Consider the following 60948-nt stretch of genomic DNA (forward strand, 5'->3'; position numbering starts at 1 on the left):
TTGTCGTGCTGAAGAGGGTGAAATCAGAAAAGTAGGGAGTTCTAGCAACACCAGGGTCAGGGCAGTTGGTGAATGGTAAGACAGGGTTTTTGACAGAGTCACAGGAGAATATTTAAGTTGCAGTTGTGTGCTAGTTCCAGGAGGAACACACAGGTAGCAAGCTCTAAAGTGGCCAGTTTGGATGACATTAAGTAAACCCTGTTGGCCAAGGTCAGAGTATGAAGCTGGAGATGAAATGACAGGTTTGTATTATTTAGGATAGTGTATGACAGAAAGGAAATGACCTATTAGGAGACTTTAGGTACTTTTTCTACTTCTGTAAACTCCAAGGATTGGGTAGTTGTAATATATTTTCTCTGTATATTAATTGTGCCCATAGGGTGTTTGAGGTTGAAGTGACAGAAGAGGTTACCAGTAGTTCCTAGTTCCCACCTGGGATTCCACGATTCCAGGATATGGAGGTAAAGGGTCTTATCTTGTAGATAGAAGAGCGAAATAGGGCTAGGTTGCATGTATGGCAAAGGGTTTTTAGCAAGACCAGCATGGGCAGTCATCCATACATGAGCTCAAACAGTCAAATGGAATGAGCTTGCTTGGGGAGAACCATTAGCCTGAGAAGCACGGAGAAGCTTTACCCAATAGAGGTGACAATCTTGTGACAGTTTGACTAGGATGTTTTGTAAGGAGCAGTTAGATCATTCTGTTATTTCCTGAGGATTACAGGTACAGTGGGTTGTGAGAGATATGGGATGTGAATTAACTCCAATCTAATTGGAGAGAGGCAGGGATTCCAACCTGAGGAATCATTTCTCAGAGGTCAGAGAGTGTCTGAGTCCTTTTGTTGTTAGTGGTGAATACTTCCACCCACCACAATGTTCCACTTTCCGCCAATAACCTTGAGTTACTACTTAACTACACTTTATATTGTATCTTGATGCTCTGGAACCAGAGAGCAGCCCAACTGGGATGCATATGGGCAGTGCTCTTTGTCCAATATGTCAATACCTTCTATGGTATCTGTTACACCTGAGATTCTCTCTTCTGTCTTTTGTATTGTGTTGCTGATGCTTGCATTGTACCTCCTGTCTCTTTCCTAAGTTGACCATCTCCAGAGTTGCCTCCATTTTATATTTTCTTTATTGTTTATATTTTCATTTTAGGTCTTGGACCACTTCATTAAACTCCTTCTCCTGCTTGATTGTATTTTTCTGTACTTCTTTAGGGATTTATTTCTTGCATGTTTAAGTGCTTCCACCTGTATATCTGTGTTTCTCTGTATTATTTTATTTCTTTAAGGGAGTTATTTATATCCTCTTAAAGGCCCTCTATCATTTTTGTAAGATGGGACTTTAGGTAATCATCTTGCTTTTCAGGTGTGTTAGGTTATCTATGGCTTGCTGTGGTGGGAGAACTGGGTTCTCATGGTGCTGAATTGCATTTTTTTCTGTACCTTAATGTTCTTGCACTTGCCTCTTACCATCTGGTTATCTCTGGTGTTAACTGACCTTGATTTTTTTGACTGGAGTTCAACAGAAGAATGGATAAAGAAAATGTAGTTTATTTACAAAATAAAATACTTCTCAGCTTAAAAAAGAATATCATGAAATTTGAAGGCTAATGGATGGAACTAGAGTATTTTCCTGTACCAGGTTACCCAGACCCAGATAGACATACATGGTATGTATGCACTTATAAATAGATATGAGACACAAAGTAGAGGATAATCATGCTACAATTCCCAGACTCCAAAAAACTAAGTAACAAGGAGGGCTCAAGGGAAGATGCTTCTATCAGTCAGAAGGGGATATAAAATAGTCATTGGAAGTGAGTGTAATGAGGGAACTATATGGGAGATGTGGTGGGGAGGAGACAGGTAGGAGAGGAGGGAGAGGGCTTCAATGTAAGGTGAATAAATAAAGAAAATTAATGAAATAAAATAATATACTCCATGCAAATAGCACTACCTAAAGGTAAAAGTCCAATTCCAGCAGAATATTCTACATTTACATAAAATACTTTAAATTTTTGACAGAGTAAGTGACTCTAGAGAGTCTGGAAGCTGAAAAACATTTTTTCTACACTATGCAAATTAACTGATGTAGGGTTAATGGGTTCCATATCTGCTCTGCCACAGGGCTTGGCTGTTCAGCTACTCAGAGAGGGAGAATGTGGGGGTATTTTGACCGTGCTTACCTTAAGCCATGGGTGTCAAGCTGTGGGGAAGCCACAGGACACCTCTCCTGGCATGGGGAAGCACAGTCTGAGGTCTGGGGGACAGCTGGAGCTGGTTAGGGGTCACCAGGCGTGCAAGGAGGCCAGGGCCGTCTGGTTCTCAAGCTCTTTGACACCCAGGCACTGCTGAGAGCCAAGGAAGAGTTGAGAATAGAGTGGGGGCCGCAGGCTGGATCTGGCCCAAAGCCGGGGAGAAAACTGGGGAGAGCTCTGGCTAGATTCCACGGGGGATAGTCCTTGGCTTGTTGGCAGGCATCTGGCTGGGGCTTGGCTTGATCATGACTGTGGCTGGGAGCTCTGAGAGGCCTTCTATGGGAGATTAGATGGAGGCTCTATAGGCAAAGGCCTTCACGGCTCCCCTTGGCGGATCCTGGTGAAAATAGGCAGTCCATAGTTTTAAGACATTTATTGTCATGGTGGAAAGTGGATAAGTAAAACTGTACCCCACTTCTCAGAGTCGGCCTGAGGTTAAATACCTTTCATAGGGAGGAGTGTCTGGGAAGGAAGGCTTATTGGCTAATTCCTCCAGGCCTTTAGGTACCTCATTAAAATGGAGATCTGTCTTGGGCTATATCACTACAGGTCATGTCCTCTACCTGTGAGGGGCTTGGCATTATGCTCCTATGTGACTGATGACCACAGACCTCTCTACAGGGGTCAGTGGGGGACTGTAGCTACATGACAGGAGCCAGGTGCCCAGGAACTGAGAGCCCAGGAACCAACTGAAACTCCTTCTGTCCCTTCAGGGTCACTGGGGTTTCTAGCTTTAGCTCAACCAGGAACCAGGCTGCCTTTCACGGTCCTGCAAAGTGACGCAAAAAAAAAAAAAAAAAAAAAAAAAAAAAATCCTATTCTTCCCTCCCAGACGTCCAACGATTATAAGTCAAATATGTAGAACTGTGGGAAATAAAACCATGCCAGGAACTTTGGTAAGGTGGAGCAGGTTGAGACCCAGAGACTAAATGGGCACACACCTGAGGCTTATGTGACTCCCAGCTCCCTGCTAGACTCCTGACTTGGAAACACATGCCATGCTTCTCACATAAAAGAAGTGTGCCCTATGGTCATGTAGCCTCAAAACAGAGTTCTCCATGCTAATGAGATATGTAGAGGCCCAGAGGTCTTAGCCAATAAGCTCCCCTCCACAGACACTCCTCCCTGCAAAAGGTATTTAATCTCATACCCACCCTGAGAAGTTGAGTATGATTTTACACATCCATTTTCCACCATGACAATACACTATTTAGAACCATGGACTGTCTTTTTCATCAAGATCCACTGGGAGGAACCTGGAAAAGACCTTTGTCTAAACAGCTACATCTTTATTCTCCCTTAAAAGGCCTCTGTGAACTCCTAGCCACAACCACCACTAAGCCTGCCTCTGCCAAGCTAAGGACAATCACTCTGTGCTGGGACAAGCTGGAGCTCACCTTTTTACCCCAGCCCTGGGCTTCACCAGCCTGTTGGTCCCTGACTCTTTTCTCTGCTCTTCCTCAACTCACAGTTGCACATGGATGTCTAAGAGTCTGAGAATCTCAAGGCCTTGTCTCAGGACCAGGGACTCCCTAGGTGGCTCTGGCTTTCCCACACCTAACACTGTTCTTTTCTACCTCAAAAGCAGTGTTTGGGCTCTTCCCTACAGCCTAGCACCCATCCTAGTAACAGTATGGGATACATGCAGTCAAAGCTTCTTCTGCCTCCTCAAGAGGCCATGCCCTGTGGCTGACCAGACGAAAGCCTACATAGAATTACACAATTAGCAATTTTGAAAGGATTTAGGTGTTTCAGAAAGTCAGTAGTCTGTCAGCCTATTGCTGCCAAACTAGTGCTGACTTCATCCTGCCCTGTCTTGCTTTCACTGCCAGATGGTGATATTAGGGTTTTCCTGAGTCAGAAACAAGTTGTTTTCTGGGAAGTATTCCAAAGGACTTCACATATGAAAAACAGAACATTCCTGTTTAAAAAAAAAACTCTGTGGTTTGTGGAGAAGCTTGTGGCTTTCTAAGATTTGGAAATAAGCAGTATATTTTGCCACAGCATTAAGGAATGCAGTTACAAACTATGATCACAAACTCATGGAAAATGAACACCTCTATGTTGAATTAAAACAGATCAAGACAGAACTAAGAACCACACTAAAACTGGAGAGATGTCATACTAGCAACTCAGCAGCATAACTGAAAACTCTCACATGCAAAATAGAAACCAGAGGCAAAAGGAGGAGTAGAGAGCAAGAAATAATCTTACTTAGGGCTGAAATATAAAAAATCAATGAAATAAAGAGTCGGGTCTTTGACAAAATCAACAAGATAGAAAAACCCTTATCCAAACTAACTAAAATGTAGAGAGAGAATATACAAATTAACTAAATCAGAAATAAAAATGGGGACATAATAACAGTCAGAAAGTCCAGAGAATCATAAGGCAAATTGGAGAAATGAAAAGAAAATCTATAATTTTATTGATAGGTACCACATTCCAAAGTGAAATAAACATCAGATAAACAAGTAGACATATTTAACCACTAGTGAAATAAAAGCAGTCATTTATTATCTACTAACCACGAAAATCCTAGAGCCAGATTGTTTTAGAGCAGAATTCTACAACTTGCAAAGAACAGTTAGTAAAATTAATACTCCTCAAATTATTACACAAAAAGAAGGAACAGCATTTGTTTTTATGAGGCTACAGTTACCCTAGTACTCAAACCATAAAAAGATACAAATTTTAAAAAAGAATTATGGATCAAATTCCCTTATGAATATACATGGAAAAATACTCATAAAATACCTGCAAAGCGAATTCAAGTACACATGAAAAATCTCAGCAAACATCATCATGTAGACTTTGTCTCAGGGATGAAAGGATCATTCAAGATATAAAAATCAACAAATAAATCCACAACACAACAAACTGAAGAAAAAGACACAATCATCTCATTACATGAGAAAAATGCCTTGGACAAAATTGAACATCCTTTCTCCATAAAAGTCTGTAAAGATAAAAGATATGAGGGAAATACCTAAACATCATACAGGCAGCTTACAGCAAGCCTAGAACCAAGATCAAGTTAAATGGAGAGAAACTCAAGGCAATTCCACGCAAATCAGAAACAAGCTGATATCCACTCTTCACATCTATTTAATAAAATAATTGAAGTCTTAGCTAAAGCAGTAAGATGAGTAAAGGGGATCAAGAAGATATATTGGATTGGAAAGAAGTCAAAATACCCTTATTTCTAAATGATATCATAATATACATAAGTCCCCCAAAAATTTCCACCAGGGAACTTCTATAACTCATAAACACTTTTCTCAAAGTCACTGAATACAAAATTAATGCACAAAAATCAGTATCCTTTCTATATACAAATGATACATGGAGTCAGGGGGAAAATCATGAAAACACCACATTTCACAATAGCCTCAAAAATATAAAGTATGTTGTTATTAACTTCATGCTGTTGAGGTTCAGTGTTTTGCTTATATTGTAATGTTAAAAAATGTCCCCAAGGCTTGTTGCCCCTAGGGTTCTGTCTACAGGTACTCAAGTGAAGCTCTATAACCTTGCTCCACAAGTTATACCTAACTGGTAAATAAACATGCCTACAACCAATAGAGGGGCAAAAGAGAAATAGGTTTGGGGGAGGGGATTAAAAAAGAACCATGGTGAGAAAGGAGAAGGTGGAGGTGGAGTAAGTCCCCATGGGCAAAAAGTCTTAGAATAATGGTCATGTTGGCCAGCTAATTGGAGTTAAAAAGGAGCCCAGATAAAACATGGGAAGATATAATGGGATTATTAGTTGGGAAATAGACATGATAGTACCATAGAAGATAGATATTTTCCCAGCTCTAGTGCTGATAATGGCTTATAAAGATTGTGTGTTTTGTATCCTGGAAGTGAATAATCAAATGATGTGTAGAAACCAAGGTTGGGATTAAATATTTTGCACAACACTGTACAAGCAACTGAAAGACTTGCATGATAAAAACTTCAAGTGTTTGAAGAAGAAAATTGAAGAAGATATTTAAACTTGAAGAGATCTCCCATGTTCATGGATCAGGAGGATTAACATAGTAAAACTGGCCAACCTACCAAAAGAAATTGATATATTCAATACATTCCTTATCCAAAATCCAGCCTGTATGTTAAGACCAGAATGATAAAGTGATGTGCCAGGCACAAATGCCCTTTTCCTTGGGATTTTATGCAGTTCTATGCCCGTTTTCCTTACCATTCTGATCCTGACCCTAAATTCCCTGTGCATGGAATTTTGCATATTATAAACATGATGTGTTTATACAAAGATAAAGAGAGAAAGAGAGATGTTCTATGAAGGGGTAGTGAGGTATGGGGGAAGGGAATGTCTCAGCGGGGCCCATGCTGAGGCATCGCTTCCTCCTGAGGAACCAGCCTCATGATGGATGGTATAATACAGGATAGAGTTTATTTAGGGCATTGGGAGGGGAGTTAAGAGGGTCGTAGAGGCAGAGAAATGGGAGAGAGAGAGGGAGAGAGAGAGAGAGAGAAAGAGAGAGAGAGAGAGAGAGAGAGAGAGAGAGAGAGAAGGAGGAGGAGGAGGAGGAGGAGGAGGAGGAGGAGGAGGAGGAGGAGGAGGAGGAGGAGGAGGAAGAGGAGGAGAGAAGTAGAGGCTGGCCATGAACCCGTGGAGAGAGGGGGAAGGGAGTAGGGAAGGGGGTGGGGAAGGGAAGAGCCCAAGAGGGCAAGAGAGAAACAAGAGAGCAAGAGAGGGAAGAGAGGGCAAGCAGTCCCTTTTATAGTGGGTCACGCCTACCTGGCTGTTGCCAGGTAACTGTGGGGTGGAGTTTAGACAGAATGCTAACAAAACTCACAACAGCATTTAAATTTTTTTTTTCTGGCTATCAAAATTCTGTTTTGCTATCACTGTATTTTCTCTTACACGAACTGGGTCTTGTGACGGTGTTTTCCTTCATATTATGATTGTTAGACTATTTTCAGAGAAATATCCTGTCAAAGTATTTGCATTATCTACTTTCTTTGCTACTGTGGCCAGTACAATGCCGCTGGAGTTTGGCTGTATCCATGTTTTCCCACTGCCCTGTTCTACTGGTTGGACTTTGTACAGTGACTTTTGTCCCTGGAGCTGCACAGACCCTCTCATCATTCTCTGTCCCAAACCTTTTTATCCACATTTGCATCTGATTAGTCTTTCTTGTACTTCATGTATGTGTTGAGACCGGCTTTGGGAGGGAGACAGGCTCTTTGATTTATTTTTAGTATTTTGTGTTGGGAATAGAACAAAAGAAATCGGAATTCAGGCGGTTGGATATATTTTGCTGTGCGTATTTTAGCCCAGAAGGCTTGTATTCCAAGCTAAGAAGTGAGGCTGCTTATCTATTATCTGAGAGGTTCAGAACTCATTATCAGATATAGGGATGCAGTGTCCTACCAGATTCAGTTCTGGTCTAGGCTGGTAGCAAACAAGGAAGGGGCGGGGGATGCAGGTGCTAGAGGTAGGGGATGGGGGTAGGGGAGGCTATGCAGAGCAGGTACAGAGCAAGCTGACAGCAGGAGTTGTGTGGCTGGGAATTCGAGAGAGTGGGAGCCAGAAGAAACTCCAGGGCGGGGCGGGGAGGAGTTACTAGAAAGACCAGGAAAGTGAGAGAAGGCTGGGCTAACTCTGGAAAAGTAACTATGGCATTGAAAGCGCCAGAATTGAAATGCCTTAGCGGAAATACGTCACTGGAACCGGGTCCTGGGGGTGGGGGGTGGCGGGTGTAAGATATGTGTTCCAAAGATCCTGGCCCATGTCATAGGAAAATTCACACTTCTCTTACTACCTGAGTAAAGTTCGTGTTCGCCAACCCGGGGGGGTTGCCGGGTCCTAGTTCTTTCTGGATCCCGGGAAGTTCTTGGATGCTATTTCCTGGCTGCGGACCTGGGAGCAGCTCAGCGGCGAGAAGCACAGCCTGGGGACCCTGAAACCTCCCAGGTCAGAGGAGCTGCGGGACTGGAGCAGAGCAAGGAAGGGTATGTTTTCCGCAGTTGCTCTTAAGGATGCTGCTCTCACAGTTGTGTTTTGGATATCTTACCATTGTCCAGAAGTTTCAGGTCCTGTAAACTGGGGTTTACCGTGACTTTTTCATCCATCCTAAAATCTCTCAGAGCAGTTGCATTATCTGCGGTTGCTACTGTGGCAATTACAAAGCTCCTGGAGCCTAAGTTCCGTGCATTCCAACTATGTTCTTTTACTAATTGCTTATTCAGAACACGTTGGCTACATAGAGAGCTTTGTATAGTACACTTATTAGAGGAAAGTGCAGATTTTATTAGAGTGGAAAATGTACTTTATCGAGCACAGCCGTTATTACTGCAAACATTATCATTTAGAGACAGACTTTTTTAGTGCCCATGCATTTTTCGTCTGAGTTGTATGCAGTTTAGGATTTAAGTACATCATCTAAAAACGTGTCTTTGTATGTTGAGATCTGGGCAAACACAATATCGCTATGTGACTGTATCAGACTACGCTATTTGTATAAATAGATTAAAATAAAGTTTTAGAAAGCATCATTTGAATAATTGTAGTCACCCACCTGTATCACAAAATCATCTCCTTGGTTGAAGAAAAGCACTCTGTCCTTACATTTGTGGCTATACAGTTGTTTGGTTTATTTTTTATTTTTTATTTTAGGGTTTGTTATCATTCAGGGATGTGACTGTGGACTTCTTATAGGAGTGGGAATGCCTTGACCCTGCTGACAGCGCTTTTAGCAGAGATCTCCCTTGGCCGAGTGCAGCAGTCTGGTTTCTGTGGGTGACAGTAGTTTTCTTGCAGTCTCCCCAGCTCCTCCTCAGGATTCCTGGGAAAATGACTGCATGTGTCTGAGCTGTCTGTGAATGAGTCTCACATCTCACACATGTGAGATGTGAGTCAAATCCTTACAGGGAAAGAGACATTTTTATTTGTGATATTTTCTCTCTCCCTCATGTTTATCCTTTTGGAGGTGTCATTTATTTTTGTCCCATGAAAAGTTTTTGGTGCTTTCTGAAGACTCTTTCCCATATGCAGGTGTCACACTCCTCAGTCAGTCTTAGCCTTCAGGGAATCCCAAAATTGAATACCACTGATATTCTATCTCACACTAGCCAGAATGGTCAACACAAAGAAAATAAGTGGGTGGCTAAATAGACGGTGGAGTGGGTAAGAGTAGTTACAGCTCTTCCAGAATCCCTGGATTTGAAACTCAACACCAATATTCTGCCTCACAACCATCTTTAATTTTCCTCCCAGATACCCTCCGGTGACCTCCACAGGCACTAGACACATATGTTGCACCACCATACAAAAAACTATAATCAAATGGACAGAAACAGAGTTGAGGAAATGGCAAAGCATATCGTTACTTTAACTTGCTCTGTGAAAGTAAATTAGTGCAAACAAAACATTCTTTGGGGGTTTGCTTAGGGCACACAGCTGCTTAGAGGTCAGCAGCTAAGGGCACTTGTTCTTCTTGCTGTTTCTAGGTTCACTTTCCTAAACCTGCTTGAGGACTTTACCTTCTTCTAGAACTCAGATGCTAGATGAGCTGCTGCCCTCTTGTGATTGACATAGGCTCTGCATGCATACAGTCCACAGAACTATATGTATGCAAAGAGACCCTTCCAAATAAAATTAAAATAAACAAGCCTTATTTGTGTAAAAAGAAACTATAAACAATTTAGTGGTATTGCATAAGGATTCAAGGTAACAGTACAGAAAAGAAGACAGAGGTATCACTCCTAATGTGAGAGTAAAGATGGACCCTGGACTTGTTACAGGACAGCAGATGCCTCATGTCAACACTGGAAGAGTTAGGAATAATCCCTGTGTATGATAAATAATGTTGTTTATGTTCTTTGAGTGCAGAGTTAGAGAACATACTGTTCCTATTGTAATGTGGCAACAGATGATCTATCTGTCATATTGATGATGTAGTCAGGTAGATAGCAGTAACTTTTATGAAAATCCGCCCTAATTGTGGAAAAATGTACAATACAAAAAATGTTTGGCCCACCATTCTATCCACAGAGAAGTCTGCTATGGAATGAAAGCGATTTGCATCCAATCCCAAGGTTTTCTGAGCTATAAAGACAGCTCTCAGATCTGAAATCTTCCTTCCTGAGCAGTAAGCTGTGATGTTGAAAGGACATGCTCCCTCTGTAAACAGTTCATGATCACCATACATGACTTGACATCTTCATCAAGAAAATAAGGTGGATTAAGGGCTTCCTGTTAGTTGTGTCTTAATTACACCTAAAGAACCTTTCCGTGCTATTCGTATATGAAAAGCATTGAAATCGAACACAATGAGTGACATTCTCACTGGTATGCCCACTCCAGTGCAGTGGTTTGCAGTTGGGCTTCAGAGGTCCTACAGGTTTTGTGTATTCCCTGAGAGTAAACTGCATGAGATGCATTCACTGGGAGCTTTTGAGATGGCTGCATTTCACTGCCGGCTCTACAGTGATGCCGAATTCTGTGTTTCTTCTGTGAAATCCACTGACCTGCTCATGGATCCACCTTCAGAGAAGACAGATCGCATTCTTATTGCTGCTCATCAGTTTCTTCCCCATTTGTTAGTCTGAAAACAGTGAATTCTCCATCCCTGTGTTCTTTGGTTTCTGCTAGACTGGATTAATGGAACTGTTGAGTGATGTCCTTTTCCTTATAAATGTTGAGGATTTCTGTCCTATTTTCTCATATTTTACCTTTCAGAACTACAGTCTGATGTCTTTGTGCTACTTTAACACCTTTTAATACTATGAGTTTTCTTACCTCATTTATTTGTTATTCTTCTTGCTTAAGTCATTGCATATCTTTTAAATTCCTCTGGGAATTCATAAATATTTTTATCTAGTTTCTGGGGATTTATTTTGTACTTTTATTTATGTTGGTCTTTGAAATTTTCTTGATTTTTGCTTAAATATTTATATTTAGTTTCTAGGGATTTATTTTGTTCTTTCATTTATCTTGGTCTTTGAAATTTTCTTGGTTTTTGTTTACACGTGGTCATTTTAGAAATTTGAACCTATTATATAAAATTATGGGGAAAAGTAGAGTAATTTGCTGGAGAAGAGTTAAGAAATAATTGGAAAAAATATAGAATGCTTCTGGCCTTTGACTGGGTAAGATTAGTTGGGTGTGAAGTTAAGAATATATGACATCTGTTCTCCCATACTTGTCTAATATTTTTCAATAAGAAATTATAGAACTTTATAGTAACTGTTAAGATAATTGTATGAGATGCTACAAATGTAAATTAACTGTGATACACATGTATATATACAGATACAGTGGTTCTGTAATTAGGTAAACATAAAATGTGTTATCAACACATGCAGAATGGATGCTTTTTTGTGACATCAAGTATAAAACATAGTTAAATAAGCTAGGAATTAGACATGTCATGTATTGTAGTTTCTTGTGAAAGTAAAAAGTTGATTTACACAAAAGAAATGTATCAGCTAGGGACTGAAGGATTTCAGGGCTGTCCCAGTTAATATTTATTTCCACTTGAGTGTATTAAGAACCTACAAACAGCAAGACGAATGAACAAGTGCCCTTACCTGCTGAGCCACAGCTTCTGGCCTTTAAGTCTTCCTTAACTAGCTATTGTGGAGACTTAAATCAATGAACCGTGAGATTGAATTTCATGGAGCTTCAAGGACACTTTCTTAGAATGTCAGCTCAGGAAAGACAATCAAGCAGAAGTGGGTGAAAACGACACATTTAGAAGTTTGGCAGCAGGAGGTACTGTTTGACAAAGACATTTGTCAATAACTATATGCCCGAGGGCATAAAAATAAGTCAATCTGAAGTACTATGTTGAAAGATATTAGTAAGGTTATGTAGAAATTAATGAAATAGAAACTAAAAGATAACAGAGCGATTCAGCAAAACAGACTTGTCTCTGTGCAGACTGAAGTACATCTAATCTAAACTTAAAAAGTGAATCTATATGTACTAACATTCTAGCTAAATGGGGGACACTGGAATGTATAACAATGACATCAGAGTCACCTTATGCAGTGCGGTTGATAGTCATAAACAAATGAATCAGAATTGAAGAAGATATGATGATTCCTAGAAACAAGTAACTAAGTCAACCTCCTACATTTTAAATCTAGAACATGCATCAAGCAAGTGCTAAGACTGAAGCAGAAGAGTTTCCTCTACCAGTGTCAGGACTGGACAGATTAGCATGGAATTCGCCTTTCTTTAGACAAACATTATACTAATGCCAAAAGAAAAATATGGACAAGGTAGGACAAGAAAACTGAATTGAAATCATTAGAAATACCATAAAATCTGAGATGGGACAAGAAATTAAAAAAAAAAACAGAATAAGTCTAATAACTCAGAGATCAGGTAGGAGGCAGAATATCATGCTTGAAGACAAGGCAGAAGAGCAGGAGGATTCAGTCAAAAAATGTTTCCTTAAAATAAAATGCTCCATGCATTTGGTGCTTTGATTATTATGTGGCAGAAGGATTTTCTTTTCTGCTTCAATGCATTTCCTGTTCTGTAAATTTCTTGTACATTTATAGACACATCTTTTGTTAGGTTGGGGAAATTTGGGCAACTTTAAGCCAGGCAACTCTTGTAAAAGACAACATTTAAGTAGGGCTGCCTTATAGCTTCAGAGGTTTAACCCATTTTTACAAAGGCAGGGGCATGACAGAGTTCTGGCAGGTATGGTGTAAGAGGATCTGAGAATTCTAAATATTGATCTGTGGGAAGCCAGGCGTGGACTACGTTCTAGGCTGATAGAAAGAGGTTCTCAAAGCCCAACCCCAAAGTGACATGCTTCCTCCAACAAGGCCACATCTACTCCAACAAGGCCACACTTCATAATAGTGCTACTCTCTGGGCCAAGCATATTCAAACCACCACAGAGGGCAAACTTTTACAACCACTTTGGAAATCAGTCTTGTGGCTTCTCAGAAAATTAGTAAAGTCTAATCAAAACCCAGTTATATCACTCCTGGATAGATACCCAAAAGATGTTCTGCGGTAACACAAGGACACTTGCTGAACTATGTTCATAGCATCTTTATTCATAATAGCCAGAAACTGGAAATAGCCCAGATATCCTTCAACAGAAGAATGCATAAGGAAAATGTAGTTCATTTACATGTTGAAGAACTTCTCAGTTTTTAAAAACAAGGACATTGTGAAAACTGCAGGCAAATGGATAGAACTAGAAAATACCAAACTAAATCAGGTTACCCAGACCCAGAAAGACACATATGGTATGTACTCACTTATTAACGGGTATTAGCCTAAAGTACAGGATGCCCATCCTACAATTTCTAGACCCAAAGAAGTAATAAGGAATGTTTGAGGGAGTATGCCTGAATTTCAACTCAAAGGAGAAATAAAATAGTCATTGGAAGTGAATGTAATGAGTGAACTGTGTGGGAGACGTGGTGGTGGGGGAACCTCTCAGATAAGAGACGAGGAAGGGGCTGGAATGTAAAGTGAATAAATAAAGAGAATTAATGAAGTAAAATAACATACTCCAGGCAAGTAGAACTACCTAATTGTTGCAATTTCAGCATCATATTCTACTCTTATATGAAATACCTTCAATTTTTGACAGAGTTAGTCATTCTGGAGAGCTTTACTGGGAAGTTAAATAAAATCATTTTCTACACTATACAAATTGAATGATACTAAAAAAAAAATGTTGTATCCTTCTCTCACAGACCCCCACTATTACAAGTCAAATATGTAGAATTACACTATTAGCAATATGGACTGAGGGAAGACATTTCAGAAACTCAGAATTTTGAAAGGATTTAGGTGTCTCAGGAAAGTCAGTAGTCTATCAGCCCATTGCTACCAATCTAGTGCTGACTTCATCCTGCCCTGACCTGCTTTCACTGCCAGATGGTGATATTGTGGTTTTCCTGAGTCAGAAACAAGGTTGTTATCTGGGAAGTATGTCAAAGGAGCTTACAATATGAAGAACAGAACATTCCTGTTGATAACTAAGTGGTTTATAAAGCTTATGTCTTATAAGATGTGGAAATAAACAATGTATTTTGGCACAGCATTAAAGAATGCAGTTACAAAGCATGCTCACACACACATAGTGAATACATCTATGTTGAATTTAAATGGGTCAAGACAGAAGTAAAAAACAAAAACTAGAGAGATGTCATACTAGCAACTCAGGAGCACAACTGAAAACTCTCTCTCACATAAAAAAGTAGCCACACCCAAGAGTAGGAAATGGTAAGAAATAATCTTACTCAGGGCTGAAACAAGGAGTTGGTTCTTTGACAAAATTAAGAAGATAGACAAACCCTTATCCAAACTAGGTGAAGAGAATATCCAATTAACTAAATAAGAAATGAAAATGAGGGCATAATAACACTCAGAAAATCTAGAGAGTCATAAGACATTCCAAAGTAAAATCAACATCAGATAAATAAGTAGACAAAATTAACCACTACTGAAATAAAAGCAGTAATTAATTGTCTCCCAGCCAAAAAAACCCCAGAGCCAGATGGTTTTCGAGCAGAATTCTACAACATTCAAAGAAGAGTTAAAATGAATACTTCTCAAATTATTCCACAAATTTGAAATAGAAGAAACATCACCCAAATTAATTTTATGAGGCTATAGTTAGCCTAGTAGTAACCAAACCATAAAATTATGCAAATTAATAAAGAGAATCACAAAAATACTCATAAAATATTTGCAAAGAGAATCCCAGAACACATGATCACCAAACATGATCAAGTAGACTTGGTCTCAGAGATGAAGTGATCATTCAAGATACAAAAATCAATAATACACCATACTACAATCTGAAAAAAAAAGACATGATCATCTCACTACATGCAGAAATGGCCTTTGACAAAATTGACCATTCCTTCTTTAGAAAAGTCCTGTACAGATAAAAGATACAAGGGTAATACCTAAACACAATATAGGCAGCTTACAGCAAGCCTAGAACAAAGATCAAGTTAAATGGAGAGAAACTCAACTTTTGACATTAACCCCTATGCAGTCAGGCTTGTCCCTCAGGAAACCCAGAAACATATTTTTAACTTTTATTTATATTCCCTTGCAGTGCTTAGCCTCGCAGCCTAAGCAAAATTCAGATCGCCAGTCAGAGGGGGTTCTGGGTGTCCCCTCTCTGCTTGGTCTAGGGGCAGAAATCACCTCTTTTAGGTTGGGTGGAGATGGGATTTGGGAACACCCTGGATAGAGTAACAACCTCATCTTGAGTCTCGTGATCCTCCATAGCTAACTTATGATAATGTATCTGAATAGATTTTGTATTATCTATCTGCTGTTTCACACAGTTAGTCAGCCTATTTAAGGCCCAGGGACCAAAAGAAATAAGCAAAAATAACCCAATTAATGGTCCCAAGATGGAAGGAAGTAGGGTTGACAATCATGGAGAGGTTGAAGACCAATTCTTGTACCAGCTCTCATCTTTCTCTTTCTCTCTCTGTCTTTTCTCAAGACCTTCTCTGGCCTTTTTCATGCTCTGTTTAATCATCCCTGTTTTGTCTATGTAAAAGCAACATTCTTCCTTAAGGGTTGTACACAGTCTAGAGCTGTACACAGTCTTTTCTATTGTAAAAGAGTAAATCAAGTCCAATAAAGTCCTTTGTAATTTTTGGAGATTACTTCAGACAGCAAAACGAGGGATTTCTTCAGTATAGTGATGTCAATCTCTAGCTGTTTGATGTCCTTGTCAAAGGCCCGTCAAAGCTATTGTAAACAGGCAGCTTTTGTAGAAATTTACCAGCCTGAACAGTCATAGACCTTGTAAATAGGCAGCCTTGGCGGATAGTACCAACTTAGATAAGGACAAGTGAATCATAGGCAGAGTCATAGTGACCTGACCCCTGAACCTTTACCCAGCTGATACCCTGTTCTGAAAGATATCTGTACTCCCCCTAAACACCTATTCTCCTGTGTCATCCCCTTCCCCACATCTTGCATTTTTGTGTTTATAACCCCTGTGTTAAAAAGTAAAAATTATGATTTGATAATAATAAAAAAAAGTGGGGTGTGTGGGGGGAAGAACTTACTATCCTACCAGATTCAATTCTGGCCTAGCTGGCAGCAGGCTTTGGTGGTGGTTGTGCAGAGCAGGTCCAAGGGCAGCCTGGCAGGTGGTGCTGTGTGGCAGGCTGCCTGAGACTGAGTGGGAAGGATCGAATTTCCTGGGGCAGGGCGGGGATACGGTAAGAACCAGGAGAGTGGTAGCAAAAAGCAAAAAGCTGGGTGGACTGTACAAAAATAATTAGGGACTAGAAAGCGCTTGATTTAAAAGTGGCTGGGGAACCACGTGACCGGAACCAGGCTGTGGTGGGCGGGTCTAGGAGACCTGCTCCAAAGATCCAGGCCAGAGTGACAGGAAACTCCACCATTCCTCTTGCTCTGTGAGTGGTCCCTAACCCTATCTAGTGATCCTAGTTCTCTCTAGACTGGACAAGTCTCTTCAGATGCAGTTTCCCAACTGCGGGCCTGGGCGAGTCCGCAGTCGGCAGCGCAGTGGCGGGAACCGCAGCCTGGGGACCCTGGAACCTCCCAGGTCAGAGGAGCTGCGGGGCTGGGAAACGGGCGGGAGCGGAGCAGGGGGGTGTTTTCCGCAGCTGCTTTTAAGGGTGCGACTCTCACAATTCTTTTGTGGATATTATTATCCTATGATATTATTATTATCCTATGAACTGGAGTTTATCGTGGGGTTTTTGTTTGTTTGTTTGTTTGTTTGTTGTTTTTCCCGATTATCCTACACTTCCGGAACATTCAGTCATAAAATAACTTGTAAAAAAATCTGGTAGAGCAGTTGCATTATCTGCTGTTTGCTGTTTGTGGCAATTGCAAATCCACTGGAACGTTAATTCATTCATGCTTTCTAACTCCCTTCTTTTACTAATTGCTTCTTCAAGAGAATGCCTTTGGCCCTGGTTAAGAGGCATCCACAGAGATACCTTTGTATATAATAATATATGAGGAAAGTACTGATGTTATTGAGCCAGAAAGTGTACTTTATCAAGCGCAACAGTTATTGATGTAAACATTAACATTTGTAGGCAGATTTTTTTTAGTGGCTATGAATTTTTAATCTGAGTTGTATGCGGTTTAGGATGTAAATAAAACATTCAGAAACCTGTTTTTGTATGCTAAGTACTTATGTTATACCTTAGGTCCGCACAAACCCAGTATTGCTATGTGACGGTATTAGACCACACTATTTGTAGAATTAGAAAACTCACAGTAGATTAAAATAAACTGTTAGAAAGCATGTTTTGAATAATATTAATCACTCATCTGTATAACAAAATTGTGTCCTTGGTTGAAGAAAAACACTCTACCCTTACATTTGTGGCCAAACAGGTTTTATTGTTTTTATTTTATTTTATTTTATTTTATTTTATTTTATTATCTCAGGGTTTGTTATCATTCAGTGCGGTGACTGTGGACTTCTTGTAGGAGGAGTGGCCATGCCTTGACCCTGCAGACAGAGGTTTTTGCAGACATCTCCCATTGGACAAGTGCAGCAGTCTGGTTTCTGTGGGTGACAGTGGTTTTCTTGCAGTCTCCCCACCTCCTCCTCAGGATTCCTGGTAGAGTGACTGCATGTATCTGAGCTGTGTGTGAATGAGTCTGACATCTCACAGAGTACAGTCAAATCCTTACAGGGAACGAGACATTTTTATTTCTGATATTTTCTGTCTCCTGCATCTTTATGTGTTTAGAGGCGTCATTTATTTTTGTCCCATGAAAAGTTCCTGGTGCTTTCTGATGACTCTTTCCCACATGCAGGTGTCACACTCCTCAGTCAGTCCTGCTCACCTGAGTCTGAACTGGTCCTGGATGGTGAAGACAGGAAACTGTAGCAAAGGAGCCAGCTATGTTAGAGGGATGGAGAAAGGGATGGGGAAGTGTGGAGGCTCAAGTGACAGTGTAAAGAGAACATGGAATTGGTTTTGCCAGATTCTATTTCATTTCAGTTGTTTCTAGATAATTGTCCTGAGAATAATGTCAGAATATTCCCATTGTAGGTATTAGAGGACTCTCTATGTAAGAATAAACACACAGAGGTAAATGTAATTTGATTGGTTTGTGTGTGAGGGATGCTTTCCCCCTTCCCGTTCACATCACTGATCATATCTTCTTACCGATATTAAATATTTTCATTGTTATAATTTTAATACAGTGTTTAGTCAGATCAATTGATGCCTTTTAGTTTTTTCTGCGCATAGAGTTTGGGAGCATTTTATAGTTCCTTTAAGTTGTCTTATCTTGGGTGATTACTTTCTCCATTTCCTAAAATAATGCCAGCAGGTTTTTGATAAGATTTGTTTAATATCTCTGCATAGTATTAAACGCAGTCTATATTACGTTCCCATTGAGATCTGCTCTCATCTGTCTTCCTGTCAACTGCCAATGTTTACACTTCCATAGTTTTAATAGATTTTGAAATCACTCTTTGGTTTGATCCTTCTCTCATAATTTTTAAAATCCTTTTAGGTTTCTCATTTTATGAATATGCAGAAGAAATTCTCTATTTATACTTCAAAATGCCTGTATGATTTTGTGGGTAGTCTGTACAGAGCAGGTCCAAAGCAGCCTGTTTCTGAGTGGGAGGGACTAGTGCTGGCGGGAACGTCATCAGCCCCAGGAGGATGAAGGTAAAAAGAAAAGTAGCCGGGCGGACTCTGTGAAGGTGATTCAGGAAGTGAAAGAGTTTAGAGCTACTGCATTTCTGGAAACTGGCTGTGATGGGAGTGCTGTTCCAAAGATCCAGGCCAGAGTGACAGGAAAATCCACCAATCCCTTCACTACCCGTGGGAGCCATGCATTCCCTAACCATAGACATGAGTCAGCTGTCAGCAAAACTGTGGGAACCAGAGTCCAGGGGCCCTGGAACCTCTTGTGTCAGAGGAGCTGTGGGGCTGAGAAAGAGGTGGAAGAGGAACAGGGGTGTGTTTTCAGCAGCTGCTTTTAAGGATGGACACCTCTCACAATTCTGTTGAGGATATCCATCACTGTTGGGAGGTTTGAGATCCTATGTGCTGGGTTTTATTGTGATTTATTTCATGTATCTTATGGTTTCCTACATTGTCTCATAGGTCATTTGCAGTATGTGTAGTTTGCACATGGCATTTTCTTGGCTACAGCAAAGCTCAAATTCAACTTCATCCATGCTTTCTTAACTCCCCTGATCCACCATTTGACTATTCAAGAGACTGGTCTTTGGCCTGGGAAATAGGGCTCCTCAGCTTGTAGATATTAGTAATCTGAGAAACCAGCGTAGATTTGCTTGAATCAGAAAGGAAGGGTCCAGAGTGAACCTTGCCATGAATAGAAAGGGGTTGGGAGAAAGGAGGAGAGGGGAAGGGGGAAGGCAAGAGAGGAAGTAGGAGCCAAGCACCTAGCCAAAAATGTACCCTTTGATATTATTTGGTTTTAGACCGCAGGAAAATAGACTGAAGTGAGTATTTTACATATCAAAGCAGACCTGGCCTCCAGGTTCTCCCAGCATCCTTCAATCTATACCTGGCAACCCTTGCTGCCCCCAACCCCCACCCCTAAACATTCCAGCCCTTGAACTGAGTTGTCCTTCCCCCAAAGTCTCTTCCTTCCCCCAAAGTCTCTTCCTTACATAATCCAGACATTTAATGTTCTCTCTCTCTCTCTCTCTCTCTCTCTCTCTCTCTCTCTCTCTCTCTTTCTTTCTCTCTCTCCTTTTCTTTTCCTTCTCCTTCTCTTTTCTTTCTGTGTCCTTCCCCATTGGGCAATCCCCTGGCCTCAATCCTTTGGTCCAGTGAACTTACCCAAGAACAGCTTCCAAATAAACCTGCCTATAATATATTCTAATCTGGGGTGAATTGGCTCATTTCACTGTAGGAGAAACAACCTATCAGAAACATTAATGGGCACCTGAGATAGCCATTTATCCTGAGTTTCTTTGAGACCTAACAAGTTCTTGGCCAGCCCAGTATGCATGCTGTGAGAGGATGATACCTGGCCAAGCTATTTTTATAGATAGAAAACCCAGTATATGTTAAAACAAAAATAGAAAGCAGTGTTGAATAATTATAATTGCTCACTTCAGAAAAATGTATTTGAGTCAAGAAAATCACTGTATCCATGCACATGTGGCCAGACTGCTGTGTTTTTATTTCATGATTTGTTGACATTTAGTTCTGTGACTGTGGATTTCTTGCAGGAGTGGGAATTCTTAGACCCTGCAGTCAAAGCTTTTTTACCGAAACCTTTTGCAGAAGTGCAGCAGTCTAGATTCCGTGGGTCAGAATAGTTTTCTTGAAGTCTTCCTTGCTCTTCTTCAGAGTTCCTGGGAAAACAACCGTGCATGTGTGTGAGCGCTCTGTGAATGAATCAAACACCTCATAGAATAAAGTGAAATCCTCAGAGAAAAAGAGACATTTGTCATGGTATTGTCTCGTTCCTTCATGTTTATCCTTTTGGCAGGTGTGAGCATCTTTCATTTTTGTTCCATGAAAAGTTCCTGGTGCTTTCTGAAGAATCTCTTTCCCATAAGCAGGTCTCCCACTGCTCAGCCTGATCTGCTCACGTGTGAATCAGAACTCAGAGCCCTGGTTAGAGACTTTAAAAAAGGATTCAGGTATGTTAGATTGAGCAAGGGGTGCAGTGGTTCTCAAGTGAGAATAGAAAGAGGACATGAAATTGTTTTTTGCCAGTTTCTTTTTAATTAATGATTCTATAAAATTTCATGGAGAGTAATATCATGTGGTAATTTTGGATTTCCAATTATAGGCTGTATTGTAAGCAGTCAGCTATTCTCAGTATTTGGCTAGTTTGGGGTCTCTGAAATGACTGTTTTCCATTGAAAATAAAATTTGTTTGACCCAGACTGAAAGCAGCACCAGGCTATAGGTGTGAACTGAGACATTAGAACGTACAGCAAATTTCAGTAATGAATTTCTTTCTAAGGCCTATGATATTCTTTATCATAGGCTTTTGGCCAGGTTCCCAGTGTAGGCCACAGTTTTGTTTTTATTTTTCTTCTTTCTGTGCAAATGGCCTCAGATTGCACCAGAAAACCTTCTCTTACCCAGAAAATAATCTTGCCAGTATGACACCAACAGTCAGGCTTGGCATGCCTGATTGGGGTTGTAGCACATGGGATCCAAAGCAGAACAGCATTGGCTTATGCTCTAAGATCAACAACTGACAAATGGGACCTCATCAAATTGCAAAGCTTCTTCTGTAAGGCAAAGGACACTCTCAAAAGGACAAAACAGCAGCAATTTTTTGAGAGAGGGTAACAAAAAATAGCCCCAAAGTAAGATACTTCAAATTCTCAGTCATATAGTTAAAGGCACACCAAATTTTGGATACCCTACATTCTGTATTGATGGAAATTAATCAGGGAAGGGAGGTTATCAGTCAGCCTATTCCAAGGGCTTTTAGAGATGACAAATGTTCCCATATCTAATTGGTATTTAACTGATTGTTTTAAAATTGTTAATTTTTCCCTGTTTCAGGGCCACTGTTCAACCCAGATGAAACCATCCCTGATCCATTCCAGGCAGGGAGTAAAGTATTTAACAGCAGCCTTTAGAATTGAAGGTTCTTCTGATATTGATATTTTTGGTTCTGCCTCTTATTTGGAGGCATTCTCCCTATTCTCCACTGGCAAGGGCCACATTTAAATCTTCAAATATAACTCTATCCAAAATTGTGGTCACATTAGCCACTGAGGGTCTAATGGTTCCTTTTGTACCATCTGAGTCTTTCCATTTATAAAAGTCTTGGGCAAAAAATGCTCAGGAGAGACTACCTACTCCATCAGGAGCCTCGTCTCATCCTTGAATAGATAGTCTTTTCTGCCCCTGTGTCTATTAGACATTTAAAATTTTTATTGTCAACTTTTATTGAAAGTTGAGGGATATTTTTTCTGTAGTAGCTTAGTGACCCAGTGTTGTTGGTTTTTCTGTCTTACTGCTGGGATTTAGTGTTGCCATACAAGGAGTTTAAAGGGTTTGCTTTCTTTATTCTTTTTGGATTTGCAGTTCTTTTTCCAATGCAAGCCTTTCATGTAGCTGGGACAGATGCGTTTAGGAAGTTTAAGGACAGCCATGTCATTTTTTGGAGGAATCTCCCATCCAGTGTCTGGTCTGTCCATATTTAAAACATGTTGAATTTGACTATGTTGTGGCTATGAGGCTTGGGTGAGAAACAAGGCCTAGTATGAGGCAGTCCCATTGTAGTGAGATCCAATTATTGTAATGTTCACTTTCTAATCCCTGGCAAGCCTGTACTCCAGGTTCTTTTCTTCCCAGATAAGAATGTTTTAGGACCATCTCTTTTGCTACAGGGTCTGTATTTTTCTGTCGAAACTGTCTTCTACTCTGAATATAAAGACCAGGAAAGTTTTGATTGGTTTTTGTTTTAGGAAGGTTAGTGAAGAGGCCTCTCAAAGCTCTATGGACAAGTTGGTTAAATGGTCCTAGGCCTGGAGTGCACATAAGTGAACCTGCTCAATGCAGCCAGCAGGGAATAAGACCTGCTGAATCTCTTTTGAGAAGTTACCCTGGCCAAACAGCTGGCCGTAATTCCAATTTATTAATTTAATGTGGGAGGGCATGTTGTGGTCCAATTTGTTCGTTATGTAATTCATTTTTCCTAGCCTGCATCTGACATTCATCTCTCAACAGGGTTTCCCACTGTACGCACAGAGGACCAAGGAGTTTAGATCAGCATATATCTCTTTAGTGTTGGGGAGTTAAAAGTTTTGGTATTGAAACTCTGCAAAATTTAGTTTTTTCAAAGGGCATGAATTACATCATTATGGATGGCTTGTTATAATTCTTTTAAGCCTGCTACTGGGAGGAGATACCAAATCACCAGATAGTGTCTGGACACATGTAGCATAACCACAGAGGTCCATATGGGTGGAGATTCTGGATGCCTGGGACATTGAGGCTAAATGGGCAGTAAATAATTGTTCTTATCCTCTCTGAGATTACAGAGATGCTTATGACCAGGGGGTCGGTGCTCTAAGTAGTGGTGCTGAGTATGATGGAGGGTTTATCCGAATGTCTTTAGGAGCTTTGGTCCTGATTTGTGGTTCTTTGCTGTAGCCAACACAAGCTCTTAGATGGCAGAAGTGATTAAGGAGGAAAGGGGGATTAAGTTTTAGGGAGTAACTTCTGATTAGATCAGTTGTTTTTTTTTATAAACTGGGCAAGTTAGATATTGGACAGCCCTCAGGGTCTTCCTAATCATTTGATTCTTCCTCTTTATCTCCCTGATCTTCTTCCTCTAATGAATCATTCTGATGCTTGGGCTGTTTTCTTATACACTGCTGAATGTCAGCTATTATGGGAAGGAAAAAGAGTAGCATAAGATAGCCTTCCTGGACTTCCTTTTCAAACCAGGTACTCAACAAGGGTCAAGAGGTCTAGGTTGGACATATATACCCATAGGACCTATGATGTGAATTGAAGAACCTTCTTCCAGAAGGTTCCTTTTGGGAGATTTTTAAATCCCCTTGGTTCAAGTAAGGCTCTAAGGGAGCTAACTAATTTGGAATTCCCCATTATAGAAAAGAGAGGAAGTGCCACCACTGGTGTTCAGCATTTGTGAGGCAGTTCTGCTGCTCAGCTATTGAGAAGACCTATCAAACACGAGCCTGCTGACAGATTTAGGAGACTGACAACAGTTCTAGGGAATTTTGAATGGTTGCTGTGTAACCAGGTGTTTTATGAGAGGCTAAAAGATTATTGCCTACATTCATTCAGGCTGTTGGGTCAAGAAGAGGGCAGGGGACAGTTAGACAATGTCATGGAGTCACCCTGATCGAGAGGTGTCAGTTTTTCCACAAACCATATCCATCCCTTTGAAGGCACAAACTGAAGGTAAAGCAACTTTTTTTTAAAGATGATTGGTCCTTAGTCAGAATGATCAGGGGAAAATTCTGCTTCTTTGGTGGGAGATAATTCAAGTTTCCCACATTCCACCAGTTCCTGTTCAGGTGTGAGATGTGGGTCTCCTTTTCCCGTCAGTTGAGGGCAAGGGGAATTGAAGCAGCAAGCAGAGTTTGAATGGTTGTGAGTATGTTGCAAAGACTTCTGGGAATCAACCGTTGGCTATATAACTTATTAAGAGGGCTGTCAGATATGAGTCTTCTCATGGATATTTATACCTTTAGTTTGCAGAGTTCTATTTCTTAACTAAGCAGCACACTTGCTTTTCTTACATTTTCCCATATTGCCTCATTGAAAATTTTCTCTGTACTTGAACTGTGTGCCTTCTGATGAAATGTATCTCTGTTCTGATTAGAGGGAAATGATTCCAGCTGTCCTTTTGTATTCTTAGGTTCAGTTTTTTTTTGTTTCATTGTGTTCCTTGTGCTGAGGTATATGCCACTTGTTCTCCATTTGTCAAAGTTTTTATATTAAGCAAATGTGATATTTAGCCACAAGGCTTTCAAGGATCTATTGATATGTTCATGTGTCTTCTGACTCTATACATTTGGTGTCTTAAATTGATTGATTCATAGGTGCTGAAAGAGTCTTACATTCTTGGCATTAAATAAGCTTGTATTCTGTTCCCATTTGATTTTGAGACAATATCTTGGTCTATGACCATTCTGGCAACTGGTCTGTAATTTTTTTTTTCTTCGTGTATATTTGTTTGGGCTGAATTGTTTTGGAGTTTGAGGTAAAGTTAGATTTGTATGATGACTTTTCTTTGTGTTTGATACACTCTTCTTCTTGTGTTATCAGTATAAGACTTGTCTAAAGGAAAGGAGAATTCTGTGCATAATCTGCCCATTCCTTAGACATTGTTAGAGCAAATGCTTCTTGCTTCAGTCTCAGCCCTGCTTAGTGCCTTTTCTAGGTTTGTAACTTAGGAGGTTGAATGTTCATTTGTTTCTAGGAGTTTGTTTTTCTTTTCTTCAATTCTTCTTGAGAGAGTGTGTGTGTGTTTGTGTGTTGGTGTGTGTGTGTATTTGTATGACTTTCCACAGCACTTCATAAGGAATCACTAATGCCACTTGCATTCATTACAGTGTTCCCTATTCAGCTCTAGTTATCTTAATTAAGGATTCACTTTTTTTTCCTTTAGATTAGTCCTTGAAATAACTGTTGCCCATTGTATAGCAATGCTCTCTGACACAGGCTGAAAGCAGTACCAGGTTATACTTTGAAGAAAACTAGGTAAAGGAAGTGTATTTGTCCATGTAACAAACTGTTAAGAGTCTTTATGGCCAGAATTCCAGTGAATTTTACATATTTTGTTCTCTGGAGTTGACTAGAAATTTAACCAGAAAGCATTTCATTATATTAAAAATTGTTTTTACACTACTGCAGTCTTTTGGAAACCCAGGAAACACCCACCAAGCTCTGATCCTATTTTGTATAAGGCTGAAACAAAGGATCAGACAATGTATGTGTGCAATGTTCAGGACAACAGAGTGTTTTATATACTTCCACCCTCTGCTTCCAAACCTTCCCCACAATCTAGAAATCTAAAGTGATATAGACTCTATCTTAAGTTTGTGTAATACAGTTTACTGAACAATCTCATATGCAGAAAGTTTTTTCTCATGAACAAAATATGCCTGATGTCATTTATCGTATTCAAAATATTAATTACAGACAAGACAAAGTGGGAAACCAGAAGAGTGCTTACCACCCTGTTACTGTCCTTTCCTGGTACCTGTCATGGTCCAGTGCTACATCAGGTATATACCATACCAGGCAGCATGATTATGTGGTACTGGGAATCCACATCTAGATCCTTCTACCTCCCTACCTTGCACAATATCTTTTGACTCTAGGGATGGAATGAACAAGGCATCTGTGATATTAAAAAATACTATGTTGAGTCTTAGTAGTTTACTGTGTATTCATCCTCATCTTGTTGATATATAAAACAACAAGCAATTAAGAGCTTGGGATTTATGGATTATGTCAAGGATTATCAGATCTGACCTTTCTCATGGAGTATTTATAATTTTTGAAGTTGGGAATTGTATTTCTTATCATTTGAAATAGGTTGCTTTCTGATATCTACTTACCCTTTTGGATCAAGTCTTTTCTCTTTTCTTCTCAACCTGGGTAAGAATTGATCCAATGTCCTGAGTTATTGTAGACATAGTGGATACCCATGTCTCTTTCCTGAGAAGATTGGAATCATTCCAGTTGTCCTTGTTTTGTAAATGTTAAGATTTGCGGTTCTAGCTTCTTTGTTAGGTATGTTCCTCCTCTTCTGAGAATTTGGAAACCTTGATAATGAGCAAATGTTACATTTTTTCAAAGACCTCTTGTGGATGTATGCATATGAACATGTTCCTTGTGTCAGTCTCTAGATATTTTGTCTTACATTGATATATCTATAAATATTGAAATAATCTTGTATACCTTAGTGCTAAAGGCTGGTGTGACTGTACATTTGTGGTTTCTGCAAAGCACAAAAGGGATTTTTTTCTGTTTGCGGTAGTTTGCAGTTCCCACCAGGAGTTAAAATAAACTATTGCTTTTGGCCTTTTGAGAATATATATATATATATATATATATATATATATATATATTATTACACACATACATACATACACACACACACACAGAGACAGAGACAGAGAGGGAGTGAGACAGAGACAGAGAGCTGTTGCTGGTCAGAAACCCTTTATTTAGACAACAAACTATACAATCATTCCTAGCTCTGCATCCAGAATGGTGAGTTGAACTAATGCCCCCAGACTTGGCTACATTTGTTTTTTTCTTATTTTTATTTTCCTTTATGTGTGTGGGTCTTTTGGCATAATGCATTTCTGTTGAAAACATGTGTCTGGTTCTAGCAAAGATCACATGAGGGTATTAAATCTTCTAGGAGTAAAATTAAAGATAGTTGTGAGCCAGGATATTGGTGCTAGTATTCAAACCCAGGTATTCTAGAATATCTGTAACTGCTCTTCCTCACTGCATCATCTCTCCAGCCACTAATTTGTTTTCTTCATTTTAGTCATTTTAACCGGCAAGTGTCACATTGAATATCTTTTCGGTTCTAGTTTGTGGTTCCCTCAAGACTAAGAAAAATGAACATATTTGTGATAATTTCGGTGGGCTATTGAAGTCTTTTAAGCTATAGTCAGTAGGATATTATCCTAATATATATAGAAAACTGATAATTCAAGTTTTTTTTTAAAAGGTTTATTTATTTTATGTAGCTGAGTTCTCCATCTGCATGTACACCTGTGTGCCAGAAGAGGGCAGCAGACCCCACATCAGACCCCCATTACAGATGGTTGTGAGCCAACATGTGGTTGCTGGGAATTGAACTCAGGACCTCTGGAAGAGCAGACAGTGCTCTTAACCACTGAGCCATCTCTCCAGCCCCATAATTCAAGTTTTTTACTTCATCAATATATGAAGGCGTTTTGCAATCACAAATGATTCTGGTTGTGTTTTCTGGATATGTATGCAATCACTCCATCATTGAAAAGTAGAATTAAATGTCTTCCTTTCCTTCAGTGTCTCTTTGCTTAGTCTTTTTTTCATTTTTTTTGTAGGTAGTTCTTTTATTATTAACATTGTTAGATGGTTTGAGTGTTTTTTCTGCATGGATGTTGGGCCCTGCAAATATATCATACATACAGAGGCCAGAAGAGGGCATGGGGTATCCTAGAAATAGAGTTATAGTTTTCAGCTTCCATCTGGTTGTTGTTATAGAACCCCTGTCCTCTGGAAGAACAGCTAGTCCTCCTAATCACTGGTCCTCATTACATCCTCTGTAGCTAAGTTAAAACTTATTTTAAGTACACTTGAAGACTGTGAGCATTTGTCTTCTTACAGCATCGATTCAATGCTGTACATTTTTCTTCTTTCTGACCTGGAAACCAAGGCTGACAAATATATTTTTTATGTTGTTGACATGTGTTTAATCTGTTACAACTTCTACTAGGGGTTTTATGGTAGTCTTTTTGAATATTGGTGGATGAAATTCTGTTCTTACTGAGGTTATATTTCTTAGGGTTTTTAATCCAGTAGGTTTTTAAGCATTGTGGCTGGTCAATTATGGTTCACATTGTTCTACTTTCCTTAGTTGGGAAAGTGCTTTCTTCCGTTTTACTTGATTTCTTCCCAGACCTCTCAAATTCATTTGCCCAAACATTCAATCTACTATTTTCTATGTTCTCATGGATAATTCACGTCTGATTCTCTTCTGCATATATTCATCTGTTTAGTGTATAAGTAGATCCTTACATGAAAGGCATGTCTTAATTTTTGATGACATTCAAATACTCTTCCTAAACTGTCAATGTTACCAGTCACCTTTTCTGAATGTACCATGACAGTCAACAATTATTTTCTTTCAGAGCTTTAAGACATATCATTCTATGCCCTCCTCACTTCAATCTGTGGGAGAATATTTATGACTATTGTATTTGACCAGCCTTTGCTGGTATGAAAGAATAGGAGAAGACAATTGGAAAATAGATGCACATTGTTACAGCACTTAGATGTGAGAAAAGCAAAATAGATCTGGGAGATCCAGAAGCATCTGGCAGATTATCCTAGGGAATGTTAGAGTAGATGGCTGTGGCTGATCTACAAATCAGGGACCCCAGTGGCTGAACACTACACATAGGCATTTGAAGCAGATCTTGACCTTTGGATGGAAGTCTCAGACATGCGAAAAGATTCAGAAGTAGCTGAGTATTTGAGGGAATCTCACTCCTGGATTTTTATGTAGAATCCCTGGACTTCATAGTGGCTTCATATAAAACAATATGTTATTCATTGCTAGCAAAAATGACCTCTTGTTCACTCTCCATGAAGTGGAAAACAATTAAAGACATGGACAGAATTAAAGTCAGAGAGTATATTTTGTTCCCATATTTAATATTTCTGATATTAAAACACAGCATTACTGGAGTAGGAAATTCTGATGTGTTGCTGCTAAGTTTGGCATTACTCAGCTTGTATGTTGCAAGTAAGGATAATGAAGACATATGCCTTGCAAAATGTTGTGATTATTTCCCTTGAAAATTTATGCATTGCTATGCTAATTTTTTCTTACCATCTTGATTCTTGCCATGGATCCTTTATGCATGGAATTTTATATATTGGAAAATCATCATGGCATTATATTTTATCCTGACTTTCAGTGTTCTGCTGTATATGTCTTCGTGTTGTGAGGGAATTTTCAATCACATTAACTAGGGATTATCCTGATCTTGTCCATCCTTCATGGTTGGTAGAATCTTTACAAAGAATTATTCCAGTACAATGTTTGCTTTTTTCTGTTTTCTTTGCTATTGTGGTTGTTACAAAGCCCCTGGAGTTTACATTCACCCATGCTTTCTACCTTCCCTGTTCTCCCACTTGAAATTTTAAGAGAGTGGCCTTTGAACCTTGAACTACCAAGAGAGCTTGCATGGTTACTCTCGTCATTCTTCATTTTATCCCTCCTTATCCAAAATTTTATCCCTATCATCCCTGTTGAATTTCATGTATGTCTTCAGGCAAGTTTTGTATGGGTAAACAGGATGTCATGTATTCATAATTCTAACTGCCATTATATATGACAGTATCATTTTAATAACTCACTTCACTTCCTCCAGCTCTTAGAGTCCCCACACCACCTCAGTTTCTGCCTTTGCACACAGCACTCTCTGAAATGAAAATTTCCTGTTTCAAACAAAGATATTTGCACCTAGGCTAAAAGCAGCAGTAGCTATTGTACAATCAGAACCATTGAAAGGCATTTGCAGGAATCTGAGTTTGGCCAAGGAGACGGAAATAGACTTCAGACAGGAATCTGACATTAGGCTAGGACAAAGAAGTAGCCTTCAGGCATGAAAATGACTTTGGGCTAGGACAGGGAAGTAGGCTCAGATACCTTGGTCATCCTGATTACCCTTAGATCACAGGACTTTGTTTATTGCCTTGCTTGTTCTTTGACTATTTGTGTTTATTGTCTTGCTTGTTCCTAGACTATTTGCATCTATTGTATTGCTAATTCCTCAACCTAGAACTGACCTTAATACTTGCATGTAATTAAAATGGTATAAAAGCAGATTGGGAAAAATAATAATTAAAAAAACAAATAAGATGTTGAAGTTCAAAAATAAAAAGAAAGGCATTTGCAATATTTCTACATCTAAGAATAGGCATAGATTCCCTCTGGGGGCCTTTGGTATTTACAGTCATTGATATTTGCTCACTGTCTAGTGCCATCTCTGTATTTCTTTGTGTATGTGTGTGACATGACCTCGGTTCAAACCAAAAAGGCTTCTATTCTGTACAAAGTAGTCTTGGCAATATTACACTAGTGGACATACCATGTCTGACAGGGTGGTATTGCAACACAAGATGTCAGCAACTGGTTTTTCTTACCCAGCAGCCTACAAAGCTCTTTGAGAATTTTAATGCTACATCAGTGCCTCCAAATTATATTTTAGAGTCAATGAGTGTTCTGAATACTTCTCAAGATACTCCTGTTAGCATTTTCCAGGTGGGTCTATATATATAGATCTACCCACTTAATACCAGGAACTGTATTAAAAGGTCACAGCATGAGAAATGTGCAGATCCAGTAGTTTAGAACATTCATCATGGGGATATTCCATTTAACAACATATGTAGACTGAATTGTAATATTTTACCCATAAATGCATTTGTGTGCATTTCAAGTCGTCAATATTCTCACACAAACATTCGTATGAAACTTAGAAACCAGGTCTATGTTGAACAGAGCAGTAAACTGTAAAATTCATCTTGTTTCAGAAACAGTGTAAAACGTTCTTATATGATGATGAAAATGGCTGTAAGTAGATCTGGTGAGAATTTATCATTTTACGTAAAATCATATTTGGTAGATAGAGTATATTCCGTCCTTCTAGGTCAACAGGACACACATGGAAAATAGATATCCTGTATCTTTCAGGTAGAATGAATTGAAATGTGATCAAAGGGTCAGATAATTATATTCTAGTGTGATGACTAATGAATTCCATTTTATGCTAGGTATTCAGTTTGATACCCACTAGCCATTTGTCTATGACTCTAGTCCCTGGAAGATAGGTTCACAGTAATAACTGTAAGTAGTAGTATTCTGCCGGAGGTAATCATATATTCTATATTTGTGCCTCATACCTGCTGAAGGTAGAAAAATGTCTCAGATTGTAGTCATTTTCCTTGCCACACTAAATATATCATTCCATGTTCTCCTATTTGTTGGAATGTTCACAAGATCCCTGATACCATTTTGGTTTGGGGGCAGATGAGGTCTTACTATATGGTTTGGCATTGCTCATAAAGAGTTTTATTAATATTGGCTTTGTATTTTTGACACCTTTATGTGAAATTTCATTATAAACTCTAGTCTTTATTCCTGTGACAGAAACTCAGAGAAGAGCAACAAGAAGAATGACTGCTTCTCTGGTAAATGTGTCCAAGGTCAGTCCCATGTCCACATTTCTGTGAAAATTGTATGTCTTATTGAACCCATTAAAAACTTTAGTTATCTTCATCTGGTTATGTTAGCTAAAGATTTCTGTGCTATGATTTATTTTCACTTTTGTTTCTCATAATCAAAATTACCATAGCACAGCCTTGTCCCATTATGTTTTCTCTCGATATTATATTATGAGGACATAATTTTCCTTAGACTTAAAGACATGCAATTCTGGAAGAGAGAGAATCTATTGTAAATGACACTCAAAAGATATATTTTTGTCCAATTTTGACATCAGATAGACATGTGTCCTTTTATATTAGTGAAAAAGAAAGGTCTTGTGCCTTATAAATAGCATTTCAGGAATGATCAGGTTTTCAGAAACAAGCTTATGAATGTGGATCTACATAAACATGGACACTGACATCACTGAGCAATGTATGGAATAATAGAATTTGTGAAAGATTAGAGTAAGAATTCTGCATTTCATGGTTTACCTCTTTTTTTCTAGAACATTTGCAGCATTGGACCTAGGCTTCAGAATGTCAGAATGAGAATGTTAGGAGAGAGTTAAGCCATACCAAGCTGCAGAAAAGATTGAGCTAGTGTCCATATTTAAATACGGTTGACATTGTAAACATTTAAAGCATAGTGTTAGTTGTCATTCCTTGACTATCTGTGGTATGATACTTGGATTTTGTTTAATTCATCAAGGTATATTCCTGCACTTAGACCTCAAATGTGTGCAATATAATTTTTAAAAGTTTGCTGATTGTGAGACTATTACATCATCCTGTTTCACAGACGTAGAAAATACACAGCATCCTTTATTAAAATTAAATTTCAATTTTGTTTTATACATGTTGGAACATTTTACTGACTCTACGGATATGTGCTTTGTAGTCTTCCTGCATGTTGAGATAAGAAGAGAACATTAGATCTCATAGAATTGGGATTTAAATTCCATTGTGTACTGCCATGATGGTGCTAGCAAACAAATGACATATTAGAGGACTTTAGAAGACATTACAGAATCCAAACTGCAAGCTGCAAACAAAATTTTCAAATATAGTGATGGTGGTAAATCCTTTGTGTTTTGATCGGTCTTAGAGAACATCAGCAAAGTCGTAAGGAGCAGAGACATGAATATGTACACTATAGTAAGTCATTCTGTATATTATCTATAGAAAAGCAGCAATGCTTAACTTCTGACACGTTTCTATGGCACTTCTAGAAAACTTTTGTCCTTGAATATTTGCCATGACTCATCTATATAATAAATTATATCTTATTCTTTAGGTCTTTCTTAACTAGGAAAACATTTTTTGTCCAACATCATGTGGTAAATTGGTAATTTTTCTATTTCAGGGTCTGTTAACATTCAGGGATGTGGCTGTGGAGTTCTCAGTGGAGGAATGGGAGTATCTCAGCTGTTCTCAGAAGTCATTGTATAGAGATGTGATGATGGAGAATTACAACAATCTATTCTTTGTGGGTGAGAATACTCTTCTTGTAGAATTCCAAATTAATCCTTTCAATTTATACATCTTTTATAGATGGAAACTCTGAAATGTCTACAGACTCAGAATAAAGAAAATTTTGGTTATCGATGTAACATTTTCAGGGTGTTTCCTTTACATTTCTGTGTATTTTCAGGAATAATAACCGGTGCTGTAATCTGTGTAGTTTCTCTCTAACCCTTTTACCTAATTTTCAATCAAAACGTCAAAGTTCAAAGGATATCGTATATTCATAGAAAGGAAATATATTGTTGTAAATATAATAATTTGAATTTTACAACTTTACCACTACCTTAAAGTGTTCACCCGTTTCTGAATTTTAAAATGCAGAAGGTTTCAAATAGAGAAGGATCTAGTTTTGTGAGAATTTTTTTACTTATTTATTTACCTTTTGACATATGCTTTCTATGTTTAATACTGGTAGTGAATGATCTTTTTCCTAGCACTTTGGATGTAGAAGCAAGGGTATATGGTGAGCTCCATGCCAGTGTGAGATAAATATTGAATTCCTAGCTGACCTTGATTATATGATCCTTCAGATAGTTTCTCAAAGTTCTTTACTGCTTGGTCACCTCTTTTTCCTACCTTCTACAAGGGACAGTGTTTAAATTAGATTTAGAAGGCTCATAATTTTCAGTCATTTGATATAGATCAATTTTCAGTCTAGATCAAAATTAAGGTCCTTCTGTGCATCCATTTAGCGAATGTGAGACAGAAAAGACCTCTTTCCTTGAGAATGGCTAATTTACCTTTCTTTGTAAAATTCAAGAATTGAATTGAGTTCCTTACACAAGCATTAATACTTCTATTCCCTAATTGACCTTTTTTTCTAGAGAATCATCATAATTATAAGAAGGTCTTGGATCAAGGCACAAATCATATTGTCTACAAGCATGTGGATATCTATGAAAAGTCATATAAATATGAGCTTGTCAAAATGATTCAAGAATCCTTCCAAGGTACACATTTTGAAACTAAACATAAAGATACATCTGTTAAAACATCGAAGCTAAACAGACAAAAAATTGGAAAGACTGAAGATGAACCTTGCAAATTTAAAGACTGTGTAATCTGTTTGAATGTGTGTTCCATCATTAGACAGAATCACAGAATCCAGGTAGAAGAGAAAGAATTGAACACTACAGAGTATGAAAAGCTTTATGACTTTAAACATAAACTCATGCTGAAACAAAGTAATAATACTGGAAAGAAACCATACAATTTCAGGAAATGTGGGAAAGGCTTCAAGATGTACTCAAGCCTCAGTAGACATCAGAGAGCACATACTAGAAAGAAATCGTATAAATGTACAAAATGTAGGAAATCCTTTTTGCATTTGTCACAGCTCAAAGTACATTACAAAATTCATTATGAACAATATCCTTGCAAATGTACAGAATGTGATAAGTGCTTTTATCATACACCAAGCTTCAAAAAACATTATAGGATCTGCCCTGAAATGAATACTTTCAAAGGCAGTGATTGTGACAAATCCTTTCTCTACTACTCAGGTCTCAGAAACCCTCAGAAAATTGTTGGAGGAGAGAGACCCTATGAATGTAATCAAAGTCTTATGTCATTCTATACATTCTTTAAGCCTGTGTACTATTATAGACCATACACAGGAGAGAAACCTTACAAATGTAATGAATGTGAGAAATTCTTTACGCGGAAATACCATCTTACGATTCATCAGAGAATTCATACAGGAGAGAAACCTTACAAATGTAATGAATGTGAAAAATTCTTTACGCGGAAATATCATCTTACAGTTCATCAGAGAATTCATACAGGAGAGAAACCTTACAAATGTAGTGAATGTGACAGATGCTTTACCAGGAAATACCATCTTACAGTTCATCAAAGAATTCATACGGTAGAGAAACCTTATAAATGTAGTGAATGTGATATGTCTTTTATCAAGAAATACAATCTTAGAAGTCATCAAAGTATTCATACAGGGGAAAAACCTTACAAATGTAGTGAATGTGACAAAGGCTTTAACTACAAAGGCAAACTTAGAAGACATCAGAGAATTCATACAGGTGAGAAACCTTACAAATGTAGTGAATGTGCCAAATGCTTTACTGAGAAAGGCAAACTTAGAAATCATCAAAAAATTCATACAGGAGAGAACCTTTAGAAATGTAGTGAATGGGACAGATGCTTTACCGAAAAAGGAAAACTTAGAAGTCATCAGAGAGTTGATACAAGAGAGAAACCATACAAGTGTCGTGAATGTGAGAAATGGTTTACTCCAAAAGGCAGTCTTGGAAGTCATCAGATAATTCATACAGGAGAGGAACCTTACAGATGCAGTAAAATGTGACAAATCTGTTAGCCAGAAATATTATCTTATGATTCATGAAAGAATTCATATAGGAGAGAATCCTTACAAATGTAGTGCATGTGACAAATGCTTTTCCAGTAAACGTTTTCTTAGAAACATCAAAAAAATCATACAGGAGAAAAACTACAGATGAGGTGAATGAGACAAATGTTTTACCCAGAAATGCTATCTTAGATGTCATCAAAGAATTCATACAGTAGAGAAACCTTTATCAGACACAAGCAGTTGTTAGTGAGGACAGTTATTGCAAAGCAAGTGTAAATAAAGGGGCAGTAAAAAACTACATCTGAAAACTATTTATACTTCAATTTGGAGCCTGCTCACAAAGCAAACCTTTCTGCCTTTTTAAACAAGAGACCTAATGGTTTTAACTAATAAATTAACCATTAAACTAACACAGTACTGGATTACTTTGATTTAAGGAGCAGGTTGCCTGTTGTCCATCACTTAAGCTACAAGAAGCTGTCAATGTGATTAGAGAACTTGAAGAAGGATAAATTGTAATAAACTGACTATACATAAAATCAAAATGACAGATTTACTACTTAGATACCCCCATTAGGTTCCTATGATGTCAATGAGGACCCAGGTCTCAAGGTAGGATCAGTCTTTTGCTACCAGGCCTGGAAACTCTGAGAGGCCCTCCTGAGGAGGATGAACTTGGCCGAGATGACTTCACCTTGACAATCAATTCTCCAGGTGTCCTTTGTTTCCTATAGGCATACATTTTTGAAGCCTATTTTAATAAATGTTCAACCTCTCCTGTTGCCTACCACCCACCAGAGGCAGTGGAAGAGAAAAGTTATTAGGATACGGAGGAGATGTATCTGTTCAGCAGTTATACTTTGTGGGAGAGCTCAGTCTTTTTTGTGAGCAGTTTTGTCCTGTAGAAAACACCAAATACAAATCAGCAGCCTCAGTCCAGTCCCCTCGGCAGACAAAAACCACACAGGAATCATCAGGTGCAGTTCAATCCTGAAGTATCCACCAATTGGCCCAAGGTGAGGCTGCTAAAGAATCAAAAAGCCAGAGAAACTTCACGAGAAGTTGTTTGGTGAGTTTCTCTCAGGCATAACCACTAGTGGAGCTCGTCAACACTATCTAAGGTGAACTAATACATGCGAGATGTTAGCGAAGAGCAAACAAATGAGCTGGAGCAAAGCAAACCAGTGTTCCTTTCCCACTGTCTGTGGGTCATATTTATACGCCTTCATTATGCATTCTTTCACGTATCCACTATAGACAATCAAGACATCCTTTCACAGGTATCTGCTTTAGCAAGACATTCTTCACCTGTGTGCCCCAGCAAAACATCATTTGAAATAACTGACTTACCAAACAAACTGGAAGTTTTCACTTCAGGTTTTACTTAAAACTCTGCCCTGACTGCAGGTTAGGCACTGAGGCAGTTATATCCAGCGGTTATGGTACCACAATCCTGGTGCTGTCCTTTCTCTTGCCCTTTTCTTCTTGGAGAACTTTGAGAGGGGGGCTGATTGCTAAGATTTGGGAGCCTCTGTTATTTAATAAGTTTAAACATAGTAAATGCCATATTCAGCAGATCTCTGATTGGCTTGAGGGCCAGTATCTACTTAGTCTATCCCAGTTAAACAGTCTTTATTTTCATCATCTATTCTAAACTGTATATTGCAAATGTAAAACAGGAGACTAAATAAAGCTTCACCTTATAATTAACTGCATCAATTTTTAGCAGCTCTGTCAATCCATGTTAAGTTTGAACCTTAGAAATCATTTTTGAATTGAAGTTATAACATACTCTTTCAGTAATAGCATAAAACTTTTTGACCCAGAAAATATACTTCATATAGAGATTTACATAATAGACAATAACAGTTTCCTGTAGGAGGAGCTAAGGTAGGAGGAGTAAGGAAAGGAACAGGAGGAGGAAGAGAAGGAAGAGGAGGAGCTAAGAGAGACAGAGAACGAGACAAGTGGACATGGAGGCTGATGTTCCCTTGTCTGTAGCAGTCAAAGGTAGTTGGTATATCTAGGTTGGGTATTGGGTTACACCTCTGATTGTAAGAGTATATTGTTATTGATAATTACTAAATATATAAGCCTTTGGATAATCTAAGCAGTATTAGTGCTTAAGCTTCTGTGCCAGCAGTTTCAGCTACTCCTATAAGAAGCAGGGATACTGTGGTGTGGATAACACCACAGCAGTTACAGCAACGCTTTTCACCTGTTGAGCTGGGGAGTGTAATTGATTGGGAATGGCTTCCCATGTATAGTAAGTTATTCGGGGAACTAGATGTACGAGAATATAGAAATCAGATGATGTATTTAGAACTATGGTATGAATGCAAGGAATGATCATGTCCTGGTGTGCAACCCCACCAAACGTCCTCTGAAGGAAATAGGTACAAATATTCTATATTGACAGGAGTTAGAATAGAGTTGCAAATGTGCGAATGTTCTGAGGGTGTCTGATTTCCAATACAAAGGCCTTACCCTTTTATTGACTATAATGTCAGCTTACTTCTTTCTGATTGCTTCTGTTTACACTGAGTACTATCTGGTCTGTGAGTAGTTTCTAGGGACTGCTAGTCCTTCATAGTAGGAGACTGGTGTTTAAGTGTAACCAACAGTCCTATGTCAACTCTGGAGGAGAGGAGCTAAATACCTGGGAAGAAGCTTTAAACAATTGTAGGGGTTCTGATAAAAGTGGTGAGGTGGGATTTTGTTGGACCAGGACGTTACTAAAGTTGCTTCTTGGTGTAGGGGTGAGAATAAGAATAGTTGTGGACAAGGGCCAGGGACCTGGCCTTGCCTGGATTTTATTGGATCCAATAAGTACCCCCTGGAACCTGTCTAACAACTAGTTAGACAAGGAACTCCTCAATATGAGCCTCCTACTTTTTTAAATCTTCTCAGTTCCCAAACATAATCTGTATCCCATCCTGTGGCATGTTTTCCTCTTTCTGTGAACCTTAGTGTCAGGGAGTTACAAGGTAAATATGGATAAGGAAGACATGAGGGTGTTCCACTTCTAACTAGCTTGATGAAACCAGATTTTAACAGAGACTCCCAGTAGATGGAGCCTGTCCTTTCACAACCACAACTCTATGGAGAGCCTCCATGAATTTTAAGAACTTATGTTGGTCATATTCACCTAGAATGTCAGACTGAAGAATGGGCAGTATGGAAGGGGTTTACCCATATAGGATCTCAAAGGGGATAAGATCCAAGGTATAAGGGGTATTCCTGGCATAAAGTAGGAGAGACACTCAGTCACCACTAGTTTCAAGGGAGAGAGAGAGAGAGAGAGAGAGAGAGAGAGAGAGAGAGAGAGAGAGAGAGAGAGAGAGAGAATGAGAGAGAGAGAATATATGAGAATACTAATTTCTAATTGGTCACAAGAATCTGTGGTAAAGATTTAGTTACCTGACAGATGAAGGCTGGTCAGACCCAAGCCAGGGAAACAAACCTGGGTATAATGTCTTACCGAAGGTTCTTTGATACTATATTGGAATTTTCCTTCTTTGTAGGGAAGGCTACTTACTACCCATCCTGAAAAGGTATCTATAAAAAATAGCAGATATTTATATTGATATGTCCTTGGTTTTACCTCTCTGTAGTTTATTTCCCAATTGGCTCTTTGCCATTGACCTTTGATCCTGGTTCTTGAAGTTTCTTGATTGGTGCCGGAGGGGTTCATGGCCTGACAGGTACAGCAATTTGAGATTGCCTATTCTATTAGTTTTCCCATGTTCAATACTTTGTATTTTGCCTCTCAGAGCAGATTCCTTAATTTTTCAGTGACCCAGGGTGAAGCTTGATGAATCTAATGGATGGGTTGTTCAGCGAACTTCTAATGTAATGCAGCCCTCTCTAGTGTGTAGCCATCCATTTCCTCTGTAAATTCGTTGACATTTGGCCTGATTCTGTTTGTCCTTTGTAGTATATTTGGGGATGTTGGGAGCACTGGCAGTGGTAGAGATAATCAGGATGTTGGTGGCAAATGCTGGAGTGGCCTCCCTTTATCAGCTGGTCTGTTCCCTTGATCTAGTCCTGATGTTTTTTGTTTATTTTTTTTTTTTAAATTCCCAGCACAATAGATTATGGCCACTTTGATAGAGCACCATAATGCCTCTAGCAAAGCAAGTATTTCTTCCTCATTTGATGGCATTTTCTTCAGCAGTCAATAACCCTCACTCTTGATATATGGACCCATATATATGAGCCATGGCAAAGGCATATCTGCCGTCAGTATAAATGTTAGCTATAGTCCCTTATGCCAATTTCAAAGCTTAAGTTAAAGCTATCAACTCAGCCTTTTGTGCTAAGGTTTGTAACAGCAGAGCAGTTGTCCAAACAACAAAGTTCAAGTCTGGTTGCATTCTCAATGAAGCTGCTCCCATCTGTGAAGTACATGCTGTTCTATAACTGGCCAGGGTATGTCTGTCAATTCTTGCCAAATGTTCTGGATATACCCCCCAAAACTTTAGACTAATCATACTGCACATCAAAGCATGGGCCAAGTATCAGGGTGGCTGGGTTTAGGGAAGATGATGGGTTCTATCTTATGCAAAGGGGATACAGAAGTAGGGCCTGGAAGTCCACCAGTCTGGAATTGGACCAGCAGTCAGCTGGGTAGATTCCTGATGATCCTCCCAATAACATGGTGGGCGGTGATAACAAGTTCCTGTGCCATGGTTATCTCATTATCATCCTAGACCAGCAGGACTGTGGCAGCTGTGGTCTGGAGGCAGACTGGCCATCCTTGGACCACTGGGTCCAGCTTTGTAGATAAATAAGCCACTGGTCTCTTTCATGGGCCCAGAGTTTGAATGAACATTTCTTTTGTTGTCCCCTTTCACTCCTCCATATACAGGTGGAATGGTTTGTGAATGTCTGGGAGAGCCAGAGCTGGTGTCTCCAGCAAAGCTTTTCTTACATTTCTAAAAACCATGTCCATTCATGGGTCCATTCTAGTTTGTCTTCCTGTCCCCTTGTGGCCTCATATATCCTTCCAAAAGTCTTTCTAGATATTCTCTGGGGCTCTCATTCTTTCTCTGCATTGCCTCCCTTAGCTCAGATAAGTTTCTGGGCCGTGAAGTGGCTTCTAGTAGAGGCCCCTGTCAAAATCTGACTGTAGATCCAGAGCCTCTCCTTACCACCATCAATGTTATAATCCCAGTTATGTTGAGCCATAGGGAAGGCTGCATCAATGTCAGCCTGGACTTGAGTGGGCAGTCTGTTTGCTCCCAGAACCAATTTCTGTGCAGTTTCCACAATTCTCTTGTTTTTACTCTGTCATGAAGAGGACATGGATCAATTGTGACTTAGGATGAATCTAAAAGACCTATAAGAACTGAAGGTTTTTCTGAAAATGGGGGTTTGGCAACTTCCAAATGTAAAAGTCACTACTAGCAAATGGTACACATGTCATGAACTGTTTCTCCTGTACATCTGGGGGGCCCACAAGCCAAAGGAGTAAGGTCATAGTAGTGTCAGCCCTCTGGGCAGTACAAGCCAGAGTGTGACTTGGACTCCATGTGGAGTCAGGAAAATTAGGGGAGTCAGGGGCTGCTCCTTCCTCTGTCTGCACTGGTTGAACATGGGGAGCAGGAGAAGGAGCAGAAATATGAGTAAGAGAACTTAAATCCTTTTTAGGGGCAGAGGGAAGAAGGAACATGTTTTTGGGTGTTTTTGAATTAATTATTTAAAATGCCCACTGGTCAGGCCGACTGTCTAAGCTGCCTGCCTAGTTCAGCCGCCATGTTCTGTGGCTAGAGGCCATGTGCACGCTGCCCCTAAAAACGGCCAGCCAGAAACACCAGCCCTACCACCCATGAGATGCCAGCATGGGAGATGCTCTGCCAATCTTCCACGCTGTCTCCGCAAGGCTAGGCATTGCCCAGACCATCCTGCCAACCACACGGGGTCCATACAAATGAGACTCTATGTTGGGGTCCACACTAGCCCCACGTTGGGCGCCAAAATAATGTTGGGGACCGCACTAGCCCCAAGTTGTGGCGGCCAAAATAAATGTCTCGGCCTGAGCAAAATATTGAGGCCCGGGCCGACCCACGTTTGGGCGGCCACTGTATCCCGGCCCAAGCTGCCGCTCCGGTCTTCAGGTCGGGGGTTCAGCAAGAGCGAGAGTGAGGGCAGATTCTACCTAATGTCTGATGTGTATGAATCTCTCTCTCTGGTCTGATGGCTGGTTCTGTCTTCTATAGTCTGATTCTAAGCCACGCCTCTAAGTTACACCTTTAATCATGCCCTTAGGTCTTGTCTCTAACTCTGATCTCTATACTTCTAAGCACACTATTAAGTCACACACCTTTAATCTCACACACCTTTAATCTCAAAAGGTATCTAAACCAAGATTATCGGAGTGTGTTCAGCTGTTGTAGGCTATTGTAATCCAAGTCACATGTCAGGGTATATGGCTCAAGATGGCTTCAAAGCTGATAGCCGCTTTCTGCTAAAAGTCGGCCCCCAACAACTCTAATGCTTAGAGTGATCATTTTGTAATGATCACTAACAATATGCCCATACAAAGAAAGTTGTTTCCCAATTAGATAACCTAAATAAAAGTTGTTACCCACAACTGCTCTCCATACCTGCATGGCTCTCCATCGCTCTTACATCTCTGTCTCCCTAGCTCCTCCTCTTCCTTTACCTCTCCTTACTCCTCCTTCTCTCCTTACTCCTTCCACCTTAGTTCCTCCTACAGGGTGTCATAAAGCTGACCCTCTTGCTAAGGAAGGAGAGTTAGGAGCAGTACAGCTGATGACAAAATGGGTTTAAACCAAACAGGGTACTTCTTGACCTGGTATTGCCATGTGGTGATATATGGTACGTGGTCCGGATGGTCTTTGACCTCATAGACAAAAGCCTTCATCTTATTGATTGTGGGGAGATGAAATGTCCCCTCCTCAGACCATCCTACTTTAGAAGTGGGCCATTCACTCATTAAAAAGATGGTTAGTTTGCTGGGATGAACAACCAAAACTTGAGACTTCCACCCACAATTTTGTGGACGTCCTCAAAATGGTTCAAGACTGCAGAATTCTGTTTGAGATGGTCTCTCTTCCTGTTTATGGAAGGCCCACAGATCCACAGCAGATTTAGAAATTAGTTGAAAACTAGCAAGATCTCCCTGATGGTGGATTTGGGAGCATCCTCTGTAACTCCTGGCAGGGTAACAAAATACATGTCTACTTTGCCCCTCTCAGCCTCCAAATTAAACCCAAACCAGAAACAGAGAGAGACAAGATGATAGACAGCCAGGTACCTATAGTTTCTAGTTTCTAAAGCTAGCTTTGTATGATGACCTTCTAATGTTCCACTTCTTTGTGTTTTATGCAATATTCTCTTTTTGTCATTAGAATAAGGTTTTTCTAAGGAAAGGAGAGTTCCATGCTAATCTGTCCAGTCCTCAGACACAGGAGAGGAAGCACTTTCTGCTTCAGTCTGTGCACTTGCATTATGCACATAGTTTTATGATGTAGGAGGGTGATTTATCCACTTTTTTTAGGAACTCATCTTTTTTTTCTCAATTCTTATTCATATATGATTTTCCCTCCACAGTACTGCATAATGTAAGGTCGATGTCATTGTCATACATTGCAGTGTCCCCTTTTTAGCTCTACTTCTAATACATAGAAAGTCACTCTTTTAGGTAAAGTAGGTAAACAATGCTTTGGCTGTACTTTAGTCTCTGCAGAGACAAGTGTGTTGTGTTGAATGATTACATTGTCTTTGTGTCTATTTCATTAATTTCTTAATAACCCTACTAATATCTTTCTACATACTACTTAAGATTGACTGCTTTTTCAAAATGGCTCTGGGTTGAGTGGACCTTCCAGAATGTCTCGGGCGGAATCCAGGGTCCACACAAGAGCAGACCGGGCAGAGGTCTGGTCCAGGCCTCAGATCGGAGAGAAGGGCAGAAGGGGAGTGCTAGTCCACCGTGGCAGGGGGAGGGGGGTTGGGTATCTGCTGGAATCTGAGAGCTCTTAGCACCCAGCTATGGGCTTAGGGCAGTGTGTGTGTCTTCCTACCTATGCTGGCTGTGGGATCCGTGGAGCCTCCAGGATGTCTTGGGCGGAATCCGGGGTCCACACAACAGCAGACCGGGCAGAGTGCTTCCAACCTTTTCAACGTGTCTTTGTCACTTCATTTCTATGTGACTGTCTTTCCTGACCTGGCACTCAATCTGGCACTCTAAGAAAATGTCCTTGGTGCTCCATGAAGTCTGTCTCACTGTTCTTTAATTTATGTCTCTATAGCAGGTAATTAAAGAAGATCCACATGAATACATGCAGGCATAACATTCACAAATGAAATAAAATGAGTAAATCTAATTTTAAAATTTTCTAAAATCTGCTTAGCACACTGCTCTATATCTAAGATGCTCTTGCACAGGATACAATTTGAAGATTTTTGGCAGTCAGTGAATTGTCCACATATTAGCTCATAATGAAATGTAGTTGTTTGAAGCTAGTACAAAAAGCGTGAAGAAGGCAGATCAAGTGAGGATATAATCACAAGGACAAGCTTTTAAAGGGTCCTTGTCCCTGTATCTTCCTCAACATTCTCTTCTCTCTAGCTAGATTCTGCCATGCCTCTAACTTGATGATTCTGTATTAATGTTGCCTACAACAATGTAGCATTCCCAGGAGATTTTAAACATTTTATCAACTGGAATAGTTCCTCAATATGAGCTGCACCTAAACCCCAATGACTTTGAATTATCCAAGAACCAGCAAGCTATTAATGGGGCCTTTGTGTGTCAGTCAGTCCCTAATATTCAGAAGAAGATTCAGAAAAGTGAAGGCTTTAAAGGTAAGAATTTGTCTAAATTAATTGAAATTTCTCAGAAGATTTTTAATAATAGTAAAAGCCAAGAAGATAAACAAACTAAGAAACTGGCAGAAATTCTTATTGCAACTCAGTAATCTCCAGGAGGTTATACAAGACGTATAGGTCCTTAAGACCCCGAAATAATAAGATAAGACAAGACCAAACAATTTGACTACTCACAACCCTGCCCAAGGCTTCAGAAAACCAGTGTGCCTACTATACAGAAATGGGCCATTGGAAGAATGAGTGACCACAGTTACCTATTAGGTAAATACACTTAGATCACATGAATTTTAGAATATCTGAACTGGAAATAATGAGGATTTTTTTTTCATTCATTTTATGGGTATGAAGAAAAATCATGTGGCACTAGATTGATATTATGTATTTGCAAAGATGGGTCTCATGCTATTGGGCAATTACAAAGATCTACAATTTAAGTTCATGCGTGCATTCTAACTCCCCTATGCAGGGAACCATGGAGTTGGCCTGTTCTACCTGTCTAGAGAAACATGTTTCATTGTTTTTCATGTTAGAGTCCTTGGCTCCTGGACATTGTCTGCCTTTATGTTCCTGAGAAACTGAGGCACTTCTTCAGACAGGGAGGCCTTTAGACCATTTTGCATTCCTCTCTATGTTCCTTAGAAGTAACAAAAGCATGGAGCCTTGGCAAGACAATTGGTGTAGACATTATCTTTTGTGCCTTCTAGAATTTGTAAATATCACTGTATCCTATCACCTGTAACTGTATTGATCCTGGATATCACCACTATTTTACATTTCTGATAAGGGTATAAAAAGTCTGATTGGTCTCAATAAAATTGTCATATCCTCAGTCTTGCTATTGCCTCACCACCCCAAGCCTGGTTTAATTTCTCATCTGCTATATCAAGTTACCTTGAACCAGTAAGTATTTATGAGCATTTACAGCTATATTCTGTCACTTAAAAATTGAAGAGAGTGCCCTTTGCCTTTCAGACTAAGCAATCCCTGAGATATATAACAATAAGATTTACTAAGTAAGCAACTTTACACATTTCATTAATTTTCTATCATACAAATGCTCTGGATGATGTAAACACAGCATTCAGAAAGGTGTCATCATATGTTGCATTCTTTTGGTGGTATGTATTTATTTTGTTTATTTTTAATACAGGGTCTCACTGTGTAGCTCTAGCTGTTCTGGAACACAGTATATAGAGCAGGCCGTACACCTGCCTTTGACTCCCAAGTAACGGGACTAAAGATTTGTATTAGCATATTTAGACTTATATGCTGACTTCTTAATGTTACACCATAGAGTCTGGGAAAGCACAGAATATTTGCATGCTGTGAAAGGATATCGTGATAAATTTTTGCAGTTAGAAATTGATCTGTGTATTAGAAATAAATTAGAAACTGTTAAATAATTATAATTATTTAACTATATTGAGAATCATTGACTCTGTCTTTTGTCATCTTAGTTCATGAAAAGCATGGCTTGATATTATTGTTTAGTTTTGTGTTTCTTTTGTTGGATAACTGTATCACTCTGTTGCTTTGTCTGGCTCAGAAATCCTCATATAGACTGAACCTGATCTTACAGTGGATTTGTCTGCCTCAGCCTCAAGAATGCAGCAGTTAAGCCAGCAATTCTACCTGCTAGCTCATAGACCACATTTAAATTTCAGGATTTGATGACAGCTTTGTGGCTTATCACTTTTGTAGAACTCGTAGACTCTATTCAGTGTGCTTTGTAAAGAGATGAGTATTGCATAATTGAGGCAGTCTTGTTTCTGTGTGAACACATCTTTCTTCTATTGTGCTTTGTTCCTCCTGGGGATTCTGGGTATACTACTCTACAAACTTGTGAGCTTTCTGTGAATGAGTCTTACCTCTCAGAAAGGAAAATGAAATCCTCAGAAAAGAAATTAGTACTGCATAATACTTTGTCTGTTCTTCATATTGATTCTTTTGGAAAGTTTAAGGCTTCTTTCATTTTGTTGCATTTTAAATTAAAAAACTCGGGAGTATAAAATATTTTCATCCCAATGACTCAGTTCCATTTTTGTTCTCTTTAGTTTTGACTGAGCCATGATTAAAAGTGGTGAAACTAAGGTTATACTAACTGAAAATTCTCTGTAAGAGAGTCTCGCTCTATAACATAGTTATATAACATAGCTATATGTTATATAACATATAACATAGTTATATATATATATTATATATATAACATAGTTATATAACATATAACATACAGAATAATTGGTAGAATCATCTCCTTAGTTTTATCTTTATCTGCTATGCACAGTACTGTGTTAGAAATGCAAGTGCTTTCTAAAGAAACTTTTTCTTATGTGGAAGTCTCCCTGAAAGTGAGATCTGCACTCTTGTGATACAGGAAGAAAAAAAAATTCTGAAGGTTGAAAGGAGACTGTGTCAAAAGGGCCATGTATTTTGGAGGAAGTGAGGTGGGGTTATTGAGGAGTTCTTGTGACAGTAGAAATGGAATGGGGAGGAACACTGAAGAGATGTCTCAGTGATTGATAGCACTTTGGAATTTAAGACTGTATTGAGACTATAAAAGATCATGGGGAATTTTGAGATTCCACTGAATACATTTTTCTTTAAGACATGGCTATAGGCCTATGTGGGTCTGTGGGTGCAATGTGACAGTTTAAATGATAAAGACCTCCATAAGCTGTGATGCTTAACTGCTTCATCCCCAGTAAATGGAGCTATTTAAGCTTTGACACCCATGCCTGCCAGCCTGCCTATCACCATGCATCCTACCATGCTGATCCCAGCCCTGCCCTCTGAATCTGTAAGCTGCTATCACTTAAATGTTTCCTTTTATAAGATTATCCTTGGTCCGTTTTCTCTTCATAGCGATAAAGCAGTTATTACACAACGAAGTCTTAATATGTAGCCCTCTGTGATCCTGTACACTGAAACCTGCATTCACATTCTATCAAGTGTGGAAATGTAAGGGCAGCCAAATCTACACCTGACTCCTAAAGTGTTTTCTTGCAAATATTCAGGATATCCCCTCCCCCCCTTTTTTAGCTAAGCATACATTATACAGTAAAATACATGATGTGGACATTTCTGGTTTCTTTAGAGACTCAGTTGTGTCACATGATGACTTGTGAGGAGATGTTTTGTTGAAATAAGAGGATGTTTTGATGGAACAGATGTTTGAGACATCCGATGGCTGTCATGTAATGTTTGGAAAGAGTATAAGTAGAATACCACAGACAAACATTGCTATGCCTTGCAATGTTTTGCTGATCAATTCCTCACTGGTCTTTACCGGCTAGGCAGTCCTTCACTGGTCTTCATTGGCTGTGCAATACATTGCAGTCCTTGTGGGCTTTGCAGTGCTTTGCTGCTCTTTGTGTCTTAGAAATGCTTCAAAACTTCTTGTGGTATTCTGGCGATTCTTGCTGCTCCTGCTGACTTGCGTTGTTGATTTGTGATTTCTCCTGGATCAAGCCGTTGCTACTGATTCATCATTTGTGATTGCTCTTGGACTGGACTGCTTGTGTCCTTACAATGACTAGTAGAACCTTCCCCAAATAACTATTTCTAAACAGGCACACAAGCCCCTTTTCCTATAGACCTTATTTTTCTCCTACCTCTGGCCCACGGGCTAGAAGAGAAGTTGAAGCATTCTAGAACCCTACGTAAAGTAGCTTTCAAAAAACCTAATCCTACAAGGTCATTACATCTTCTTATTCAAATGAAAGCTGCTTTCCATTTTTATAGATATAAATTGTCCTTAGGTATTAATTATTCATGTCACAAGTGATGTTATTAAGGAAGTATGTGGATTTGTCAGAAAACACCAATGACTATACCTGTAAGCTCCTGTAGTCCCAGAATCTTTCCCATAGCCAATCAAAACTGAAGGTTTAACCCCTAAAACTGGAGAGGTTTAAAGATAGGATTCTGCTTGAGTGGCAATGGCTAAGGTTTCTTCATTGAAACAATGAAGAAAGCAATCAAGAGTAAGCTGTCAGAATGGAATTGTCTTTGCAGGCACACAATAACAGAGCTTGCCCTGGCTCCAGTACTCTCATGAACCACTATAGTAATCTGAAGGACATGGAGGAGCAGGACCTTGATCAGTGAAGCATTTTCCTGAAGAGGAGCTTTGACCCAGGGAGCATCTAATCTTGGCACCAGGAGTCTGTGCAGGGCCTAGTGAATCTGGTCAGTCTCAGGGGCTTTCTGAAGCCAGTAGTAGGTGTTTCATTTTCTGCCTAAATCATCTTCCTTATAGGACAGAATATTTTAGTTTCTGCACAACACATGCTTTAGGCTTCTCATAAGTCCTATTTTGTCTTCCCCATTTTGTCTTTATTAGGAATGTTTTAAAGTTTAAAAAGTAAAATAATGAAAGATTTTCCAACATTTTCACACTTTCAGATTTTCTCCCCACAATATATATTCTTAACGTTTTTTGACATTAAAATATGTATCACAGGGTTTACAAGTTTCTCGTGATCATAAGGATTTTATTGTAGAGACTTAGGTGGTCTGTAAAGATAAAAGTCTGGGGAAATTTTATGCCACATCAATTTCCATGAAAAGTTTTTCTCCCACTATGTAATTTTTTTTTGGGGGGGGGGAGTGGTTCTAAGACCTGAGATCAAGATAAACGATTTGCCAACCTCACTATAGTTGTAAAGTTTCTCTATTGCATGAATTCTCCCAACTTCTTAGGTGTGTGTGAAGTTTCAGAGGCAAGCAAAGATGCTACCAGTCCATTTATATGGTTAGGCAATGTTTAAATTCATCTGTGATTAACAAGATACCAGAGCCACTAAATTATGTTGAACATTCACTTTCTTATTTGGAGTGGTAAAGAATGGTTTGCCAGTATTTGTGTCTCCTTGCTGCAATAACTGTCCCATTGACTCCATGTATTCTTCTAGATCATGAGGGCTGGGATTAAAGCAGTATAGAAACACAGCTAGCTCAAATACTTTTTTTTTTTAAAGTTGACCTCTTGGTTTTCATTCCTGTGGGTCTGTACTACTCTCAGGAATAGGGCTAAAGGAGACTGCTTAATGTTGTATAAATTGTTTGGATACTATGAAATTCCAACAGTCAAGTTTGTGTGGTGAACATAGTTTTCTTGTAGTTTCCTTTGCTTTTTTCTCTCAGGGCTCCTGGAAAATCTACTTGGCAAGTATATGAGCTTTGTGTTAATGAGTCCATTTCCTTACAAATTAAAATGAAATACATAGAGGAAAAAGAACATTGCATATTTTGTCTTTATTCATATGTCTTGGAAGGAATAAGTCTTCTTTCATTTTTGTTCCATGTTAAATTCAGAAACTATATGATGTAAAATGTTGTCATCCCAATCATTCAGTTCCATCTTCATCTCTATGTTTTTATTGATCTGTGGTTAGAAGTAGTGGGACTTCAGGTATATTAACTGAAAATGCTTCCTAAGTATGTTCTTTATTCTGGCACTACATGGAAATGGTCAAAGCACATGTAGAATCCTCTTATTTTGTTTTCTCATTCTAGTGAGTACTGTTAGAAATCCAGGTGCATTCTAATGAATCTCTTTCTCCTTCAAATATGCTTAAATGAAGGTCATGGATTTTATTTAGCATTAACATGAACACAAAAGAGTTATGAATGGATACAGGGACTCATTATATACATGCATTATATTTTCTTATGGTATTAATTATTACATACAAAGTCAGAAATGTGTACAATGGGATAATCATGAGATTATTTACAGTACAATATTCCAGAACCACTTTTATACAAAGAGAATGTAGTAGAAGCAATCTTATATCACATTTGTACAGTTTTTGGTTTTAACTTTTTAAAATTATATTTTGTTTTTAAGCTAATAGGTAGTATTGTTTTGCATACCAGTGTGCAGCTTTTTCTATAAATAAACAAGCAAAAATTCAAGTAATATTTAACTATATCCCACATGTGATTTTCTGTGAATGTCTAATTATAATGCACTCTTTAAATAATGAATACTCACTGATCAACATGCTTATGACCAGCAACAGGAATAGAATCAGAGAATATATACATTGTATGTTAACAGTGACAGACAATTAGTATCTTCTCATTAAAATATCAGAACACAATTAGTGAAGTTTTGTTTTCTATAGGTTCTAATCAGTTCATTTTGAACAAAGTAATTCTAAATATCTAAAATTTTGAGAAAAAAAGTTCAAAAACCTTCAATGATTACATCAGCATTTCAAAACCAATTACAAGTATGGCAGTAGAATCCATTGATAAGAAACTGGAGTAAAAACAATATAGTCAGTTTAATATTATGCATCAATACTATGAATGAATTTCAATTAAGATCTTTGTAATTGCCCTGATAGTGTGAGACTCATTCTTGCAAATGAGATAATGCAAATCCTCTAGCAAATTATCTTCTTGGGACTCATAAGATAAATAAAAATACATTAATTCAGTCACAAAATATGTAAACACATAAAAGGCAGTCATGTTAATAGATTAATAAATGGTATGTAGCAAATATGACAATTGCTCAGTATAAATACTCTGAAGAATGTGAGGACAGAAGGAATATATCTCAACATTATTGAAGACAAATCCCCAAAATCTCAACGTAACATTGCCCACAAAGGGTCAGCTGCCGTCATTGAGCAGTAATCAAGGTAGAGAAAAGGGTGCTCACTCCTTCCACACTAACTCTTCACAGTGGATAAGTGCTTACCCATAGCAAGAACAGAGAGAATATAATGTATCAAAGAAATTAAAAAGGCAAGTTCTCTCAAACTATGAAACAAATTGAGTTCTCCAAATCTTTTAAATGTTCCCCAAGAAATCTCAGATCTAATAATCCATATAAAATGTACACACATCACTTGGTTTTGAATATGCCAACCGAAGATGCTGAGAAGCAGATTACACAGTATGTAAAAATATCTTTGAATTCCAGATACAGCATTCAACCAGCTGAAAGTGCTATGCATACTACTAGTTAAGAAGAATCTTTGATATCTGTCCTCAGCATACACTGTGTACTATAATACCAACCTGCCAGACAAGGTATGTCCTCCAGTGTAATGGTGCTAAGAGTATTTTGTGGGTAATATAACACTTTCTAGATTAATGTAAGGTAGCTCCATAAAGAAAGGACACAGATGGTACTGCAAAGCTGGCCAAAAGCCAATGGCAAAAAAAAGGCACAGCCCTAGGAAGACATCCTGTCTTAGGATATTGCTACATGTTCAAATATTAAAACTTCACCTAATGTTTCTGCATATGCCTCAACATGAGTCTGCCTTTTTCCTGGCTGAAGGGAACTTTGCAACAAGAATCAGTTTTTTCAGAGACTGCTGAGTACCAAGCTAGATCCAAATCATAGGAGATCACTGGAGAGTTGGGAAAAAAAATGTCAAAGCTACAGGATGTGGGGTTAAGTATGGTAAACTATAATATAATTTACATTGCAATTTGAATTATGAATACATGACAGCCTGGTCACTTAGACAAAACCTTCCCCAAAACATACAGGAAATATGAGGTGGAATAATGAGCAGAAAATCTGCATAACCAAGTATTGGCCAGAGGACAATAAGTGGGTAATAGTTCAAGTTCTCTGGGAAGCCCCAGTTGCATCATTCTCTCTTAAAAATCCAAGTGGCAGAAAAGGGGCATAGGAAAGCAGAGATGAAAATAAGTTGCAGAGCTTAAAAATAGCCACGATATTTTTTTTAACTTAATACAAATATCCTACAAAATATTTTTTTTCTGTAAAGATTCTTTTTTAAACACTTTTAAAACACTCGATTTAAATCCAAATATTGTGCCCCCTACTCCCAGTGTCTCCTCTCAAAGATCCTCCTTCCATTGCTCCCTCCTCACCCACACACTACCCCTTCACACACCCCTGCACATTAAGGCACTGTTTTACTAGGCACATCCTCTACTACTGAGGCCAGACAAGGCAGCTCAATTAGGAGACAGAATCCACAGGCAAGCAGGCAACAGAATCAGGGACAGCTCCCACTTTAGTTGTTGGGGTACCTGAATGAAGATTAAGTTCGGCTTCTGCTACATATTTGCAGGTGGCTTAGGTCCAGTTGGTGCTTGCTCTTTCTTTGGTGGTTCAGTCTCTGGGAGACACGAGGGTTAGTTGATGCTCCTGGTCTTCCTATGGAAATCTTTGGGTCTCTGAATTCTTCCCTCAACTCTTCCATAAGAGTCCTTGAGCTCCATTTGCTTTTATATTATTTACTTACATCCCAAACATTGTCCCCCCTTCACAGTCAACCCCTCATAGAGTCCCTCCTCCCATCCCCCTCCCCTTCTGAGAGGGTGGGTGCCTCCTGGGTATCAGTACATCCTGGTGCATCAAGTCACTACAGAATTTGGACATTTTCTCCTACTGAAGCCAGACAAGGCAGCCATGTTAGAGAATGGCTTCCAGTCATGCTACAGCTTTAGGGACAGGCCTCACTCCAGTTGTTGGGGAACCCACACACAAACTGAGCTGCATGTTTCCTACGTATGTGTCAGGGAATGCATGCATCCAGACCATGTATGCTCTTTTATTGGTGGCTCCATCTCTGCAAACTCCCAGGGGTTCAGGTTAGTTGACTCTGTTGGTTTTCTTGGTGGGTTCCTATCCCATTTAGGGCTTTTAGTCTTTCCCTCAACTTTTAAGCGTCCCCCACTTCCTTCCATTGTTTGGCTGTGGGTGTCTGCATCTATTTCTGTTAGATGCTGGGTAGAGCCTCTCAGAGGACAGTTATGATAGGCTCCTGTCTGCAAGCATAACAGAGTATCATTAATAGTAGTAGTGTTGGTGTTTGCCTTTGAAATGGGTCTCAAGCTGGCCTAGTTATTGATCAGCCATTACTTTATCTTCAGCTCCATCCTTGTCCCTGAATTTCTCTTAAACATCACAAATTTTGGGTCAAAAGTTTTGTGTGTAGATTGGAGTCCTTATCCTTTCACTGGGGGTTACTGCATGGGTATAGTAGGCTTCTTCAAGTTCCATGTCCCCACTGTTAGGCATTTTTGCTAAGGACATGCATCCCCATCCCAGGTCTCTGTGACTTCCTAGAGATTCCCCCACCCTCCATTCATTCTCTAGGCCCTCTGTCTTGTCTGTCCCCGAACCTGATTCTTAGCCCCCCACCTTCCAATTCCCCTCTGGAACCCAGTTCCTTCCATATCCCTGCCTTTTGTGACTACTTTATTCTCTTTTCTAAGTGAGATTCAAATTTCCTGGCTTGGGCATTTTCTTATTGAACTTCTTTGTATCTCTGGAGCACATTATGGGTATGCTGTATTTATGACTTATACATACTTAACACTGAGTATATACCATGCATGCCCTTTTGGGTCTCAGTTACCTCACTCAGGATAACTTCTAGTTCCATCCATTTGCCTGGAAAACTCATGATATCCTTGTTTTTTAAAGCTGCATAGTATTCCATTATGTAAATGAAATGTTTTCTGTATCCATTCCTTCATCGAGGGACATCAGGACGGTTGTCAGTTTCTATTAGGAATAAAGCTGCTAAGAACACAGTGGAGCACACTGTTTTGGTATGGTATAACGTCTTTTGAATATATGCCAATGACCCTTATAGCTGGCTGTTGCTGAAAAATTTAATACCAATCTAGTGTTTCTACCATGTCTTTGACCATTTAGTTCCCAGATAAAAGACATATAACTTTTATTATTTACAATAAGCCTTAATCAGCTCAAGAACTGGGCAGATATGCTACTAGAGTCTACTTTATACTATTAGAATCTATTATTGATAACACCAAGTTATTACTGTTTCATCTGTGCTGCTCTTAACACTAACTGGATAGCCCTCAGAACCATGTTTTCCTAAATATGAAGGCACAATGTCTCTTGTTCCTCCTTTTCCTTCCTCTCCCACATGTGGTTCTCCTCCAGCCCCCAAACCCAGGAACCCCAAACCCTACCTATGTCTCTTCTGCCCAGTTATTGCCTGTTGGCATCTTTATTCACCAATCAAAAATAGCTTAGGGGGTAAGGTTACTTAGTGCCTCATGGATCTATGTGTGGACTCTCATCTCTGGGGCTGGCACTTAGTGTTACAATACATAGTAAAAGATGAAACCTTAACTCAGGCTTCAAGCAGAAATATTTCCAATTTTCTGAGATTTCCAGAGTGCTTATACAGGATTGCAGTCCCACCAGCAATGGAGTTTTCTGCTTTCTCCACATCCTAGCTAGCATGTGCTGTCCCTTGAGTTTTTGATCATAGCCATTCTGGTTGGTAGTTTGGTGGTGACTAAAAATGCTGAGCATTTCTTCATGAACTTCTCAGCCATTCAAGATTCCTCTGGTTAAGAATTCTGTTTAGTTCTCTGCTCCATTTTTAACTTGGTTATTTTTTATTGTTATTTATTTATTTATTTTTTGGTGGACTGTTACTTCTTGAGCTCTTTATATATTTTGGATATCTGTTGGATGTAGGTTTAGGGAAGACCTTTTCCTTATCCACAGGCAGCCCATTTGTCCTATTTACAGTGTACTTTGCCTTACAGTTTCATGAAGTACCATTTATCATCTTCGAGCCTGAGCAATTGGTGTTTTCTTCAGGACACTGTCTCTTCTACCACAGTGTTCAAGGCTATTTCCCATTTTCTCTTCTATTAGATTTAGTTTATCCAGTTTTGTACTGAGGTCCTTGCACCACTTGCACAGTGATAAATATGTAATTATTTGCATGTTTTACATGCGTAAATCCACTTAGATAAGCACCATTTGTTGAAGATGCTCTCTTTGTCCCCATTGTATTGCCTTGACTTCTTTGTCAAAAACAACGTGTCCACAGTTCTGTGTGTTTATTTCTGGGTTTTTTATTAAATTCCATTGATCAATGTTTCTGTGTGTATACAAATAGCATGCAGTTTGTATCACTATTGTTCTCCAGTACAGGTTGAGATCACAGATGGTGATTATGCCAATTCTTTTAATGTTCAGGATTCTGTTAGCTGTTCTGGGTGTTTTATACTTCCATATGAATATGAGAATTTCTCTTTCCAAGTCTTCAAAAATTGCACTGGATTTGATGGGAATTGCATTGAATTTTTGGATTACTTTTGGTAAGATGGCCATTTTTACTATGTTGCTTCTACCAATCCATTAGCATGGGAAATCGTTGAAGCTTCTCACATCTATTTTGAGAGATGTATTAACTACCTTAATCAGTTTCCTTTTCCAATGAATTATTTTAGTCTCCCAGCACTGTTACACAGTACCACATTCTTCTGGCTTTCTCACTTTGTCTCCATTATGAAATATTTAAGAGAGAACAAGTAATTTTCTTTGCTGTCACATTTTCAGTTTCTATCAGCAAAAATATTTGATAGCTTCTAAGACTTGAAGGCTTTCATAAGTTTCTCATGTTCATAATAATTTTCTAGTGTGGAGCCTCAAATGTCATGAAAAATACCACTTGGATAAAGCACATGCCACATTTTTTTCCTGTGAAAAGTTTTGTCCCCACTATAAATCTCCAGATATATTGTTACACATGAGATTCTGGAAAAGGCCTTTTCTCACATGTTTTATTTGTGAATTTCTCTCCTGTATATTCTCTGAAGTATTCTATGAGATGAGCCAAGAGTAAAGTCTTTGAACATTTATTACATTTCTCTACTATAGGTCTCCTCTGTTAAGTTCTAAGACAGTCTATCTTGGTAAAAGATTTGTCTCATTCACTTCATTTGTAAAGTTTTCCTCCTGTATGAATTCTCTGATGTCTTTTAAGACTACCTTTGTGGGTAAAGCATTTGTCACATTCACTACATTTGTAAGGTTTCTCTCCTGTATGAATTCTCTGATGACTTCCAAGATAGCCTTTGTTGGTAAAGCATTTGTCACATTCATGACATTTGTAAGGATTCTCTCCAGTATGAAGTCTCTGATGACTACTAAGACTGCATTTGTGAGTAAAGCATTTGTCACATTCACTACATTTATAAGGTTTCTCTCCTGTATGAACACTCTGATGAGTTCTAAGGTACAATTTTTTGATAAAAGACTTGTCACATTCACTACATTTTTAAGGTTTTTCTCCTGTGTGAATTCTCTGATGAATTCTAAGACCACTTTTGAGGGTAAAACTTTTGTCACATTCACTACATTTGTAAGGATTTTCTCCTGTATGAATTCGCTGATGAGTTACAAGACTGTATTTTTGGATAAAGCATTTATCACATTCACCACATTTGTAGGGTTTCTCCCCAGTATGAATTCTCTGATGAGTCATAAGATTGCCTTTCTGGGTAAAAGATTTCTCACATTCACTACATTTGTAAGGCTTCTCTCCTGTATGAATTCTCTGATGAATTCTAAGCTCTCCTTTGAGAGTAAAGCATTTGCCACATGAACTACATTTGTAAGGTTTCTCTCCTGTATGAATTTTCTGATGAATATTTAGAATGCATTTATGGGTAAAGCATTTGTCACATTCACTACATTTGTAAGGTTTTTCTCCTGTTTGAATTCTCTGGTGTCTTTTTAGACTGCATTTCTGGGTAAAAGACTTGATACATTCATTGCATTTGTAAGGTTTCCCTCCTGTATGAGTTTGCTGATGACTTCTAAGATCACTTTTAAGGACAAAGCATTTGTCACATTCACTACATTTGCAAAGTTTCTCTCCTGTGTGACTTCTCTGATGACTTCTAAGATCACATATCTGGGTGAAACATTTCTCACATTTACTACATTTGTAAGATTTCTTTCCACTATTGGTTTGTTTCCGCGTGCATTTTTCTTTAGACTCAAAAATCTTATCAAACTCTGTACCATTGTGTTCTTTCTTTTTTATGTGGATTCCTTGATTCAGACTAATGTTAGAACACAAATTTAAACAGTTTGTACAGTTTTTAGATTTACAAGGCTCTCTGGTGTTTCCAGTTATATGTCTGTTTAGGTTTGATGATTCAACAGTTGTATCTCTGAAGTTAATTTTATAAAGAGTATTTTGGGTGGATTCATGAATGATTTTGGCAAGCTCGTGGCATTTATAAGACTTCTCTTGGATATTCACATCTTGGTTGACAATATACTGTGCGTCTTCATCCAAGACATTCTTATATTTGTGAAATATGTGATGATTCTCTGAAAAAACTGCAGAGGTGACAGTGATTAATAAATGAGTAAAACAATATATCATGTATCCTGAAATTTTCTAAGGTAAATTAGCCACTCTCAAGGATAGGGCTCTTAAGAGAGGTCGAGAGGTCTTCTTGTTTTACAACCTTTACGTAGATGCTCAGTAGAACCTCAAATCTCATGTATATTAAATGACAGGAGATGATAATAACCTAATTTTATTTACACACTACTTTCCAGAAAATTGGGCAAATAAGTGACTGAGCAGTGAAGAACTTTGAGAAAAGACCTCTATGAAAGATCATATAAACAATGTTTCTCTATTTTGTTGTTTGTATTTTATGACAGTGACACTGTGTAGCTTTGGTCAGCTAGAAACGCAGTATATAATCCACACTGGCATGGAACTACCAACAGAAAGACCGTGCTGTACCAGGACTAAACATAGTGACCACAAGTCATAAAGTAAATAAGAAAGAACAAAATTCTCACAACCAACAGCTCTTTCTCTATATAAAACATTTTGCATTTTAAATTTATAACTAACTAAAGACTTTAATGCAATAGTAAAATTAAAATATTCTAATTATGTGTGTGGCAATTTATTTTCTTGCTCTGAATATTCAATTGTTTTTGAACTTGGATGATTTGATTAAAAGTAGACATAGTATATGGAAAGATTATACAGAACACAACACCGATTCTCTTCCAAAGAATAGAGAGAAATTGAAAGGAATCACAATGAAAAAGTTTTGTTGGTAACCATAATTTCTCTAATTCTGAGAGTCTCTAGAAATTTCATAGAGTTTACATAAACAGTAAGTAAATTCAAAGAAGGAATCAGGAATTTCACAAGAACAATATGCTTACCCACAAAAAACAGATTGTTGTAATTCTCCAGCATCACATCCATGTACAAAGCCCTCTGAGCACAGTCAAGACATTCCCATTCCTCCTGTGAGAAATCCACAGCCACATCCTTGAATGTTAACAATCCCTATAATGGAAAACTATCTGTTTACCATATGCTATGGACAAAAGTGTTTTCTAGGGGTGTTCTTATATAGACAATGGATAAAATGACATTGTATATTTCTGACATTTATAAGTTCTGTCCCCTTCATGAACTTTAAAGTTTTCTAAGACTTTAGCAACAGAGAAAGGAGTTTTGACTATCAATTAATTTGAAAATCTGTCTGCAGTTTGGATTCTATGATTCATAGTTGTTTTCCAACACCCACATTCAACAGCACAAAAGATATTTAATCCCAATTCCTTGAAATCCAACACTCTCTTCTGAACTTTAAAGGCTGGAGGAATACACAGAACATATACAATTCAGCAAATGTACCAATATACATAAACGTAAATTGAAATTTAATTTGAATAAAAGATGCTATCTAAAATAGTCAAAGTCTCTGTTGTATTTTTTATTTCTCTGAAACGTGATGACATAATAGAATCATGATCAGCAAACTTTTAGGGAATATAACATACACATTTGAGGCCTGATGCAGGAATTTATCTTTATGAAATATGAGTTGCTATCAAACAGAATCACAGATGGTCAAGTTAAAATGAGTAAAACTGTGCTTTTAAATCCTATAACTGTCAGCCGTGCTCAATTATGGATAATATATCAACCCTGTCTACAGCTGGGTCTCACTTAATTCTATTCTAAAATGTGCAGTTGACATCTTGAGGCCTAAGTACAATGCTGAGCCCTGCCTACAACAAAGAGGTAGAATATGAAATGCAGAACTGTTAGACTAATTAAGAATCATAATTTTTTCTGTAAACATAAACAGAGTGTAAAATCACTGAAACCATTCAGCATTCCAAATGGTACACAGAATCAATTACTTTCTGATGTTATTTCATGACACTATTAACAACTGAAAAGTGAATAGAAAAAAACAGTATTAGACAGCACTAAAATTATTTAAAGTTTTCCCAAAGTTGACATATGCAATACAGATTATAACAATTTCATAAACTCCATATGGTCTTTCAGTAAAGAATAGTTATCTATATGTAGATAAATAGCATATGTGACAATGCATTCAGATGAAATAAAATCAATTTCTTTTATCAAATCAAGTGCTTAAATTGAGAGAGAATTATACCAATTGTTCAGGAATTTTTTAAAACATTATTGCTCATGAGATTGACTTAACTAAAAATTTGAATCTTGTATTTTTACCTTTACTATTATTTTTTCTTTCTATACACATTGCAGCTTACTACCATACCTAACTTTAGTCCCAAGGGCTTACTGCACAACTTAGAGATTTGGGGGCATATCACTCAGTGTATATAAAAATATGCAGATGAACACATATAGTTAAATAAAATACCACTTTAAAGAAACATTGACCCAATCCTTCAGAGTTTTTACTTATATAATACATAGCTTGTGGGGAGAGACAAAAAAGTAAGGTAAATGAAGTATTCTTCATGATAAAGAAAAGAAGAAAAAAAGGGCACTCGTTGATGCTTGAAATTTTATGGTTTATGTGCTCTACCAAGGCACTACTCTCCAGAAAATTCTTATTAATATATTCCATGTTCTGCAATACAGTGTAGTGAGTACTCTTTACACTACTTCTAAAAAAATGAAGTGACAGGGGAATAGAAAATATTTATCTGTATACTGAGAACTTACCACACTAAGCATTGGGCAGACTCTCCTAAGACAAACAGATTTCACAGGTCAGCATACCCACGATCACTGTGTGACATAAAATGCTGAAAAAAGAATATTACAATCTTCATCTCTTCCCCAAAACATCAATATTATGGTAAGAGAAAGCCACATATCCCTTCCATATTCTATGCCTATAGGGAGGCTGAACTATTACTGTTAGGATTCAAGACAGTGAGTGTATTCTAATTCTACACGTCCATAAATTCTACTCTTTGATATATTGCTCAGTGTTTCATTTTTCAATCATGTGCAGATCCACATTCATGAGATTGTTTCTGGAAACGTGATTACTCCTGAAATGGAATGTATGTAGCACAGGAGACCTTCCTATCCCACTAATACTAAAAAACACAAGTCCATGCCATGCAGAAATTAGCATAAATATATTCTTTTTTATTTTTTATTTAATATTTTATTTACATTTAAGATGCCTTCCTCTTTCCCCATTTCCCCTCCCTAGAAAACCCCTGTCCCATGCCCCCTTTCCTTTTTGCTTTTATATAATTTTTTTAAATGTTAATCAAAGGATTTATAAGTTTGGTAATGCTCAATCAGAAGCGTAACCCAATACCCAACCTAGATATAAAAACTATCTTTGACTGGTGGAGACCTGTGAACATGTGCCTCCATGCCCTCTCTCTCTTTCTCTCTCTCATCACCTAGCTTCTCCTCTCCTTCATCTTCTCTCCTTACTCCATCTCTTTCTCTCAATACTCC

At 38.6% G+C, this 60948-nt stretch overlaps 2 protein-coding genes across 2 annotated transcripts; one reads left to right on the plus strand and one right to left on the minus strand.

Annotated features, from left to right (window-relative positions):
• The first annotated feature begins 16627 nt into the window (after positions 1 to 16627).
• Positions 16628 to 38897, plus strand: LOC143440915 (uncharacterized). Its single transcript, XM_076927839.1, has 4 exons — positions 16628 to 16820; positions 31637 to 31692; positions 33059 to 33185; positions 34044 to 38897. Exons 2-4 carry the CDS (start codon positions 31663 to 31665, stop codon positions 35351 to 35353), a joined length of 1467 nt encoding a protein of 488 aa, XP_076783954.1. The 5' UTR covers positions 16628 to 16820; positions 31637 to 31662; the 3' UTR covers positions 35354 to 38897.
• A 17196-nt stretch (positions 38898 to 56093) lies between these two features.
• On the minus strand, positions 56094 to 57585 carry LOC143440599 (uncharacterized). The gene is given in 2 exon segments (XM_076927405.1): positions 56094 to 56141; positions 56143 to 57585. Coding segments are annotated over 2 exon segments (1491 nt in total).
• Positions 57586 to 60948: the final 3363 nt, after the last annotated feature.

The sequence above is a fragment of the Arvicanthis niloticus genome, chromosome 30 (genome assembly GCF_011762505.2).
Source record: "Arvicanthis niloticus isolate mArvNil1 chromosome 30, mArvNil1.pat.X, whole genome shotgun sequence".
Classification (NCBI taxonomy): Eukaryota; Metazoa; Chordata; class Mammalia; order Rodentia; family Muridae; genus Arvicanthis; species Arvicanthis niloticus.

Bases quoted from the DNA above. Each gene is read 5' to 3' on its own strand.
- LOC143440915 (XM_076927839.1), top strand. From the start codon at position 31,663: ATGACTGCTTCTCTGGTAAATGTGTCCAAG. The intron at 31,693-33,058 runs GTCAGTCCCATG...TTTCTATTTCAG, and splicing joins CTCTGGTAAATGTGTCCAAG to GGTCTGTTAACATTCAGGGA. The intron at 33,186-34,043 runs GTGAGAATACTC...CTTTTTTTCTAG, and splicing joins CAACAATCTATTCTTTGTGG to AGAATCATCATAATTATAAG.